The sequence below is a fragment of the Pelecanus crispus genome, chromosome 10, assembly GCF_030463565.1.
Source record: "Pelecanus crispus isolate bPelCri1 chromosome 10, bPelCri1.pri, whole genome shotgun sequence".
Lineage (NCBI taxonomy): Eukaryota > Metazoa > Chordata > Aves > Pelecaniformes > Pelecanidae > Pelecanus > Pelecanus crispus.
Window position 1 is genome coordinate 12,526,568 of NC_134652.1, and position 72,089 is coordinate 12,598,656.

The following is a 72,089-nucleotide window of genomic DNA, read 5'->3' on the forward strand; positions in this document are numbered from 1 at the left end:
TGGAAGTGTCCGACGTCCAAGGGCAAAGCACTGTGTATAAACCGCAGCTGCTGCAGCGTACTCACACCACCTTCCGTAGGTCACTTTTGGATCCAGTGAAGATGTCACTCAGGAAATGATGAGGCTGTGGTCCTTTGGGGCATCTCCCCACCCAGGCGATCGGGCAGAGTCCGGGCTGCGTTTATCCTCCCTGCTCTGCTGGGCCCTTGCTCGGCCCACAGACCCCTCTGCACGCGGCGCTCGCACTGCAGATCCTGGAGACGCCGTCAGATAACCAAGCCTGAGAAAGGCTGACCTGCCGCTACTGCCTTCCCTTCCGCCTCCCAAACACCTGGCAGGTGGTGCACAAGGGGCAGCAAGGCAAGTGTCCTCCATTTCATGACTCACCTGGGCTTCAGGCCGGAGGTTTTAGTGCGGCAAAGGCAAGCATTAGTCCTTGCACCTGGTCTTGCTGAGGGGGAGATACCATGCAATTGCTTGCGTGGCTGATGCACATCCAACTGCACATATTAAATTTATTTATTCCCCAGTTTTCTCAAGGCACTGGCTGCAATTTCTCTTTACTCAAGTTTGATATTTGGATTTTGGTGTCCAAGGGAGCAGGGTTTCATGCCCAAGCAGCCTGCAGGCAGACGGCACCTCAGCACACGGAGGGGCACGGTGACAGCCGCCAGCACGCAGGCGACAGCGCAGCGGGCAAGGCAGGTCCATCCCACTGCCTCAGGTTACAGCTGGATTTCTTGATAAAAAGCAAGCTACGTTCGCAGGCAGGCACAGCTTGGGGCTGAGTTTAATGAAGTTTTGACAGTTTGCAGAACGTCTGTTATACAGCTGTTAGGGCAGAGGGAAAAGGAAGGAGGTGATGTCCCACCAGCTGCTTTACTGCACCGCGTGGCCGCGGGCACGGGGACTGGGAGCGTCCCCAAGCCCTAGTGCCATCGCGCCAAGCGCCAGCCTGTGAGACACACGGGGGCAGGTCCCTGCGCTGCCATTGACACTCGGAGACCCTTAACATGAAGGCAACGTTCATTAATGGTCAATTAGCTGCTTTCAACACCCTGGAGACAGAAAAGCAGCCCTCTGCAGCAACCTCCCCTTCCCCATCCCCGAGGGAGCATGGAGGAGAGGGAAAGGGCTCAGCCATTGGGATGTTCACTGGGAAACTTGATTCCTGCCAGCTCCTCAAGCGCGACAGCCGCTCACCACGCTGCTGAGTTTTGGGGGCTGCTTTTCCCCCCGCGGCTCGGGGTTATTTGGCTTTTGATGCACCGAGCCGAGGGCTGAACAAGCGACTTGCTCTTCTGCGGCTCTCCTGGCACAGGCAAGTGTGCTCAGCCCTCTGAGAAAAATCGGGCCGTTAAGTCAAGCACCTCATTTTAGGCAACGTTTGAACATTCCGTACCTTTGGGAGGAGAGGGATGAGCGCCGTGCCTGTTGAGGAGGGCAGAGATCAGCCAGCAGCTGATGTGCCGAAGGTCAAAACCAGCACCAGCCGGCAGCGCCTGCCAGCGAGCAGAAGTCTCCCGCTCAGAGCTTTGCCCGGGACAACTCCACCGCCCAGAAGCATTCCAGTTATTCCTTACAGAGCTTAACTACTCGACATCCCGATAACCTGGAACACGTTTTGCTTTTGCAAGTAATATTTGCAAATTAAAAATTTGCAAAAGCTTCAGCAGCGTCCAAAGACACGCGGTTGTACCAAGCTATCACTGCAAATGTGAAACAAAAGGTGCCTGGAAATTCTGACACTAAGTAGGCAAGACAGAAAGGTGCAGGATCTTTTTGGCACTGGTAGATACTGGATATCTCCTCCTGGAGAGATGGGGAGCCCCGGGAAGGGCTTTCGGCAGCCCCTGACTCCTCTGGCCGGGGGAGGTGAGGGGCCTGGTGGCTCTGGCACAGATGGGACGAAACCTCTCAAATCAGTCGCTCTCCACACCCCTCCGGCATCCCGCCGGGGACTGACGTGAAACACTCTCTCCAGCTGCGGGGAGACAAGGACACAGAGCCGGGAGGGGACGTCCCTTTCCCCACGCGGCGATGGCAGCCGCGCACCGGTTACAGCAAACACTTCCAGGCAAGGCAGCAACTTAACGATGAAAAAGCGGGAGTCAGTCGGAAGAGACACTTGCGGGCAAGCACCGCGCTGCCGGCCCCGCGCAACTGCGGTGGGAAGCTTTTGTGTACACGCCAGCAGCCAGTTCGGCCCCTAATTGATTTTTCCTCCCTTTGGCATTGTTGATACGCAGCTGTTCTCACACAACTATAAAGAAAAAGGCGTTTTTCCACTTAACTTCTTCAGTCGGAGAAGACAGGAGGGAAAAGAAAGGAAAAAAAAAAAGATATCGAACAGCAGAGAGCAGCTCCGCAGCATGGGGGGCTCTTCACTTAATCTAACTCACCTTAAAACAAACCCACCTCTGGGTCACACGTCTTCGCGGGCTGTGACGGTCACCCCATGCACTTACCCTGTTGCGCGGTCAGACCTTGTATGAAATGCGGCCTGGGACTCTGCCAGGATAACACCATGTGCTTTCCCTGTTCGGCCCGCAGCACTAGGTCTGTGCCATGGCACAGCTCGATTTAAAGCTTAAAGCTGAGGATCTGCACGATGCAGATGCACTAACATCACACCTAAGCACACGATCCCAGAGGGGAGAACACCTGCACCTGTCTCATGAGCTCAAGCCTTTGATTTTCTTCTAGTTTGATCCAGGGCAAGCATTGACCAGGGATAGGAAGGAGAAACTAGAGAAGTCAGGCAAGACAGACTGAAAAGGAAGTTCTGCTAAACATGCTGCAAAGGCTTCTAGCCGTCATTTTTCCTTTATGTGCTTCATTTACAGGCAGATCCCAAGTAAGAAACACATGGACACCACTTTCCACTTTTTTTAAAGTCAAACATGTCTTTTTCTCTCCTGGAGACAATTCAGAGCATCTGTCCCTTTGACCACCATATATGAGAGATATAGAATATAGCTATATTACTATATCTATATATTTAAAAATATATAGTAATGTACCTCCAGCCTCTCCCCCCTTTCTCTGATTTTCCATGCACAAGATAACAGCACAAACAGCTAAGTCTTTCCCTTCTCAAGTTTGACCAACACAGAAAAACAACTGTAGCAAGTCAGAATGAAGGTCCAACTTGCCCAATATCCTGTTTCCGCAAAGATGAAGGGAAGACACCTGGAGAAAAGCATAAAACCAGGGTGAGCACGTAGCAATGCTTCCCGAGACCTTGTCCTCAGCCTCCAATAACGTGCAGTTCAGAGACTGAGACCAAGATGCCAAGTGAGCCTTTGGCAGAATTTATCTGCCGAAGAGCAAGCAGACACAAACGTGCTGGCCATGGCAAAGCATGCCATTCCCTTTTAAAGGGTTATGAAATTTTAGTACAAACCCTCCAAATCGGCACAGTTGCACTTCCAAAGCAGCAGGTTTTTCCAACACTTTTAAATACCTTTCTTCACTGTAGACCTTCTTAGAGAGACAGCTTCCACGACTTCTGGTTCTCCATTCACACACCTGCAGCTCCCCCGAGGGAGCTGAAGACATCTGAAGCTCTGCGGCTTCCCAGCCCTGTCCTCCTGCACACCTGACCAGGGACTCCTGTCACTTCTGCCCCAACCATCCAGAAAAGCTGAGAGCTCTCTGGCCTGTGGGTAAGGTTGCTGGAGAGAAAATATTGAACATAAGGATATTCTGTTCAGTGGAGGGAGTTTATGAGTGCAAAAGAGGGGGGGGAAAAAAAAAATATTCTTAGCTAGTTGGGAAAGTGTGAGAGGATCGAGGGGAGCAGAGGAGTCTTGTCTCCCAGACAAAGCCCGCTCCATTACTGGATTTTGAAATGAATCTGTAAAGAAAATGAGTCCGACAACCAGATGTCCGCTTTCATCTTGCTATGCTGGAACTGGAATAAAGCCCACAAAATCTCCACCAAAATACTTTCTTTGAAAGCTCTTTGTTAATGGCTTTCTGACTGCAGGGAACAAAGGCAGCAAACATGAAAGTCTGATGCCATCTAAAGGCCACTTGAATTTTCACTTTTTAAAGGCTGTGTTTGACTTTGGGACTCTCAACCAGATTTTCAGTGTGAACTCCTGTTTGCCCTCCACTTCGCATCATCAGGCTTTGTTTTGTTTGCTTACAAGTTGATCAAACTTGACTGAAACTTTCCATGCTGTGTGCAGGTCCAAGTGAAAACTGCTTGGGTATGTTTGCATGTGCTGCTGGCACGCATGAAATGTAAAGCTAATGTAAAGCTAACGTAATAAAACACTTCCAAAGAACAAGGCTGTAGAAAAATACAAGTTTCTCCACATTACATGCTGTCGATCTTTTCTCTTAGAAACCTAAATTGCTGCTGGCTTTGCAACTGAGATTAGAAATTGTGGCAAAGGGCTGAGCAACCTTTATATTAGGGATGGGCTTTCTACTATTCCTCTAAGAGTCTGCGCAAGTTTGGCCAATCTGAAAGTCTCTAGAAACAGAGGTTTATACGGGCTCTGTGACAGCTGAAATGTCAGAAGCACCCCTCTCCACCGAACGCCCTCCCAGCCTTCCCCCCGGGCTGCTCGTGCCATTTGAGCCACACACGGCAATGCCCACAGCCGGGCTGACCGCGCTCCAGCTGCCTGCACGCACATCGCCAGGCAGTTTCTAATTAGTGCTTTCCAATGAGCCCTCCACCTCATTTAACACACTGGATCTCTGAAAGAACAAACACACCAACCCACGCAGCAACCCCGTAGGCGAGGGGATGCATTTCCCTGCCAGTTTGCAGGAAGGGAGAGGAGGAACATCGGTGCTCACACCAGAAGTTTCCATCAGACCCGTGTGCCCAGCCTGGGACACAGTGGCCCTTTCTCCCTGTCCTTGCCTACTTAGCAGCACAGCTGAAACAGAAAACTCAACAGTTTTGCAAAATGGACATCCAGAAAACAGAAAATCCTCAACTACTGAGCACCAGAGAAAACAGCAATTTATGCTACGTGCTCAAAGAGCATACAATAACTCAACTGGCAAGGCAGGAAAATATTGGTCAAAATGGCCTATTACAGCCTTCACCACGACATTAACCTGTCTCCTCACGGGATACTCTAAAGTACAGATTGTTCTGCAATTTTTGCAAATGAAGCAAAATTTGTTTTGCTACATAACACTCATCTTCAGAACAGGTGAGAGTCTGTAAAAGAAGTTGGCGGGTGATCACCCGGATCACAATACAGATTTCAGTATTGCCATACACAGATAGAAGTGGGGTAGAAAGATGCACAGCTTTAAAAATCCTTTGTTTTCCTTCATAAGGTTCTTAGGTGGTAGCTTGCATGCAATTCCTCATAGCATACACTGCTTCTTCTCTGTATTGCTCTTTCTTGGGTTAAGCATCCTAATGGTAATAATTATTTCCCATCGTGTCAGTGACCCATGTTGAAGCTTGTCTTTCCAAGGGCTCCTACTTCCCAAGATTTCAGCCTTAATGTATATTATGCCTGTTACAAACATCTACTTTATTTCCACACTTTGGCTTGCAGAATCTCAGATCCTTCTTGTAACACTGTGAAAGAGTAAGATCTAAGGCAAAGTGAAGGGTCTGCCGTAGTTCGTAGGCTCTTGGGAATAAAGAGAGTTCAAAGAAGAAAACTACAGATGCACTTAGAGCGCAAGCTTTTCCATGTTGATATAGTGTCTACTTTCATGTTAGTGCAGCGCTAAGCAGACTGTAGATGCCCCTGGAAACAAACAACAGTAAGAAAATTACTTGAATCTTGTTAAGATTTATTTAAAATGCTGAACCAAAATTATCCCTCCACACAGGGACTGAGTTCACGAAACTGTCACTGGACTTGGAGGGCTGGATTTTGACTTTCTTGTAAACAGAAACAAAAGGCTGATTTGTGGAAGGACAATGAAAACAAACAGTCGTTGAAGTCCTTAAAGACATCTCACAGAGCTGATATAGCTATAAAAACATAACACTGCAACTTCTGCAGGCTCAGAGGCTCTGAGGTATACCACATGCTGGCAGGGCATGACACAGACGTCTTCAAATAACTTTGCATTAAAAGCCTTCCCTACAAAAAAAAACACCCTTTGTTTTCTTTAATAAAATAAAAAAAAAAAAAAAAAAAAAAAAAAAGGTAATTTCCACAAGCTATTTCCCTGCTCTGTACTTCCACAGCACTTAAACCACGCAGGTCCCGTGTCTCAAGCCGTCATACGTAAGCCCATGCTGCAGAGCAGAAGGCACAGACCAAGGAGACGGGGAAGCATGCCCCGGAGAGGGAAGCCTGCAGCACAAACTCAACCGAGGCGCAAAACAACTGCCTGACAACGCTGAGTATTTTACCATGGGCCTGTCCTCTTTCATCTCCAAGATCTGTGACAGCGAAAACAACTGTTCTCTAATAAGATCAGACTATTTTCTTGCACAGCTTTCAGAAGAAGCACAAGCAAGAAGCCATCTTCAAAATAAATTCTTGAGAAGTTACATGCATAATCAAAACATCTTTTCTACAAGCGAGAGATGCGAGAGCACTGTATAAACAAAAGGCTGCTATACAAAATCCGTCTATTTAAAATACTGTTTATTTGTGATTTAACATTAATTAGCATTACATCTATGAGCAATTTCAGATAACATTTATATATTTTCCACAGGACACAGGAGTTGGCTGGCTCATTCTTTATGCCAAAGCAAGTAAATAGAGGCATTAGCAAAAGGTGCAAATAGTTCACGGTTGCATTTTAAAAAATATTTATGCACATTGCATTCATTTAGATATATTTTTAAAAAAGTTATGAAAAGCGTAGTTCACAGGTTACTGTTTCTACATATGTTGTAATACAACACAAATAATGTAGAACATAAAAAACAAAGTAAGCAACTGAAAGTTTCCACTATGATTAAAAACACTGATTCCAGTATTTAGTGATAGCTAGAAAATTGTTTCCAGGATCCATTCCAACATTGCATTATCACACTTACACGGTCAAAGCTAACCAGCCCCCAAACATGCTATAATCAACATTTTTGCATGCCAAACCACTCTCCAGCCATATTTAACAATTATATATTGTATAATATTTCAACCGGCAATTTGGGAATCACATGGATCTTTAAAATGTACTTCCTATTGCGATGACTGATTTACAGACAATTTGACACAGCGAAGAAAACCCTATGTTAATTTCTATGTTTAGTTTGTATTTACAATACAGTAAAAGTACTAAAATGACAATATCAGTAAAAATGAGTAAGTGGCAGTACCACCCTTACCCATGGCACTAGGCTCCGATTTGCTCTGGGTTCATCCAAAGGACAACACAGATTCTTGAGACCCTTTTGCAATTCAAATGAAAGTGAAGAAAAAACCCAAAGTGTTGCACTCTGTATGAATCCATACAAATTATTTAAAACGCCTCATATGGAAATGTCACTTTGCTGATTTAATAAAAATATCCCACAATCCATATCATATATTTAAAAAAAATAATCACCAGACTTTTACTTTCTTTGTCTCCTCCTATTTTCTTACTATTTCACTTTCCCTTTTAACAGTTTTGTTTCCTTCATTTGGTTATGTTAAGAGATTATTTTTCTTCATTCATTAGCAATACCATGAGAGGAAAAAAAAAAAAAACCAAGTAATTTTTAAACATGAATCCAGTTCAATTTTATATGCTTTTATCTTTTGATTTCTAAGTCCCTGGATTCCTGAATTATATTTAAGTATACTCTAAACCAAGCATTCTTAAATACACTCTACTATTAAATGCTTGGTTCACATGCTTATAACAACTTCATACTGAATGGTATACAAACATTTGAACATATAAAATCTTCTTTTTGTTTTGCCCGTTAAACTAAATTATCAATGTTAAGTGTATAAAATCCCCTTTCTTGAAAAATAAGGGTTTCCCCCCCCCAACTGATAGAATAAAAAAAGAAGTCTTCAAAAATTATATTTCAGTAAAATGAAATATTTGGCAAAAAAGTTATTGAAGAATGGAATTCTTTAGACATTTTGTATAATTCCAAATAAACTTTCTCTTACACAGTTTTTCCCCTAATATTATGTGCCAGTGTATAATATTTCTATATGATCTAATCTTAAAAAAGATTTAAGGTGTGCTGTTAATATGCACCCACTCAAACAGGGGTACAGAAACATAAAATATATGGTCAAAATCACAATACAAAAATGTATGATCTGGTTACCAAATGAGACAGCAGTTTTAAAAAGTCGTATGATCACTCAACAGTAACTTCAATAAAGCCTTTAACGGTACTGAAAAGTTTAAGGTCTGCAAAATACTCCAAGCAGAACTTGCTGCTGCATACTGTGATGGTATTCAATCTTGCTATGATGGTAATTGAGCACCTGCCAGTGTAGTTCTACATGAAACTAATGAATGTTTCCAACCCTCATAGCAGTTTTGGACACAGTTAAGTGAGAGACAAATTAATTTTCAATTAACATGAAAGGGGTTTTTTGTTTGTTTGTTTGGTTGGTTGTGTTTGTTTTAAAGCAAAATCTCTTCCAGTTCCTTTTTGTTTAGCTTAGAAGTCCAGTTACTGCACACCCCTAACACTACGCTGTTAATGGTCAACTTAAACGTTTAAAATGTGCAATGTCTCCTCACAACAGAACTGCACTTACGCTTCTACTTTCTCCTTCTTTTTACTCTTTTTCAGAAAAGATGGGGTGCGGAATTTCTTCTTCTTCTTTGATGGGGATTTGGAAGGTGACCCTTCAGGGGACAGGGTCTCTTCTATCTTTTCAGAGCTTTTAATTGTAATCTCTACACTCTCCACAGTACTAGTGGTTAACTGACTGACCCTCTTGGTGAGATCTTCTTCCACGTCATGCGCATCTTCCTTGCCGTTCACCACCACAACTGGCAACTCCACAGATATTAGGTTAGCATTCTGGGTATAGAGATCTTCATGATTTTCTGAAAGAACAATTTTGCAATTATTTACGTACACTATCATGCAAAAAACCAGTATTGAAACAAAGTCTGTGAGACTGGACTGTGATCCAAAGAATTGAAACCCAAATTGCTTAGATTTTTCCCCTTTCTCTACACTCTTACTTCTTGTAAGCAGACAATACTGTGAAAATGTCATTAAAGGAAAACAGGCTAAAAAAGCTAACCTTATTCTCTGCCAGGTATATATACAGCTCAAGCTGCATACAGTATATACAAATATAGTCTACACAGCATATACATATACAGTCTCAAGCACACTCAGAATTATGCTTTACTTTATGAAAACGCAGCCATTCCATACCAAAGTGCTTGGAGAACTATCCTTTCAAAATGCCTTCTTAGACTCTGCTGAAAAAGTCTTAGGCAAAAACCCCTAATCTTAACACTTTCAGTAAAATAAAAATATAATATCTATTTCCTCCACCTTATTAATATCTAAGTTTCAGTATGCCTTGCATTGTTTTCTGTTTGGGAGAACTATGTATTAGAAAAAATTGGGGAAAAAAATCAGTTTTCTCAACAGAGTCCCACCCAGACTTGGTAAAAGAGGGCTCTTTTTGGCTCAATCGACTTCATGCAAGTACAAGAATGCAGCAGAAGAGTGGATGACTCAGGTTATCAGAGCCATTGGCATTGTACAGAAATTGCATGGAATACCTTCTAATTTTTCTGGGACATTTTGCGGGGATTGAGTTTGTGACTGAATTTGTGACACAGATGAACCGTCATCTGAGAATAATTCCTGTTCAGCATCTGCAGGACAAGATTTGAATTAGTAGCCATGCAAAAGAAAATCAAGCAAGAATGTCAGTGCTAACGCTACAAGATTTACAGCTCTGCTAGCATTGCGTTGCTCATGCTGACAACATCAAGAAGTTACAATATACAATTTAAACTCTATAGAATTATGACTTTACACGCTTTATCTGCTAACAACCATTATATATTAGTTCTTTAATAGAAAGCATTAAAAAGGGTCGCAGGGTTGCATTCCAAGTAGCATGCCCCATGGTTTTATCTAGCCATAAGTCACAGTGTGCTGTTGTAGTAAGCTATTATGCTATGCCCTGAATGTGATATATAGCAAAATTGTTTTATTACACAATATTAATGAAGAAGAATGCATAGTAAGACTTATTGTTAAAAAAAAAAAAATTAACCCTGAATTAGTAATTCCCTATGGAATAGCAGTATTGGAAGAAGATGCGAGATGTAAAAAGTGAAAGTAGACGAGTCTTGCACATCGGGAGAATAGGAGAAATACTAAAGAAGCCAAGACCAAACATCTCAGTAAACTTTTGCTCAGCTGGGCACAGACCTGTGCAACTTGATCTAACTTTGATATCAACTTTGAGGAGGAGGTTAGACTAAGATGACCTTCACGGGCTCTTCCAACCTAAGTTATTCTATGATTCCGACAAAAAAGTCATTATGTTAAAGTGTGTTTTTGTCAACCCCATTTCTGCACAAACCTTTCCATTGCTTTAATTGTAGCACTAAGCAAAGTAAAAAAAAATAAGTTAACAAAAAATTCTACTGTCTCAAGGAATGATTAGTTCTAAATTGCCAAAAGTATATGCTAATAATTAACATGTATACATTTTTTACAGTAGATATTTTCAAACTAAAAATGAACTAATTATTAAAATGTAAACCCCAACATTTAAAAATGCACCACTGACCTTCCAACCCTTGCTGCTTGCGCTCAATTGTTTTCTTGTACTCTTCCAGTTCCTTTTCTGTGAGATGGCTGAATGGGTTGGGTGGTGCTGGTGGTGCGTGCTCATCATCTTCAAATTGCATTGGCTGGAAAAGAGAAAACCACAAAATTTAACAGTTAAAAAAAGAAGCAAGCAAGCAAGATGTACATGGTTAACGTCTCTTTTTTGCCCAAAGTTTGGTGACACCAGATTGGCAGGGAATACAGAAGAAAAACACAGATGCATCCAGATGAAAATCACCCCATTTAATAGGCATTCACATAGTAACGAACACTGACTACTGAGCTGTAAAACACCACCCTTTTACAGCAGCACAATCATTATTTGAGGCGGGTGGTTTGTATTAAGGGGGACAGCTTCAGAGTAGAGACCTGCCTCAACAGCTTACACTTCAGGGACTATTTCAGAGAAGTCAAAAGTCCTTTAACAACAGGGATTCAAAAATAAAGTTTCCCATATTTTCTGCAAACACCCCAAGTTCTAGGAATTTTTTTGTAGGAAAGTAACAGTGCTCATGCTCCAGTTTAGGAAGGAATCTAATGGGAAGAGCTCTTACAATGAATCTTACAATGACAAAATTAAAATTATTCTCATGTTGAAAGAAAACTCACTTCGAAAATGTTCTTTTTGCCTGAAACAAATAAGCAAACTTGGTATTATCTCAAAAGAATATTGGAAACCAAAATGAGGAAATAGATGTACTAACCCATGGATGGTTGGAAACTCTTGACTATAGAATTCCAATTCCAATTCATCACAGTCTGTTATATAACCTTATTAGGGATATCTGTGCTGTTTGGAAGTTAAGTATATTCTATTCAAGAAAAGATTAGTGTGGACAGGTAAGAAACCAGAAACCGTCCTTCCCAATAAGAAGTCTGTTTCTAATGAAAGCTGCCTTCTACACAGTCCCACCCCACCTTTTAAACTCAGTTATTTCTGGACCTCAATAATTTCCTTTAGCAGCAGTTCCACAGACCGACGAAAAAATTATTTTTGGCACCATGCATTGCAAAGTTCATCACTCTTTAGCTTAAATGGTCTTAGACAGGGGTCCTGCTTCATTAATTTTCATGGCAGGCAAACTTAGCATTCATATCTCCATTTGAAACTAACATTTTAAACCTCTGAAATGAAACATGAATAAAATGTATCACACATCCAAAGTCTGGCATTAAAATAAGCAGCTCTAACAAAGCATTTAGAAAGAAAATGTCCCAAACTGATGTTTGAAAGACAGGCAGCCAAATAACCCAAATATTTGTAAATCAATTAATATGTCCTACTCACTGGACTCGGCTTTTTATCCACAACAATCCCAGCGAGCAGCTGAGACTGTGGTCCTGCTGTCTTTAGGTCATACCGGTTTTGCTCCCTTATCTATACAGAGAAAATAAACTGGGTTAGAAACAGATACTTCTCTAACAAATCCTGTGCCCACCAGCTTTGCAAAGCCAGTAACACAGGCAGCAGTGAACGGCGGAGGATCAAGCTGCGTGCTGCTGCACCTAAAAATTAAGGTCTCTCCTTCCACCTCTGAATGCACTGCATATGTTGTTTAGCCCTTCAAATACTCCCGAATATCCACCCTAGTCCCAGCTCCTGCACTTCATGCAAGCCAGTATTTAGAATAAGCTCCAAGGAATAGTGTGTCTCTGAACTTGTCCTCTCCATCCCATAAATGACCTAAGCTATTGGAGAGATCTCTGTGGTCATAAAGGTTGGTAAAGTTTCTCCTTCTGTGAATAGCTCACTATTTTCCCCAAACCCACAGGCCTAGCTTCAGATTGTCAGTGCTTAAGAGATTGACAGATCAGATATAAATACAAATACAGATCATATAAAAAAAATTCTACAGCAGAAAAATAGGAATAAACTATCTAGTGAAAGAGTGACATGCATGAATTTAAAAATCATTGTCTGGGACTTTTACTATTAATATGTAGATGATCAGAGGGTGCCTTTCCAGTTCTAAGGAAGGGAGTTGCTCCTTCTGACTCCAGTTCAGTTCCCACGGATACTGATATGGTGCTTTCCAAGAAAGTTTTTAAAAAAAAGACAAAAAACCCAACACGTAATCAAATGGGAAGTGTCCTGAATATCTGTTAATATAGTTATGCCTAGGGTGGAGTATTTGGTCAGTCAGCATCTTGTGTGCTGGAAAGGAAAAGCAGTGAGATATTTTTGTTTACAGAGAGGTCCAACAATAATCACCCATTTTCTTTTTTTCCTGCCATTAGGAAGTGGACTGGACCATAGAAACTGCAGCTTAATAAGTGTTAGGAGAATTAATACAGAACAGGGTGAACAGTCGGAGATTGAATCATGCTGTAGATGACGCACAGCAATTTGGTCCATGTTGACACCTAATTATCCACTAAATATATGCTAAATAGCTGGGATTACTATTTCCAATCTATCATTTCCAGAGTTAATACTCATCCTTCATCAAACTATTGCATTCAAAATTTTATATATATATAGATAGCATATGTATCTACAGACTTCATGTATATCATACATTTAAATACATGCTTTTTAGAGCCAAAAATCAATGTAGGAAACTTCTTAAAATCAGAACATTTGAAAATGTTATTTTACTGCTTTGTTGAATCATTACTTGAACATATAATTTTATTTGGAAATGTTAGAATTTTCATTTCATTACACTTTTACCTTATTTCTCTTTTCCAACACTTCACTTGGGTTTGTGTTTAGAGGAACAAATTGGTTTGGATCTTCGATTTTGATTGGTGTTCCTCCACTAGTCTTGGAGGAGTCATCAGCTTTCATCCACTTAAAGAAAAAAAAAAAAAACCAAACACATCCCACAAACACACACGCTAAAAAACCCAGCATGATGGGAGGAACAATCCTCAGTGTTGTCTTACTGTTAAAGAATAGATATAAAGCAACAACTTTCGGACTTTATTCTCAATTCCACGTGACACCCACAAAATAATCCCAACTCCTTACAAGTCTACGTGTTTGCCCAAGAGGATTTAAATTGCCTTGAACACGTATCATCAACACTACGTTTTGTAAACACTGAAACACATTCCTGAAAAACGCAGTACTAACTGTGTACCAATGAAGTCGTATTTAGAAAGGATCACGCTTCCTAGTAACTGGCACATAGATCCACTAGCTCCAGAGCCCTTGCTCATGCAATCAGCTTCCACCTCTGCTAACCACACATTTTGACTGCAGTTTTTTTCCTTTGCAAGCAGGGTTTTAAATCAGTTGCTGAGGGTGTTTCTCCCAAACTTAAATTTAGAAACTCGCGAGCCTGCCAGCAGGAGGAGCTGATGCTGTTACAGTTGTACTATGCAACGGGGAGTGACAGCAAGTAACATGCTTTGCAGTCCCCCAAGAGCCACCTTTCTCTAGGCTGGAAACACAGTGGAAGCATCTTGGTGAGCCAAAGGATGCGGGGGGGAAAAAAAAAAAAAAATCTTGATCATCATTAAAAGTAGTAGTATGAACAGACTTTTTGAAGTCTGTTTTTGGTAGGCTCACAAACAGGAACGGGACAGTTAGAGATGAATTAGAGCTTGTCTCTCCCTCGTGTAGAGAAGAGAACAACCAACCCATGGGTGATTTAAAACCTTACTATGTTTGGTGGATAATTAATAGCACAAAAAGATATGGTAGAAAAATTGTTTTCTATTTCAGGAATCGGAAGAGCTAGTAACAAAAGCTAAATCATTGTTAAATTTTCTCATGAACTGTTACTCTTCTGAACAGTTAAACCCCCCTTCCCCAGACAGAGGGGGCCCTTAGTACTAAAGTGTCATTAAGTCTCCCCAAAGCCTATTTTTATTTGCTTGACAAACTTATTTGCTAATCCTGTTAAAGATTTCCTCATATAAACTGTGCATAATTTACTTTCTTTCAGGCAGTGCAAAAACTAAGCAACTGCCTAAAATATCTGCCTACCGTGATCTTAGTCCTGGGACTGGTTTCCCCGTTCCAGGACTCCTCAGGCACATTAACTTTCAAGTATGTGTTTGGAGAGTTCAGCCATCTTGTCTTTTCTCTCTGTTGCCTCTGTGCCAGGAATTTCAGGGGAGAAAGCGGGACTGTATCGTCTTCAAAGGAAAAGGCAGTCACAGTGGCTGGGATCTCAACGTCACTCTTATGTCTGGGTTTTTCTCTGACTAATGGTTGCCTATAGGCATAGCCAGTTCTGTATCCCTATGGAAGAGGAAAAAATAGAAAAAAAATTTTTTTTTTTTTAAAAAATACATTAAAAAAAAAATCAGAAAAAAGTATCCAAGGAAGTCATGGAAGTTTTGTCTTGCCCTATATGCATTAAAACAGGTCCACTGAGCTCTTCAGAGAGCAGGCTAGTGGTGTCATCCATCATTCATTCATACTATTAACAGTCAAGAGACCCATTTAAAACACAGTACAGTAGCAGACAGGACCCCACTCACACTTCACCTTCCTCCCACCGTCGTGAACACATGACCACCAAATGACCCCCTGCTCAGGTTGTAACCTAGGCAGCTTTCATGAGGGCATTCACTTGTCTTGCACAACAGCACATCCTAGTTCATGACACTCTCCCATTCCTCACTCTATTTGTATTAAAGGCTGTTCCAGAATTCATACTGTAGTAAAGTGGACATTTCAAACAAGTAAGTTATCACCATCTGTCCTAATATTAGAGTTAATAACAAAATATAGAGGGCATCTGCTATGTCTATTTACTAGGTGGCGCTTAAAATATATTTTTAATATTAAGCTACTGTAAGGAGCAAATATGTTTGCGAGATGGGTTGGACAAAATTTAAGTTCAAAACATTATAAATTCTTATCAAGACAGGATACTACTGTCAGATACAGTGACATAACAAAAACTAAACCAAGAAGAAGAGATTTCATATACAATACAAGTTACTCCATCTTCAAAGTCAAAAACAAACCAGAAAAAAAACGTTTGCTTTACAGAAGCTAATCCTATATTCAAAAGCTTACAAAGACTATGAACACTGCCATCAACATGCTCTCACCAGGTTGTCCAGCATGCGCATGAGCGCTTCAAATTCTTGCTCCCCAACTTTCCATTTTTGTTGTGAAGCCATATTAACTCCACCTCCTCCAGTTGCTGCCACAGCGTGTGTGGAAGGCTTGAACTTCTGCAGATCCAGTAGTAGGAGATTGTCTATTCCACCTGCTCCAGCTAATGCATGAACCTAGATACATGAATGAGTGTATTTCATTTGTGGAAAAGCTTTTGGATTATCTGCTTTTCTGAATTCACAGGAGAAACATACTTAAACACATGCTGCAGTTATCTCTCAGGCTAGTTTTCTACTGTGCAAAAATGTACTAAAATATATAGCAAGAGACTCTTATGGAAAGGATGATAATATCTGCTCATAACTGCACTTTAAAAGGAGTAGACTCAAACATTAGTTCTCAGAGTACATTAAAAAGGTCCTTCTGCATCACAAGACTAAAAATTTTTCATTATTATATACGTTTCAAAACAAATGAGTGATTGAACTCAAAAAGAATGGCAGTGCAGGGGAGGAAAGGAAAGGAGTGGGAGACTGCCATTTGCACCTCCAAATGCCTACTTGGGAGGACAAGATCACTGGAGAACAAGTAAGAGCTAAGTGAGCAAGTTTCTGGGGATGGGCTTAAGAGTCCTGGAAGGTGAGGACACTTTCAGTGGTCTCTCCACAGGTTACAGATAATACCTAGATACCTAACTAGGTCAAGTTAGACAAAATGGAAACAACCGGTTTTGGGACTCAAGTTATTTTTAAATATGCTACCCTCTACCATTGCTCCAAAAACATTTTGTTTATTTGATTTTACAAGTTTTTGTGATCATAGGGAGAAGCTTCTTCCCTTGTCACAACTTTCAGCTTTGATAAACGAGCTGGATGTCAAGAGCTCTTAAGTCACACTCCCACATGCAGAGAGTACCACCGAATCCATTATCCAACAGATTCCCTTCACAACATGGAACAAAACCTGTACCCTTCAGAGTGTAACACCGATACTCATTCTAGAGTATAGAAAAGTGATACAGTATTTGTGCTGTTTCTTCTGTGTTTTTCTGATTATTCCAATTTCTCTGACTTTGACCTGGCATACAATTACTGGATTCTGCAACCCCAAATTTTTTGTAACATCAGAAATCTTCCCATTTGGGATGTAATATATAACTCAGCAGCATAAGTGTTTGAAGTTAAATACAGAGAAATTCCCTCTCACCTGCGTTTCACAGGCCAGTTGCACATTGAAAATATAGTGGAATGCTTCTTCCAGCGTCTCTCCTAGTGCTACTACACCATGGTTTCTCAAGACTAATACCTAGTAAATGAAGACACTAATGTTAAATGGTAGAAACTGGCGCAGTACATGAAAATGGTTTATGAAGAGCATGAATGAGGTTGAATACCTTGCAACTGGGTCCAAGAACCTTCTGAAGCTGAATTCTTTCTTCCTGTTCATCAAGTGATCCCTGGTAGTCGTAATAAGCAACATCTCCCAGAATCAGAGCCTCTTGTGATATGGGAAGGATGCCACACTTCATAGATGAAACCTGTTTCAAAAAAAATGAAGTACTGATAATGAGGAAAAAATGAAACTCTTAAAACCCACATCTCAACCACCCAAGCCTTAGCAGGATGTACTTTGTACCTTTGCTAGAAGAGAGACAACTCTCTATAGTGAAAGCTTAGAAATAATACCCACCCCCCAGTCTAATTTGCAACAGGGTGACAAAGCCGCTGCTACCCAACCTAGGGATAGATTCATTATAGGAAAAGACAAATTATCCCAACTAAGTTAATTTTTGTGAAATTTATCCATTTTTAATTCTCAACATAAGCCCACTTAATGTTTTATCCTTCTTTCCCATATTTATAACTTCAAAAAGCTGTAGTCAAGGAATGCATATATATGCATTTATATATAAAATAATATGAATTTATCTACTTATCTCAAACCAATTCTTGCAAGACTCCTTACGTTTTCATCATTGTTATACAGACCATTTTTAATGTACATGTTAACTATGACTTTTTAATAGTGAGGTAAATCCAAACTGAACATAAGTACTAATTAAGCCACTTAAAAAGAGAGTTGCATAATGCAAATGCTGATGTATACAGCACATTATATGGTCTAGGATGCTATAAATGAAGCCTATGTAAACTATATCTTTACAGCCTCCTTAACCTGAGTACAATCGTATCAGAGCATCAGTTTATTCCTATCCATTTCACTGAGGTGGCCCAGCCTTCTTTCTCTGCTTATTTGATAACCTCACACCTTTCTTTACCTTTCTTTACCTTTCTTAGTGGAGAATCGATGTTAAAAATAAAACTGCCATGAGCAGTGATTCAGATTCAGAAATATGCTCTAAGTTCACAAGGTAAGCCTATTTTCTTTTACTCTTTATGCTAGAAGGAAGACTTACAGCTGCTGTTGCAGGGGTATGTATGTGTATTACACATCTGACATCAGGGCGTGTGGAGTAGATGGCCACATGTGGACTGAATCCTGCATTGTCAATACTTAGAGTTGTACTTCCCTGGTCAACTACATCTCCTAGGATGTTTACCTTAACCTTGAAGAGTCAAACAAAGGAACAATATTCAAAACATTTGCAACAACTGCCATTATCTACAAACTACCCTCCCCTTCTTACTTGGTACCAAATTTCCCCCCACATATTTAGGGCTCAGAGCACCAAAAAAACCCAACAAAACCCATTAGGAGAGCAGCCATGAATCTATGTGTCAATACACCACCCTGCTGTCCAAGCCCTTCATAGTTGTTGGAAGTCCAGCCATGGAAGAAGTGAAGATAAGACCCTAACACAACATATATTCCTCTTTGGTCTAGCTGACCTTGCCTTGTTTCTGACTTTCAAATACAAATTTTGTTAACATACCCTACATTTTAAATATGAAGAAAATTCAGCCTCTGAGAAATTTCAATAAGAAAATTAAATGCATAGGGAATTTTCAGTTTCATGGGAACATTAAAATAATAATTCCAGGATCAACAAAAACCAAAAGCAGGGTCATATCAGGTCTTGTTCGCATGTTTGTATTTTGGTTCTGTGTTTGCTGGTGTGATGCTGTCAAACTCAATCTGCTACCCCTTCCAACAGGAGGTTTTCTTTACAGATACATGCCAATACAAAGAACATACGGCAGGTTCTGTACCAAAAGATGCATGATTTAGCAGCTACCATTGTCTAAATGCCAATCTGTAACTTCACCTAGCTCCTCTGTTGGGCCTGGAGAAGATTATTCAACTTTATTTCCCCACTTATAAAGATAAGAGCGGATTCTACTAACACTACTCCTACAGAGTCATTTCATATGTATTACCATATTGTCAGGTTATAAAAGGTTGCTGTTACACTGAGGCTATTTGATGAGCTTCATCAGACAGGAGAACAAAACTTTGCTGCTCCACATTGAAGCTGAAGACAAAGCAACAGAAAGCAAAGCTAAACCCAAAAAGAAATGCTGAGGACAAAGGATGCTAGTATCCAAATAGTTAATTGGCTTTTCATCTGGTGGGTAAACATTAAAAAAACAAGTAACAGCATGATTATAGTTCATAAGTCCATTTTAGCAGCCACAAAATTCTTTTAGAAAACAGGTTGAGCCTTGCTGGTTATTACAGCAGGTGAATGACATACCAAATTAGAAGCTGAAGCTTCAGAAAAGGACAGACCCCTTGGAATGATTAGAATATGGTCATGTTCTTTGCTTACTCTTACCTGCAAAGGAGGAAGAAAATGGATTACTGATCTATTTTTGAATTTATATTATTCAGGGGGAAAATTACTTTAAAAAGGTAAGATTCCAAAGAAAAATTTTTATTCTCTAAAATACTTACTGTGATATAAGCATTTGGCAAATGCGCCCACCCAAACAAGTCAGCCAATCTATATAAACTGGCTAACTTGCAACGAGTAAGTTTTTCTCCCTTAACAAATGAGGAGGTATCTATCCCAGGTAGATCATTGATGGGTGTAATCATTCCATGGCCTGAAAAACAGATAAAAAAGATGACGGCCAGTCAATTAAATAACTTCTAGCTATGCCAGATCTTCCAGAAGCAGTGTATTCAAATTGTTAGCAGAGCAGTACCAGCAATTATTAGCCTGAAATTGCACTGCTGGGATTTCTAAGGTCTTTACTGAAACCTCTGTTACCGTAAGACAGTAGGAACCATAACCATAATTTAAGTCTTCATCTCATTTTCAAACATGAGAGGCGAAATACAGGTTTCCTTTGAAGTACCACTTGGATTTTGAGTTCTCTCCTGATTCCAGTTCCTATACAGGACTTGAACTGCGCTTTAAGACATTTGCCACTAATGGAGTATTTTACATGTTACCTTGAAAATTACAGGAGAACACATTCCTGCTGGATTTCTGCCACCAATGTAACTAATCTGAAGCGATGTCTCAGTCTGAGCACTTTAATTTAGCCCTAATGAAGAAATTAGGATTAGGGCAAGAGTTCTCAAACCGCTAGACAGAAGAGATCACCTCTTAACAGAGAAAGCACAAAGATCAATTTATCTCTAACTTGTGACTACACTTCTCCTCTTCATGAATGCACGATATCCCTTTGAGAGCTACAGCCTTTGCTTACAGGGAAAGTTAAGACCAGAAGAGGTAAAAGTCATTTTGGTTTTCAACAAAAAGAATACGCACTTTGAGATTAGTCGCCCTGCCCGAGTCCCTGGGCAAATTCAGCAGTTGGACCTGCAGTCTCACTAACCAGCCAGAGACGTGGAAGTAAGATTGTTTGGGCTCTCCGTTGTTCCCCTCCGCTTGTTTTGTTAAATAAACTCTGAAGAGCCATTTTGGACCAATTCTCAAAATATACTGAATGCTGACAGCTGCCACTGTACTCCAGGTTTGTACGCTCCCATGTGATGTCCACCCACAGAACTTACATCAACTTTAATGTTTCACTGCTTCACAACTTGGAAAGAAGAACTTGGGTGTTAACTAAAAGATCCTAGCAACATCCTTATGACTAGAGTGCATACCTCAAGCTGTTTTTAACTGTGGGAGCCGTTTGTGTTACAATTCACTTTGCCAGGCTATTTGTGCCCCCCCCCCCCCCCCCCCCATAATAATTTATATGCAAGAGTAGAAAATCTAAATTGTTATGTATTTTGGATCTCAATTTATGCTCATGTTAAACTGCTAATAGTAACAGGGTGCAGCATTTTGTTCTCTATCTCAGTTAAACTTTTATTAGCAAATTCTAGAATAACTGAGTGTGAGGACTCCAAACATTTTGGATATCATTATACAAATCAAAGAATTTGAGAGAAAGAAGCCTAAAAAGGAAAGTTAAGGCCACCATCTGTACTACTTCACAGCTAAAGCAATCTCTGACAGAACTTTTATTCAAAGAAAGCGGAGATCCCAGCATCGCTAAGCCCTGGTGATAATAAAAAAGGGAAGAGAAAAAGTGCAATTATATGTATAATTCACTTACTGAGTGAAGATGAGGAAAAACCTGCAAAAGAGCTTGCTGTAATGTATTCAGCAATCTGCTGTAATGCAAGCAGTCCAGTGGGGTTATTGCCCTTCTTCATCTGTTCTTGAATAAGGCATTCCAGATCTTCTCTAAAAGCCTGTAGAAACATTTGAGGATCATCAGGAAAACCTGGCTTTGATAGAAATAAGATTATTATAGGTGGGGCTGGAAGCTTTGCCTGTTATTAATGTTACATGACACTTCCCCTTAGACCTTGTTTTTAGCTGCTTATAACTTTGCCAAACTTTAACCATTTGACCTCAACTTTGTATACTAAGTATTGGCAATTTAGGGGGCGGGAGGAAGGAGTTTGGTCAGAGAGGGTTAACTATTTCCCAGAACAAGACAAGATAAAATGTATTTTTGTAAATGCTAACAAAACCCCATTTTTATCAATAATTGAAGAGTTCTCCGTATTTTGGAAGAGGTACTTGAAGTTCAGTCGGGATGTGTTGCTTTTAGTGCTGGATATTTTTTAATTCTGTAATCCCTCTGAAAATCCATCCAAATTTGATAAAGTTATGAATAACTGGAAAACTGGAGCTCATCCATGCTCACGTAGTACCACAGACATGCAAAAACTAGAAGGAATGCTGGGATGTCATCTCCTCTCTATTTCTTTCCTTCTCCCAAAGCAAAAACCCCTTACCTCTCCTCCTATATAAAATGTCCACAACCCCAAGAGATAAACTCATGAAAAAGGTTTTCACAGTATCAAATTTAATATACTATGCACTGTGGACAAAGCCTGTTCCTTCTAGATGATAGACAGATTAACTACCATTGACAACAAATGCCTGCCCTAGGACTACTTCAGTCCTGACATTTCTAGACTAAGTAAATTCTGTTCCTTCAAACTTTCCTTAGAGGTTATATTTTCTAACCCTCTTCTTATTTCTTGGCAGCATCTTCCAGCTTTTGTCTCAATGAGCAGTATGCAAAGCCATATACAACATGAGATGAGGTGTATTGCGAATGCTCTTGCTGGTTCATTCCAGAAAGACATTTGGTGTCTTTACCACGCAGCTGACTCCTATTATAACTCCAGGCTATTCCCAGTATGTAATCGCTCCTTTCAGTTCGCCTTCCTTAGTGGAGTATTTGCTCTCAATTAAAAAAGAAAATAGTTCTGTATGGCAAATGTAATTTCTTCACTGAATTTTAATTCAGTCCTCCAAAACACCCACTTTGTTGGGTAAAATCCACCAATCTCACGACACAGTCTGTTCATCAAGTTTTGACTCTAAAAGAGAGAGTGCTACCGGACCCCTAAAAAACATCCTCAAGACTCTGCTTGACATGGCCTCTCAGTTGGACAGCTGAGCATCCGTAACTACACTTTAATTTCCAAGTTTTTGACACCTGTGCTCTTTCTTACAGTAATTCTGTCAGGATTGTGTGTACCTGAAACTTACCAGATTTCCACAAGTAAAACCTCTAAAAATTCACATGGACTGACTACACAGCGATCTGTTACATGGATCTCTGTGCAGACCAGACTATGCATGCAGCATCCCCCAAACAGCTGAACAACCTCTTGCTAGCCTGAAGATACATGGGCAAAGTCAGATTTTTCTCTTTAGGGGCTGCTGTAGGCAAGATCTATGCAGCAAAGGAAGGGAGCAGATGGAGAAAAGGAAAGAAGAAACAGGGGATTGAGTGAGGAAAGGAACATAACTGGGACTGGGAGAAAAGAAGTGGAGGTACGGGAGGTGGATCAGCACCAGAAGCCTGTAAGGGAAACTGTTGGGAGGTAATTATGGGGAGGTAATTGCCAGACAGGCAAACAAGGATTTGTGGAAAACAGCAAGTGGTTGGAGAAACCATCCTGACTTTCATCCTTCATTTATCAGCAGATGACTGTGAAACCCACTCCCCTCAATCTGATTCAGCCCTGAGGGTGGCCATCATCATCATCATGACCCCCGGTGTTCCAACGGCAGTGTGGGTGCCACCCTTACTGACAAAATAACGAGCACTGTCCCCAGCCTGGAACCCGAGTGTGGCCACAAGCCTGGACTGCGCAAAGTCAGACATGCAGAGGATGTTTCTTTGCCCCTCTTGCACACAGATAATAACCTTTAGGCATACCACAGTCATCTTGTCCTCATGCCTCATTTGGCACACAGCGGCTAGTTCTCACTAGAAAAGAAATTCAGTATTTTTAACTCTTCTCATGACTCAGCACGTGGCCCTGTGCCTTTTTTGCATGCTGCTCACACTCTGTTGAGATGCCAATTATTATTTATCTGACAAGATTTTCTCTGGGCAGATAATTACTGTAAATCCAAGTGCTTCACATGCATTAACTTACTAATCCCCAAAACATGCCTCTAAGGTGCAGCAGGGCCCTGTCATCATTTCCACAGAACGACAGTGACAAGGTCGAGGTCAGATGCTCCCACCAATTTGGGACATTCATTTTCAGATGCCCGCAGCCCCATTTGCAGAGCACTGGGCAGTAAGTAGCTTCTTACATACTCAAAGCACAACTCTCAGTGAAAATTCAAGTGCAGTGCTGAATATTTTAACACACGCTGCTGTACCTCAGGGTAACAAGGGGGATACACAGAAAATCACAATCTGAAAAAACAGGAAACAGATGATTCAGCATCACCCATGACAGCCCGGTTTAAATCCTTGAGGCTTGTTGGTACCTGAATCTGAGCATCACTCACTACCACCAAAGTGGTTTTGAATGAAATTCAGATGCATGTGATTTATACAACCCCCTGTAGAAGACAGAAGGATTTTTCACATAACTAGAAGAAAGCATTTTGGTGGTCAAACAGCCCACAGTGCGTAGAAAAAGGAGCCAAGGTCCAACCTTTATGTTCTTACCAACCTGCTTAAAAGCACTTAAAGCATAGAAGAACAGAGGTACTTCCTGGACGCTTTGCACATCATATCCCTCACATTACAGGCAGCTTTTTTCCCCCCCTAAAAATCCCCAGAACACATGAAACAGACTTTCAAGCACCGGCCATGCCAGCACCAGCTCACTTTTCTACTAATGGTTCACCATGTGGCTACAGTTCTATGGCACTTTCTCCTGTTACTGTGATCTATTGAGATTGCAGAGACAATGACTGGCCAATATATTTAATCAACAAGCTATACTAACACTTATTTTCAAATTCTGTCATTCCAAGATATTCAATTACTTCTCAAATATTCCTGAAAGAGGCCCCATGCAAGAAAGTTCTGCCATTTCACACTCTGCAAGGCTGAAATGCTCTTTCACTCTTGTTTACAATCTGTATATAAAGAAACTGCACATTTGTAGTCTCCTGGGGGCCATGTGGAAGACAGAATTCACAAAATTTATGGAAGTATTTGCTTGGGAGGAGATGGAAGAAAACCAGTTATCTGTATTGTATTAAATCACTCTCACTTCAGTTCAACAAGGACTATAAAAAGGATCTGCAAAAACATTCACAGTAAACTCTTACTAGTCATATTTAGACTTTTTTTATTTTTGAAAAACCTATAGGACTGATGTTACTTCTATAGCAGAAAAAGGTGGTGTAATGTATTTCAGGCAATTTTTGACAGAAAGATTTTTTTGTTTTATTTATTATTGTATTTTTAATTCTTCTGCTTTCTGATCATGCTATTTTCATTCTTCTGAGCTTAGTTTTGCTCTGTGATGCTAACAGTAGCAAATTACACACTTGCTGAGGCTACTACAAATGAGGATTTACTGTTGTATCAACAATTTTGTTAAACCAAACAAGCAGCTTTCCTTAAAAGTAATTTCATAAATAACAGAAGATAGGTAAGAGCCAGGGCAAGTAGCAAATATGGAAGTTTGGAATGAGCTGTAAAACAGAGGTGAGGATATGGATGAAGTGCATAAAATAAAGTATGCAATTTATCCACACACCAACGCGCAACAACGTTTTCTAGCAGACTGCAGCCTTCAGTGTATCACGCATGTGACTCAAACACATTCCTCCATGCATATTTATGAATATTTGAATACCTTTCATTCACTGCTACAGACCTTTAAAACTCGGATCTGTATGTCCTTAGATAACTATCCCACATGTGCTAACACAACCTTCCTCCGTTTCTGATAACTCCTGATGGGCCCATACGAAGGGCATCACCTTCTTCTGGACAACAGTTTACCTTAAATATTAGCCATTAAATGAATTATATTTATTGGAGCTTTCACTGTACAGCACTTATTTTGGTAAAACCACTACCACGCAGGGCTCTGATTTTGGGATTTGCTTCTGAAAACCTAACTGTAGCCTGGAGTCCAAGCAGTTTGGTTTTGCTTTCTGTAACATATATATGGCATTAAACTGCAACTGTCCACAAGTGACCAAGTAAAAGTCATGCTCAAGAGAGAGGTTTTCAAAAAAATGACGAACACATTGCTCTGGCACAAAGCAGATATTTTTCAAGCAGAAAGGTCACTAGTAATTTCAGATGTAGTATTTGACAAGAAAATACTGACAAAGGAAAAACTGTACTGTCAGATGAATGAAAAAATGATGTTATTCAGCTGTATGCTCAGCACTGCCCAATAAAGAGAAAGTTTCAGCTTTGGTATTTAAAAAGCTCTTTAGGTATATGCGGGCTTTTTTTGTCTTAAAACACTAAAACTTTAGACATAAGATGATACAGTAAGAGCAGTGATTTTTTTTTTTTTTTTTTACAGTAGGGTACCGAGTCCCACAGTGAGACGCACAGCACCTCGCGGCTGCCCATGCTGTCCATCAACATAGCTGCACCACTTCTGGACTCAGCCAACCTGCCTGTGTCTGCACCAGTGCTACAGCAAGGCTGCAGCCCAGATAACCCACCCTGCCGTAGCTGAGAATCGTTTCCTGTTTGCACAAGCATCCTTCTGTCTTCAGTGAGCTCAATTGCCCAGCCAAGCACCAATGTCCCGCCTTGTCTGTGCTGAAACAGCACTTCAAGCATCCTGCTGAAAGTCTGCATCGAAAACAGCCTGTGGTATGAAAACTGGGCCCATGACAGCCATTGGAAAGAAGGCAGAGCAACATTTCAGACAAGATGCACAACTAGGAGGATGCCGAGTACAGCTTTTGTTCACCTGGCAGCAGCCAGCCACCTAGGCAAATAGCCTGACCTCGGCACGCAGCAGGCTGCAAACTCCCCTTCCACTACTGCCAGCTGAGGTTCTCTTCAAAGCTCCAGTGGGCTGAACTACATTAAGTTACACCAGAGGAAAACATAGTTTTGCACTTACACCATGACCCAAAGCATCCCCTGCATAGCCAAACCTGCCATTGCTGACCCAACTGCTGAGCTGGCAGTGCCCGGCTGCTCTGCTTCCATCTCACCCACCTTCCGAGTGCCACTCTGCTACCTTGCACAGAGACATGAATTTCCCCACAAATCACCAGTAAAAATATACAGGGCAGCTCAGCCTGTTGCTAAAACTGTTTCTAGACTTTCTAACTGTTTCTAAAACTCCAGCCAGCTCTTCTACACCAGCTTAGACAGCCTTACACGGTACTGAAGCCTGCAGAACAGATACAGCTCTTCTTGATGGAGTCATTAGTTGCATGATTAGGTCAACATCTTTCTAGCATCATAAAATTACTTCTCCAGAAGTATTTGCAATCATCATCCAAATACACATAATAAACTCAAGCAGCTTAGATGCAAAAGTCTTTCAACTTAGACCTGCAAGGGCTCTCTGAAACTCAAGAGTGAAGTTACAAGCCTCAGTTCTAACTTACTTACTTCCATTTCCTTTCAGAAGGACAGTCTAAGTGTGAGCTGACAGTTTAAATTGGGGCTTTTAAGAGTGAAAACAACATTTGCATGTACCAGTTGAAAAATACCAGTTGCCAGTCAACATAAGCAGAAAAACTAGAATAACCAACTTGCTAGAATAACCTATTTTACATGTATACATATAGCACAGAACAATAATACTAAAACTTTCTAGCAACATTAATCTCTTCATCTTGATAGGCAGCTCTCTGAGGATGTTAAGAAGTATGCAGGCTCAAAAGTATTTTGACTATCATTCTATGCTGGTTTTTGTTTGTTGACCATTGATGTCTCCATGTAGTCCTTATCCACTCGAAAGAAGTAGAAATAAAATAATAAGAATTTTTTTTCCCTATAAATAGAGAAAACAATGGTATACAGGTCATCTGCAAATACTCCACACCATCACAAACCTTCAAGAGGAGAAAGCATGTACTCACATCAGGATTAATTACAGTAAGGTCCAGTCCAACATGCTAGTCTACAGGAAAGTAGCTAGAAAAGATACGTGAGGTCCCTGCATTTTATAGCAGCACTGCTGTTAACCTAAAAGTTGCAGAATAATACAAGAAACCCCTTCACCCATTTTCACTTTTGCCCATTTTTCATCAGAGTTTATGTATCTTAAGTCTGTTTTTAAAAAAGTTCTAATTCAACTTATTTACATATAAATGCACCCACAAAGAGTCTTTAAGCCAAATCACCACCGCTGAAGAAAAGTTTCAAAACTTAACTGGTATTTTGTTCTTGAGAGCGAAGAGATGGTAATTTTAACTCCTGTGCTGTAAATGCAGCTGCCCACAGAGAGGAAGACCTTCACCCAAACGGCTGATACAGCTTGGTAACAGGCTGTTTCAAGACTGGAGTTTAGATACAAACAACCGGTGCCCTGAGTGGAAAAGGGTGGAGTTGGCCACAAAAAAACCCGCCAGCAAGTTAAGGCTGGCGGGGAAAAGGTAAGAGTCACAAAAAATATTTGTTAATACTATGAAAACAAAAAATATGGAGCTTCTCTGTTAAGACAGAAAGTAATAGGCTCAGTATTAAATAAGCGGAATTAGGCAAAGTTATAATAATCTCTTCACTTGCAGCAAAGCTTGTGGGTACTTGGGCTGGATTCAGTAACTCGACTGACAGCACGCTGGTCCCATACAGACCTCAGCCTGTGCCGGTTTTTCCAGCTCCTCTAACCTGGTACACACTAGCTTCCCTCTGTGAGCCAAAGCAGCGTGTTTACTCCCGCGATAAGCAGCCTAGAGATACCCTATGATTAAAGCAAAACCTGAAGCACTGAACTCCTTTACAAAGCCCATCTTCAGCCCACCCAGCTCCCAAAGTCCCTGTGCCAACAATCCCCACACTCACACAATTGCTGCCGTGAATGGGGGGGGTTGGGTCCCTCCCTCATGTTTTCTCGTGGAGTACAGCCATGCTATGCATCTTGCTATATGGAATATAACTTCTGAAATTTAAAATGCTAGAAGAAATCAAATTTCAGTTTGTCAGGGGTCTTACACATTTCTGAGCATAATTAACTGTCTTTTCAGTAAGCGCAGGAATAGGGCGGGTGGGAGAACACGTGGCAATGCATCAGGACAGACAACGGGCAGAGCTCTCGCAAGGAGTGTGGATGCATCCAGGAAGGAAAGTCATCAGCCACAACTTCCCAGGATTTTCCAGGAACTGTTAAGAGTGTGTACTAAACCAAAGGATTTTTTAAAAAACTGGGGGGGGGGGGCGGAGAAAGAAAAAAAAAGAGGTGGCAAAAAAAAAAAAAAAGAGACTTAAAAATGAATACAGCTAAGGAAGTCCTTTTAATTGTTATTCATCACTTGTACTGCAATGAAAACCCCTCTTCCTGCTCTCACCAGACCAATTTGATACCTTTATTGGACAGAATTTACAAGACTAGTGAATGAAAGAAAAATGGTGGATTTTGTTACAATGCATTTTATTTTCTATCTCCTTATCACTTACCTAGGGAATTAATTCAGATCAGAGTGTTATTTACAATTAGTAACTTCAAATACATATAGGACCATAGGAAAGTCATCAGGCAAAGGAGGATGGATATGACTGTTTAATAATTAGAATAATCTAAAGAATATGGTGCCAAAGGTACAACAGGATCTGCAGACACCACCCAAGATGACAAATACTCAAACCCAACCTGTTAACAACCAGCAGGGAGATTAGAAATACGGATAAAAAAAAAAAATTGATTCAGAAACTGTTGGCATATATATCTAATGAAAGCCCCAGTTCAGACTAAATGGAAAGCAGCAATATGGAAATAAGAGGAGTGAAAGGTAACTCATTTCTCACGTAAGGAAGCAGGGAAAGACTCACAGTTGCACTTGCAGTGCAGGACATGGGTATGAATTGACCCTGTACCGTCACAGCTGTAGAAATGGAAGTTAGGCAGTGGGATTTCTTGGTTTCTTATGGAGATCTAGTGGATGGCCTTGATTTAAGACATTACCCTGAGCACAAATTCACTCTCACTTAAAATGCTGAACTTGCCCGGCCCCTGGGTCTGCCCTGGGCTCAGCGGGGTATTGTCGTGGCTCAGAGGGGATCTTTAAGGGACATTTTTTGGCCTGTCTTAAATCACATGCCAAGTTGAGCTCATCTCCCCCAATGAACGAGATGCTGCCCAGGCCATATGACGAAAGCATGCCATTTGTTATAGGAATAAATAAGCTATTGCGGTTAAGAGGAGGGTCACGGCTCCCCAGCAGGAAGTCAGGAAGATGTCAGAGAAGAGCGAAGCCAGAGGAGGGAGCTGCAATGCGAGAGGCCTGTCCATTGAGGAGGTTCCCAGGGGATGTATAAGGTTGTAAGCCCTTCCGCGCCAAAGGGTGATGCTCCTGAAGGACTTGAAAGGCTTTTGAACTTGTGGGGAAAGAGCAGTGGAAGCTGAAACATGTGAGGAACTGAAAAGACTTTGATATTTTAAGAAAATAAACTGTTCCAAATAGGAGTGGTATTGCAAAAATACTGGATGTTCACTTGATACAAAATAAAGTAAGCTAGACAACTGCAAAAACTGGTGAAAAAAAATAAATCAAACCATCCTTCATCTCTGTCCTGATGGTTTGAAAATAACATAGCCAGGGAGGGGTGGGGAATCAAGTGTGCGTGGGTTTGCTTGTTTTTGAGGAAAAAAGTCCGCCTGCATGCTAAGGCAGACCTCTGAATTGAGGAGTTGCTAAGCAGGACTGTTACTTCCTCACTTCTTTGGGCAAGACCAGCCGGCATGGGAGGCAGGGCTGCATGTGCATGTACGAGGCAGGAAGGAAGAGAGGCACGGGAGACAAGTACATTTTTAACCTCAGCACAAAAAAAAACCCAACCCAAAACCAAAAAGAGTTTGCAATCCAGATGGCTAGACCTGAACCAGTGCCCTCATGTAATAGCAGCGCCGAGCCAGAATCGCCCCAAATGCCCTGCAGAGCTGTGATGAATTGGTAGGCACTCTCTTTATCCAACACGAAATTAAAGCAAAGCATGACGAGATCCTGCCAACAAACTGCTCAGCTTAAAAACAAACAAGGTCCAAATAACTGTGTGTTTCATATGTAAAAATGGCAAGTGCACATTCAATGGGTCTCAACAAGCCTCCCAAAACTTCCACTGGTAAATTCAAAAAAATAAACTGGGCATTTAAATTCCAATAACCAGGCATTGTTATGTTTACATATTTCAGCTGTTCAACTCATCACTTCATACACAAATTTGGCTACTTCAACTTTTTCTTACATCAGTAAAATAATGAAATATGTCTCATTAACAGTATGTCTTATGTATAAATTAAATAAGTGACTGTATCCTCTTCCATTTCCACTCTGACCTGTAGCTTTTCTTCAAATACAGTGATATAAAGTGGACGTAAGGTACCCTTCAATGCAGTTTAAGCTCTGGTCCTAATTTCCCAACAAGTTACACACACAGTCTTGTTAGCTAAAGCTTGTAGTTAGCTTTCCTGCTGTTTAGACAATTGTTTCACATGGTCTCACTTCACTGGAAGGAGTGTGGCACTGCTGCCCACTTGCAGACCCCACACCTTCCCTGGCCGCTCTGGGAGGGCTGCAGGGAGTTTCTCCCTCCTGTACGTTCACGCAGCTCCTCAATGCTGAACTCACTGTTCAGTCCTCACAGAGGATAACTGTGCAACCATTGCTTTTTTGAAGCTTCTGGTTGCCATGGTGAGGGCACCAGAGAAATGCCAGAAGGAAATGAAGGCCAGGAGGACTTGCATACCATAACTGACATAAGGGTTTTGATGATACAGCAAATAAGTGTTTACTCTTTGAAAGAGGTAGTTATTCTGTGTAACAAGCAATATATGATTGCTCAGCATATAAAAAGACAACACTGTTTTTAATTCAGAGTTAAGTTGGAAAATCTAAAAAAAAAAAAACCAAACCCGCACGTTTTCAAATTTTGGATATATTATAGGTCAAGTATCTCAGACCCAATGTAAAGCAATGAAATTAGTCCACTGCATAAATGTAGTGCCTTTCCTTTAAAAATAATGACACAGTACCTGAACCTTCTGAATGTGCAGATATTACTGAAATAAATGGCTTTATCTTAAAGATTGGCTAGCAGTACCTCTGGATGCTGTCAGGCTGCTCAGACCCAGCTGATCTTAATTTCTTTCCACCTTTCCAACAGACACAGAAGAAGAAACATGCAGGTCCTATCAGATTCTCCAGGCCATCAGATGCTCACAGGTTACATGCAGTATTAAGCAAATATGCCTGAGAATTCACTTATAATGTCAGGACATTCTTCGTGGGTAGCGGTCATAAAAATCCTATAATTTAAGACGTTATGAACAGACTCTAAGACATTAGCAAAGATCAGAGGTAATGGGAATAGCTTTTCAGTACCTTTTAAATTATTTAATTTAGGAAAGGGAAATTGCACATCAGAGAGGAGCAGTCAGATTGCACATCAATATGTGCATCAAATGGCACATCAGAGAGATGCAGCAGTTTGATGTCTGAAGATGTCTGGTCAGGACTGCAGCCCTTACAATAACATGCACTGCACAAAATATACCGTGGTTCCTGAAATATATTCTCTAATTTATTTTCTTGCTGAAGGATCTAGATTTTCCTACTTGAAAGAAAGAAAAAAAGCTTGTTACTAAACCAGATTAAATCAGCACCTAAGCTTCCTAGTATATGACAGTGATTAACCCTTTTGTTTTACACCATAATTCTTTGCTCAGAGAAAGTGCATGTTCAAACAAGCTCACCTCAAGTCCATACATGCTTGTGTATTTCTAAGAAAGGTATTATCCTTGCTACATATACTTCATATTTACTAATACTTGTCAGAAGATAAGCCAATGACTATTTCTCTGATCTGAATGCATGTACCAAGACTGGGTGAAGATTTACCAGTGAGCAAGCTCTTTAAAATGTGCCTGATAACCTCTCTTCCTCTTCTTGCAAAACACCTTCAAACTATTTCCTCCTTGTCAACTGGAATAAACCAGAGCAGCAGCAAAACTCTATGCCAACTTCTAATGCAATGTAATTCTGCAGCTATAGAACAAAGACATTACGCACAATACTCGTTAATTCAATCCTGAACCTGTGTTATGCAGACCAGTAACAGGAAAAATGCTTTCTGGCCCTTTTGCAACAAATATTATATTCAGGAGGAGATAAGGTAATTATTTTCAGTCCTGACTCTCAAGAACACTATGGCACATCACCACTGGAACCTGGAAGAAAGAATGCAGTTTCTATTCCCAAATCAGTTATGAAATTTGCTTGATGGATATTCAGTCACAGATATTCTATTAAAAATGCTTTTATTTCCTCACGTAAGAAATCATAGCAGGGTTCCTCTAAATTTTCTATTTCAAGAAAAGAGACAATAAAAGGAGATACTTAAGCGAGGGGAACTGGTAGCTCAGACACCTCCTCTTTGTGCCTGATCACGCACTCAGCTCCCACATTCCCGTTTCTCCCTGGCAGATGCCAAGAGCCAAGCAGGCAGCAGTCCCCTGGCTTATTAGGACAACTGTTCCCTTACACAACAAAAACTTGCATCTTATTGGCAGCCCCAAAACAGTCACTTTTCAAAAAGTGCTAGGCTCAGCTTCTCTTGCAGCACTACAGTAGTAGCAGCCCAGCAGCTCTTTGTCCTCCAGCCTTCTGTTAAAACAGTTACCTAGACTCAGGGGTTGCCCCTCTCCATCCCCTTTCCTAAAATCTGCACGCTGACACTGCATCTGTTAAAAAAAACCACAGAGGCTGTGGCAAAGGGACATTCATTACATTTGGCAGACTTGGCAAAAGGTCCCCCAAAATAGTTACGCTCATGAGATTCAATACTGCCATCAAAAGGACCAAAGAACAACACACATGCAAACCCAAACAAGATCTCTGTAACTTATTTTTATCTGTTAGGATAAAGATCTAGCCTTTGCTGTGAGTACTGGCTATTCATAAAGTGAATATTTTAACAGGAAAGAGCAGACTCTGATAACATTTTACAATTGAGTATTTAACATAAAATTATCACAATTAAAGTATTATGCAATACCTCCTTAGAGTATTTTCTTTATAAAAGGGGTTGGCTGCAAAACCAAGCTTGCACAAATTGACTTGAAAGTAATAAATTCCTTAGTCAACAGGTTCACATTATACTCAGAGCAACACACAGATCCAAGAGGCACTCCACAACAACACTTTAGCAAACAATCCTGTTATTCATGGATAAGTATAACAGGGTGATTACTAACAGCTGTTTGCGATCTTATTACATATGGAAAAGTTTCAAAAAAAAAAAAATTACAGAAGAAGCACCCCAACTTACAGAGTAACTGAAGAGAGAAGGATCTGTAAAGCTGCTTAACCCCTTCCCAGTCCAGTTATCCTCATTACTCACATTACACCCCAACACCCCAAAGGCTCACCCTCACACAGTCCTTACTCCCTATGGCTTCAAAATACTCAAGGCAACAGTATTACTTTCCAACGTTTTCACCAGCTTAAACCCAAAGAATGCATGTATTAAAATATAAATTAAAACTAATGAGAGTGGTTCGACAGATTTAATAGTTTTATATGTAGCCTCCACAAGTACTGAACTCACACAACCAGTATATCAGTGCTAATATGGCCAAGTATGGGTATGATCATCTCCAAGGACACGAAAAGAACACATAGTCTAGCTTTTAAACAAACTTAACCCAATTAAAAATGTTAACTAAAGCATTCCTGATGCAAATGATAGGTTAATATTCAAATCCAGAAAGCAGAACACCATGTAATACCCTAATTTGTTCCTATTTGACCAGTGACTCTTTCAGTCTCTTCCCTGCCCCTAAGTTTTAATTAAGTACCCTGCAGCCAGCCAGATCTTTTTGTAATACTGCAATGAAGCATAAGAATATAAAAGCCTCAGGAGAAAAAAAACCCACCACAAAAAAGGCTGCTTGTTCAGAGACAAAAAACTATGCAAACAAAATGCTGGATAATCTCTTTAGTGACTCTTCTCAGAAGAGGGTCCAGAGTTATTCTAGCTAGCTGTGACATAGATTTCTTTTTTTAAAGTCTCAAGAAGTTAATCAGGAATCTCAGAAAGTAACACTCTTTCGTTCTCATCCCCCCTTAATCATACTCACAGGGCTCTGCAGTATCTGAGTGACCCTCTTCCTTTGCTCCATCATATTGAAGTCCTGTCTCAGGTCAGGAGACATGTTTCTCTCGCGGATATACTCTGGGTCATTCTCATTGATGCGATCAAAGTACCGCTCTTTGTGAGGCATCGTGGCCGGGGGAGGAGTAGTGATCACCACCTGACTGGCATCAGTACTCATGCTTCAACACCACAGATGGTAGGCTTCACCTGAAACAAATAAAAAAAGAGGGAAGAATGATTAACAATTAAAAGGAAGGCATTGAACAGAACTTCTGTGTCTGGACACAAATAATGTTCTTTTTCATCTCTGCAGAATGACATCTAAAGTGAAAGGAGAACAAGGGAATAATTATCATAAACAGAAAAATAAGGAAAAAATCTAGAAAAGTGTTTAAAAAGTTCTCTAATACTGCATAACCATCTCTTTTCAAGTTAAAATAAAATAAAATAAAAACCCAACAGCACACAATTAAGAATTATGACATACGAAATACCTATAATGCATTTTATGACAAGCTTTCCTGTATCATTTTACATTGCACTCATCACCCCCCCATGGTTTTTATATAGTTCTCCTTCCTGACATGTTCAACCAAACACACCCAGAAGACGGGGCCTCTGTTTAACATCTGCTCAGAGCTCATCTCCCAACTCAACCGAAGACATTCCTCAATTACAGCATTTCCAAAGCTTCTCATAACCCCGGCTTAAAGACGAGGTGCTGGGCCGCTCAAAGACTGTCAGGGGATCTCTGCAGAGCGCCGCACGGTGCCTGCGCTTTCAGGAGGAATTCTGAGACACTGAGGGAACTGCAGAAAAGGTCATATGTTGGGTTGCACAGGATTGTGGCTGCATCCATGGCAAATAGCTGAGTTTTAGCTTTTCTCCTCTTGTGTGCAATTGTGCACAAAGATTCTCAATGAAGCTCATTACTTTGGAAAAAAAAAAATGATGCTCATTACATTAGGGAAAAAAAACCAAACCACTTTCATGTCTTGGTGGAAAGCTATGCTTCAAACTTCATTTAAAAAACCTGATAAGCATTTGTAAACACAAACAGAACTGGATCAAAAGCAAGAAAGCAGACACGTGAATTTTCATACAAAGAATCAGGCTCAGAAGCACACTCAGGAACACTGTTCCTCAAACGGGTACTGAAGAGGGACATTTTCTCAGGTTTGAAGAACAAAGAGGAGCAAGATTTGTAGGATGAGACAGTGTATTATGAAAATATATCTTAACATGTAAATATCTACATTCAACAATATATTTAATATAAAAATATTTGCATGCAAATATATTTGGTATGTAAATAATTCACCTCATGAGAGGGAAAAAAGCCAAACATGAAGGAATGAGAGCTGTCGAGTAGTATTACGCAGAATGGTTTGACATTATGGTATCAGTGGCTTAACGTGTCCTTGCTCTGTGGCACAGTTCATCTGTCCATCACTTGGGTCAGTGCAACTACTGTTTGGGATATTCTGTGAACAGTGAACTGGCGTGGAGCATATGAACTCTACCAACTACAACATCGCATATTTACCAGATGAAACATTTGGGGAGATCCCCGTTAAAACCAGCTTCAGCAACCCAAGCCGCCCTCCTGCCTGCGCCAAGCCCTTTCGGTCCTTGTGCTGCACCCTCTGCTGCACAGCCACGCCATGAACCAGGCTGGCAGGAGGATGCAAACTGGTTTTCAGCCAGTTTCCCACACTGACACCCAAACGGCTTTGCTGGCACACTGTAGGGACAGCACAAGGATGAAATCCTGGGGCACTGCAGCCCTGCTACCAAATATGAAACCCCAGGCAGAAAACAAGATAGCTACCACCTACAGAGCAGGGAAAGCATTAGCAGACAAGGTAGAAGAAAACCACGTCTATGACTTTCTCGTATATTAAAGATTATGACAAAATTTGGGATTGAGATGAAATACAACTAACGCCCTTCTAAAAAACAATCACTACAGGTTGTAATTGGTTTTGTTCTTTATGCCCTCCTCTGTTTTGTTTTTTTTTTGAGGAAGAAAAAAAGTTCCGGGACGCAACATTATCAAGCTGCATGCACAGAGCTTCTAGGAGATACCCAGTGTACTGGATGAACATACCATGTTCTGGGACGTATAATTCGCATTCTTGGAGGCAAGCTCCACGAACTCTCATGGCTTCATTGCAGAAGTTGTGGAAGCGTACCGGTGAGTTTTGCATTTGCTGCTCGGGTGCAGTCCAAGTTCATTCAGCACTTGCTGACTGACCGCTGGGAAGCCTGCTACATGTGATCAATTTGGGGATGCTGGGGAGAAGACAAGGGGCTTGCTTCAAGGAAGTGGGTGTTTGGCAAAAGTCTAGAAGAAGTAGAAAAGGAGCTCAGGACTCTTCTAAAAAATCAACTATGTCTTTTCCAGCTGGGAGCACTGAAGCAGTGTTGGGGATATGATCACAGCTCAGCTTCCCTCTGCTCAGGTTAGAAGAGATACCTTTAGAAATGTATACCACATATTATGTCTCCTCTCCCCCTCTCCAAAAAACGGCAGGATTTAAGAAGCAAAAGAAAAAAGCATCAGAAGACACAAGACCGTGAGCTCACTCTCCAAATGCCACAAGCTCTGAAGAGCTTGAGACCAGAGCTCTCAACCTACGCTGTTATCCATCTGTGTCGGGGTAAATACCTCCATCTGAGTCAGAACAGACACCTTCCAGCACCTGCTGGTAACTGAAAGCACTCTAGAAATGCAGACGGCAAGAACCTTGCTTGAATCGGTGACCAGCTGCGACTCCTGCTCTTCAGTTACTTCTTCCCAGGAGTTGCCTTATCCAACTGTTTTTCTGAAAATGCTCCTGAATGCCGCTAACCACGAGCAGCAAACTTGCTCAACTGCAGATCCACTCGGTTGGTTGGACCAACTACACGCATGTCTGAACTTCAAAAAACTTTTACTGTTATTATTATAGGTTTACAGGACATAATTAGTTCAAGTCCGTTACTTTAAAATTCATTCTTACAGTGACAGAAAAGCCCATTCATCTGTAAAAAGAAATAAATGTGGCTGGCAATGCCTAAAATCCACAAAAGAGATTTTTCTAACTGCTTTGGACTTCATTTTTTCCTCTTTCCTTTCAGGCTGGTTTGTTACCTCTAGCCATTAAGATTACAACATTAAAGCCCTTGTACTACAAAAAAACCTCCGTTACTGAACATAATATGGGTATTGGGTCCAGTTGTTCTTATTAGGTCTGGTTCAATGCCTGCTCTGTTGGGCCCAGGCTGACTCTCATATAACCCCTACTGTTCGGCTGGAAAATTTTCAAACAAATCAGCCATTCTTTTTTTATTTATTTGCGTCTTGCACTGATTTTTTTTTAAAAAGGGACACTTGTTAAAAATGTGCTCAGCTTTTGGGGATCTAAAAATCTGTACCCCCTTCTCAGCACAGGACTGGCAATGACATAGAAGTAAGTACTTACAGAAAATCTAGATCTCAAAAGCTATGAATTATGATAGAGGATTCTCTCCCACTTCCCATTTTTGGGTGAGATTCTTTTGCCTAAAAGAAAAATCAGTTTTGCTGCAAGGCTACTTTTGGCTTCCACCCCTTTCAATGATGTTCACCAATTGCAGAAAGTGAGCAATCATCTTCCTGAGCGGTACTAGCTAATGTTCCTTATGCATGCTATACTGCATAAGTGCTTCCAGAGACTGAGGCGCAGGTGGAAATGAGAGACCGTATGCCCCTATAGCAACAAGACACTGTATCTAGACTGGTCAGAAAGGACAAACATACACAGAGAATCAACCTAAACGAGGATCTGATTTTGTCCTGGTGAGAGCCATCGCTCCTCAGCCGAGACACACATTTTAGCCCACATTTTGGCCTAACATGCATATGCTGTTGTGCCAAAGAGAGATTCAAAGTACACAGAAGAGCAGTCTTCCCACCTATGGTTCAACTACTCCAATGGGGGGCAAAAGAAACTAAGAAGAGCAAGTCAGCATGTGTAAGTGGTTTTTTTATACAGAATCCCCATCTCTGCTGAAAATACTTTTAGGGACCTGTGAAACAAAGAAGCTCAAACACTTCTGCTACAGGGTAGCTTGTTAACCTTCTCTGCTTCCCCCTGTCTAGTTATGCCCGCCTGGTTCATGCTGAACTGAACTCTGATACTGCTACAAAAGAAAACAGGTCATGTCCTCCCATGCCTTGATGCCTTACATAGCTCATGCGTTTGGCCTCCATAGCTGTTCCACATTTTATACTCAAAACTGAGCTACAGGAAAAAGTAGAGCATTCCATCTTTGTCAGGAGGATATGTATCTCTCCATTTAGAAGTAAGTTTTATTTAACAAAAGTTTCCAATTTATCCAGGAACTTGGAACTGTTGATTTTAGGCTGCAACATTAAGTCCTGTGCATCCCCATCTGACACTCTGTAAAGTCAAAGTAACATGCTGTGCTGCTTTTGTTGGAATAACTGTTTTCAATGTCAAATCACAAAAGCAGCTCAAAAATAATAATGAGGTCAGAGAAACAAGGAGTACTGAAGGGAAAAAAAGAAAGAGCAAGAGACCAAATGCAATGAAAATTTATCTTGCCAAAGAACACCCCAGAAAGCACTGACTTGATATGTTTATATCTTTCATAATGCACAGAATGTATATAAAAATAAATACCACCATAAGAGAAAGACAGAGAAACAGAAAAGGGATCAAATTATTAGATCACCTAGCAACGAATCATTAACGTACCTTTTATGCTGATCTTTTCTAGCTGGTTTCAGACATCCTCACTTTCTCTATGCAGTGCAATCTATCTGTTTGAGAGTTTCCACCACTGCAAACCAGCAGCGTGCGCACCGCATCGTTAACCGGTGCGACTGATTTCAGGTCCGAGCACTTGAGCTGGACTATACTGCATCTGAGCGCTTCTTTTCTAAGGAGCATGTTGTGTTATTCTGCTCTTGCTATTTCTCACCTGCTTGTTTTTAAGGAACAGACTGCTCCTTCTTCCCCCCATCCAGTATCTTGCCTGCCAGGAGACTTGCTGGAAGCAACCTGGGTGTCTCTTGATCTCGGTTCCAGCCTCCCTATGAAATAGGCAGGTTCCAAACTGAATCAAAGCCTTGGCTTTAGCCAACACTGTCAGCTACATAAGTAAGCTGGCAGAAGGAAACACGCTTAGGGAATATGAGGGAACGATTATGAGGGGCAGGAAAATATGTAGGAGAACATGGACTGAGATGAGGGTCACCATTGCTGTCTTCTGGCATTAGAAAGTCAACTGTCCATCCTCCCTCCTATAAATTTTAGTAATGATATATAATTAAGTAATCGCCTCTGTTCTAGGGCAAAAAAAATATTTGGATAAACACCTCAAAATTAAATTAGTTTTTTTATTCTCCTGATCAGGACATCAAATACCATAAATATCTGACAATGTGTTGACAGAACGTTACACTGGGCTTGGGTTTCATTTATCAGTCTCACCTTACACACTGGTAAGAGGAGTAAGATGTTCAGATGTTAGCATTTTCTGAATGCAATCTGTGGAACTGAAAATACTTCTACACTAGATAGGTAGCACTTGTTCAAAATTATATTAACTGATTTTACTAATATACAGTGACTCTGTACACCAGCACTCAAGTCAAAATGTCAAACTACACCCTTAAATTGACACAAGGTACTATTTGTATTAAAAATAATAAAGCAGTCGCACCTTCTCCCAGCCTTCCCAGCCATTCAATCCTTCCCCCTGTATCATCTCTTCAGATTCATGCCAGCAGATGTTTGTAAGGTCAGATGGTAGAATGGGTAAGAGAAACTACTCTTTGGCTAAGTTTAAGTTTTTGTTTTAACTTTTGGGGTTTTAAAATTGATTTATTTTCAGCTGTACCAGTTCCCCCAGCCAGTTAACTTCATATCTACACAAATGTTTGTTCTGAAACAAAGATGGTGATGATACGGGGGTGTCTAATACCACTGTTCAAAAAACGGGTAGATGTGGCACTTTGGGACATGGTTTAGTGGGCATGGTGGTGTTGGGTTGATGATTGGACTGATGATCTTAGAGATCCTTTCCAACCTTAATGATTTCTAGTTTTTACTTTCATTAAAAAATAATCCAGCCACCAAGCCAGGAAACATGAATTATTCCTCTCCCCTTAACTGGCTTAGTGGTGGACTTGGTAGTGTAGGTTAATGGTTGGACTGGATGATCTTAAAGGTTTTTTCCAACCTAAACGATTCTATGATTCTTCCAGTAGCGATGCAGGTATAAACAATTTGTCATACTACAGCCCAACCTGGTTACAAATCAAATATTCTAATCCAGCACTGCATATTTAATTTAAGTCCTTCTGCTTTTAAACAGAGTAAACTAATGAAATAATCATCATCTCCTTTCAGACACCACATTAAAGAGACTATTTGACAGCAGTATTTATTTTTCCTAAGAAAAAAGAACCTAGGTGTATTTGAACCTTGCTTTTGTGTTTCTGTGTTAAATCTAAAGCATTATTTTTGCCCAATTATATAGTGCAATACAAAAGCCAACATAAATATTTCAAGCTGTGCAACTCACACTTTACTCAGTGTAAACTGGAACTGAGCAGCTACTCTTTACTGTCAAAAAGTGAGATAACGTAGTGGGTTGCTGACAGCTGCCCAAAATATGAGGGCTATACCTTTACCTTTAACTGAAGATGTGACATTTTTTCTCTGTTAAGGAAGACCCCTTATAATGCACCCAGCCTGTAGCAGGTGCAGCCTGCACATCCACATTTGCAGGCCAGCCTGCCAACATTTTGCAGCACAAGCAGTGGGGGAAAAAAAAAAAAACAAACCCAAGCCTAGAATGATGGTTTGATGTATCCAGTATGCTCTACCACATAGCCATAAATGCTATGTGCGTGTGTTAAGTCTCATAAATGAACTTGTATGCTTAACCCTGTAGACCCAAACTACTTTAATCACTCTCATTCTGGTATTCCTTCACTGCTGCGTGACAGTTTCTAATGATGGAGAGAACTCTTGATGAATGAGTTATCCAGTTACTACTATCCAGTGACAGGATGATAGAAGACAAAACCAGTCTCACAAGGACAACCTCTAGGTCATATCCAAGGTCCATCTTAACCACTATCAAACCTCCTGTGCTGAGGGAAGGCTGTATGTAACTGGGCTGTCTCCATTGCTGTAATGCATGACCCTTAAGCAGTCAGCAGCGTACGGGCTTCCTTGCTTCACTCCATAAAATAATGTTTTCTTGTTTTACTAGCAAATTGTTAAGGTTGTACAGACAATAAATAAGAACATTTTGCAATTATACTGTTCTTCACGCAAAACATTCAAGTCAGAACAAACCCAGTTACACAAGCAAACTGGTTACAGAGAAGTAACAGAGGAGGAATTCAGAGTTTGTTGGTGAAATGATGCACACAGAAACGCACCAGGAAGGGGGTGGCTGCACCACGAGAAACACAAGAAAGCACTGAAACGTCAGAGCCGTAAAGGGGGATTCATGTCACATGTTGATTATTCACTATAAATCCTCTTTTACTGCTGGACAGTTTGCCACACCAGTTATCTGTAACAGTATGATAGCAGCAAATACTAATTATTAATTTGTAACTTCAAAAGAGACGCAATAGATTGTGTCACTAGAACATTGCTTTAAGAGAGGGAGGTCAGTCACCCACAGATATCACATTGGTTTGTTTTTTCCCTTTCCCTAAACTTGTTCCTTTAAAAGAAAATTTTCTTTGCAGTAGTTATATTTCTTCCTTTTATTTATTTGTTATTTTTAACAAGTACCTGATTGACTGCAATTTACCAGAAACAGTTTTAAAGCCAAGTTATATTTTGCTCATATGTATGTTTTATTTACATATGTAAGTATATACATATATGTTGAAACAACATTAAGCTGCACTTTTGAGTGCCAACAGTTGTCACCTCTGCTCAGGTACACAGGGTGAGTGGTCCTATGAAATGGTATGGAGTCTGTGGATGGGGACAATTTCCAAGGCAATTTAAAGAAATCACCTCCTTAAATCGAGTAAAAACACCAGAACAGCTAATAAGTTAAATTATTTGGTAAACTGTAAATAGCTTCTGTACTTACTAGACTTGAAAAGCGTGTCAGTCCTACCTCACACCCACTTTTCCTCTGTTTTTCTTTCATCTTCTATGTTACACTGAAGTTCACGAAAAAGCACAGTAAAAGTGAGCTCTATGATGAGAATGTAAGTTACTCTTTGTTTAAGGTGTTTTTCTATAGCAGCATTAAATTAAAATTTCACACACAGGATACGAGATCACTCAAAAATATCTGAATATCAAGCTTAAGTAACCTGCTTCTATCTGAAGGCAAGACTGCTGTCTGGGAAGAGCGTCGTCCCTGTAGCAGAAAGCTAAGGAGATGTACAGGAGCTGCCAGGGGAAAGAAAGCCTCTCCCTATGGCATATGCAAAAAGCTGCTCTCAAACAAAGCACAGACGCACTGAAGAATGATGACAGAAATGAAGTTACTTCCCCCCCTTTAACATTTTTCTGCTCTTTCTCACTTTGCTCCAGAGTAAAAATTCACCTGCCGCTCACAGAAAACCCTCTCCCACCTCCACTGCTCCAGAGGATTTGGCAAGGAGCACAGCAGCATGAATTGCTGCAGATTTTCAAGCTGCAAGCTTTCTGAAGCTGTTTAGGACTTCTACAGAGAAGAAGGATCTGAATGCAGAAGACCTCTGGCAGAGGAGCCGGCCAGCACAGCGATGGCAGCAATGCCACCGCTTTGGGCGCAGCATTTGCTCATGACCACCCTCAGCCAGCTCACGGGCAACAGGAGCGCTCGACCTGCAAGAATTCAATCAAGTCTCCTCTAGAAGTCTTTTCTTTTGGTAAACCCAAATTAAGATAAAAGCACTAGCTCTTTCCCAGTGCCGTCTTGAAGCTTAGACATTATAGAGAATAAACTATGCATCCAAATTTAGTAACTTTTAAAAGTCTATTAAGAACGTACCTATTAAAATAATCTCTAAACAGCAGTTCTAGATGATGAAAGCACATGAACGCGTGCGTAACTCCAGCATACCAGCAGGCTGTGGGACCACAGGAAGGTCCAGGCACCCCGGAGCAGCTCCCAGCAGCACAGCCCGCTTCGCAGAGCTGGCTCGTGGGTCAGCGCAGCCCTGATGGGCTCTCCCGGACTGGCAGTGCATTTCAGCTCTTGCTGACCCCGTTTTGTTATCCCTCTTTTACAGATGACAGCGTTTACCCACCCATGTCAAACTCGTTTGGATGCTTGGAACAAAAGTAATAAATATCGTTAACAAATATTTATATATTTCAAAGAGTCCATCAGTGATCTCAGCACTTACTGGGTATTAATGTCCTGTCTTTATCCATTCCCAACACTGATACCCTGCAGGGTTAGTATCAATATGGGATACAAGTAAACTATACCTGCAGAGCAAAAATCAGATTATTTGTGTTTGACCTAACTTAAGTCAGGGAACCCCTCAAAATCATGTCAAGGAGCTTTAAACCCCAAATGTGTATTTCAGTTTTATTTTAAAACCAGAAATGAAGACATAAGACATAAATATCCATTTTCAATAGGAATAACTGCTTCTCTTTTTCAGTTTTAAGGATTCTGATGAAACACAAATGCTGCAACACCAAAGCAGCTTCAACTTTTGGTTCTCATGACCCGGCTCTTATTCATGCTGCAAAGACATAGTAGAACACAAGGCAGGGTGGGGAAGGACAGTATTTCAAATTCATCTAGTTTAAGAGATATCTGGGATGTTGGTAATGATAAAGTAAGGTAGTATTTTCCAAAATATTGCAACTTTAAGACAATAAAAAGCTTTTTTTAAAAAAAAAAAACAAAACCCAAAAAACTTGTCTCTGCTTATCTACATAATAATTTGTGGATAAATTACCTAAAAATATTTCATGAGTCAGTAGACAACAGAGAGCTCAATTAAAAGATTATGTTCTGTTAGTACTTATCCATAGTAAGCTGTGAAGTATGCAAACACAAAACCGCCCCACATACACAAGCAGTGGCTGAAAAATCTCCCTAAATCCTTTGAAAAAGATGAAACCTGGGTTCCTCTACAACATAAACTAAGAACTTATATGTGAGAAAAAACACATATCTGGAAAAGCTGATTGCAGTCAAAACCTTTTACATTTTGCAAAACTCTTTCTCTCCTTCTCTTGCAACGCGAAGCCTCCAACTTCCTCTGGTGACTTTTTTTCTTGGGCTTCCTCTGAACTGCACAGATGCCGGGGGGGAAACAATTTCAGTCTCTATGCAGACCTGCACAGAGTTACAGAGTAGAAGAACCAGGCTTGTTATGTAAGTAAGTTTTTAAAAATCCCATTGATTTACACCAACCTGAAAAATACCATTTGGAGTAACGAGGGCTACTCCCGCCAATCTGCAAGAGCCCTCCTCAGTCACTGGTACAATGTGTGACATTAGATAGCAGGGAAAACTCTTGATCCCAGGGCACATCAAAAGCCTTCTTGATTTACGGCAGTTTGATTATCCTGAGAAATGTCATGGCCAAAGCAGCTGCCTCCTGGGTTTTGCTGGAAGGTCAGAGGCTGCGATGGTGGGCAACCCAGATGATCGACACAAGGCAACTGCTGGATTTTACAAATGTTTACATGAACAACCGATCTCATGTATGGCAGCACACAGCCAAACCTTTTTATAGCCCAAACCCCTGGAGTTCCTCCTCTTCACATCAAACCCTGACCTTTACCACCACTGACTGCTCAGCGCAGACCCCATTTAAGACCACTGCCATGCACTGACCATACAGAATTGCAGCTCAACGCCTTCCATAACTTGTAAGCAAGGAATGGGAAACCCAGCCGACAGCTAATCTCTGTGGGGACATTTGTAACTGGAGACTTGAAGAAAAGATGAAATTGTGCCAGGCCTGCGATCATAAAGCCTTCAGGACAAATTGTATCTTTATTTATTTATGCACCACACCCTGCATGAATCCCCCCAGTTCATCTTGGGATCTCTGAATCACTCTACTATAAATTTTAAGTAAGGAGCAATAACGCAAGTCACATTAATATACCAATATCAGCTTGACCATGTCAAAATAAATTGGCTAGCTTCTCAAAAAAGGAATTTTAACATTTTACTGACCTGTACATTAAACAGAAAATAAAAGCATTTCAAAAGAGCTGATTTGTGATATAGTCAAAAACTAAGAGTGTTTTAGATAAAACAGCACAATTGCATATACTGATTTCACATATGAAGAACAGGCATACTGGGAACATTATCATTGTCTTAAGGCTTTTAATCGTAATTTTAAAATAGTAATTTTAGGGATCAATGAAAGTGTGAGACTAATGATGCCAGCCAAGCCCAGGCCTGACCGTGCAGCAGGCACATTGCCACTGATTGGCCTTAAGAAGCATGGGAAAAAACCCTAGGCATCTCGAGGAAAAAAGCTACACATTTACTCTAGTAAATACTCCAAAAAAAGAAAACTACAAATTGAGGTGTAGAGGGAAGGCTCTGTTGGTAGGACTTTAACAGTCTGTATCAGCCATGGGACAGCACAGGGGACAAAAACCTGTATATCACTATTCCCAAATTATGCTAACAGTGTCTTTTCTCACCTCGTTCAGTCTCCAAAGGACCTTGCTTTTTTCCCTCCATTACCAGAATTAGTTTTGCTTTAACATATGGGACAACTTTTTTCCCCTCCTTGGTCCATTTGCAAACATAAATGTTAATGTATGTTAAAACATAACATGAAAAAAAGTTAACATGCAGAATGTGATTGAGGTTATGGTCGCATGCCTGCTGTGTACAGAATTACCATCTTTAGAGGACTTAAGCACACCTTATGCTACAGTTTTTCATGTTTTCCTGGCTGGCTCCAGGCGATCCTGCCCCTCCCAACTCAAGTGTTTCAGTTTCTCACCTCTCAAAACACCATCCCCTAGCTGTGCCAGCACACCCCTCCATGGAGCTAGGTTCTAAACTGGATACACAAAGAGATCAAGGTTAAAAATAATTTGGGGGAGGAGGGCAGGGGAAAGTATGGAGCAGAGAAGGGCCACATGGAAGTTCAGGGGGCAGCCAGGCCCTCATTCTTTGAAGTTTAAAAGCCAGCTACTTAATTAGCTGCGTTCAAAGCATGTTGCTTTAATTATCCTTCCCAGGGAAATGCATAGGATTTATGGTGGTGCACCAACACTTTTTCTGTGTTTACCCACATTGCTAATATTGTCTTCAGCTTGCTTCAAAATAATTAAAAAACCCCAACCAACGACCTAACTAGTAAATACAAAAAGTTTCATCTGCAGTCAAAGTTTAACCTGTATAAATATGTACACTAATCTCAATTGACTTGGCCTGCATTTGACCTGCTTCTCATCTCTGCCACCTTTTGCTCATGGTACTAGCAAGGCAAATTGAATTTTAAGAGCCAAAGGTCTTCTGCACTTTCAGGAATGGAAAATTACTCCACTGAATTTCAAGCAAGCCAGTCAAGCAAATCTGAGGGTCATTTTGGACTTAACCACAGCGCTGAACAGAGGCAGCTGTACCCAGAGCAGTAGCCAGCACGTCCCTGAACAAGCCCTCAAGATTTACTAACAAAAGCTTTGGTAGGACACACAGTGAGGGGTATGGTGAGTCAGTATTAAGCACAGCAGAAAAAGTAGGTTTTTTAAGTGTCAAAAGCAAAGTATGTAAATATTTCATAATCCGGTTACTATTATTTTTCAGTACAAGCAGGCAATTATCTACTTTTATCCCATAATTGTCCTTCTCCAAGATCACTCGTAGGCACTGAAAGTCTGGATAAAATAAAAGACACTCCACAACAAGCTACCAGGGACAGCATTTCCTAGCAGCCAAGGCGGCACAAACACATACCATCCACCACAGACAGCTTCAGGAGACACTTTCTACTAAAGCGTTGTCCTGCAAGTGGAGAAATGCTTCTTCACCGTTTCCCTTAGAGGAGAAACAAACCAGGCACTTGGTCGCAGTCGCAGAACCCGCGACTCAGAAGTCCAGTTGCGAAGACCCTGGTGATAATTTTGAAGGCACGTGCAGCCTTGGTCAGTCACACATGCAGCATGACTCTCCCTCAAGTCCTTCCCCAAACAATTCTTCCATTTTTGACTTCTGCTGGGTTTTTTGTTTGTAATTACAAGAATATTCTGAAGCCAACAAATATATTAGATGGATCTGTCTCTTAGATAAAACTATTTCAATATAATGTATTATGACAAAAATTGATAAAATAATGTAAAAGTTGTTTTATTTGAATTTCCAAGGCTCATTTGTAAACCTGGCTTGAAAATGGTATTTGCCTGTTTGCAATTAAACCTGCTTATGTTTATATTGAAAGCAAGCATCAGACGTGTTACCCATGGGCTGGAGTTCAGAATCTGAGTGCAGACAGATGTGGGGCCAAATTTTTCTCTCAATTACATCATTATGAATCAAAATCAACTTATTTAAAAACCAATTAACAATTGCTGTAAAAATTACATTGTGTTCTGAGCTTTGGTGATGCTTATTTTTGAACTTTGAACAACTCATGGAAATCATCCTAGGTAAACATGGTATTTCAGTTTATACCAAAAGAAAATTACTGATAATACAAAAAATGTCTGAGGCTATAGATTACATCTGCCAGAGGAGTGAAAGTAAATCACATCTTTTCTATGGCTTTCAGTTATTTTGTTCACTTATATGTTGGGTGGTTTTTGGTTTTTGTTTTTAAGAACCATCTGCAAAAACCTAACACTATTCAAGGAATTAATCATCTTTGTATTAATGTAATAACATGCCAAAAAATACTACAAAGCTTGATTAATCAAGTGCTGAATAATATGTGATTAGACTCCTGCCAAAGGCTCATTCACCACAGCTTCCACAGACGTGGAGGATGACACCGACCCAGGGCAGCCAGAGCTCTGCATTAGCCACAGTGGGGATGATGAATGGCATCTTTTTTGGAACTCATTTTCTAATCCAAAGAGGAAAAAAGGAATCTGCAGGACAAATCTGGTCTCAGGAGTCTGGTCTCAAAGGTTTCTGGAGGAGTAGCAGTGGATGCTGCTTTTGGAGTTGGGCAGTATTTAGATATTTTTTTTTTTTAAGATGTATTGTTCTAACTTGCTAATTTATTGCATTATTTTGGACAGGGAGATAGCCAGATTTCTATTTTTTTAATCTTAATTATTGAGTGATGCTTCCAGTATGCATTGGAACAAGCACTTAAGATGCCATTTGTAGGTTGCTGTGGGTTTTTTGCTTTGTTCTTTTTAATTCTCTGGCAAATTGCTATGGGATTTTGATTTCTGCCTGCCTCATCAGTATTATGTTCTCTCTCTGTGATAAACTATCAAAACTGATCAGAGTTTGTACCGCAAAGCAGTCAGGAAGAAGTGATGAAAAGCATGCAAACTTTTGTGCTATATGAACAGACTTTTTCCTGAGACTTCTGCCTTCAAATTCAGAAAGCTGGAATTCATTATGAGAAATGCTCCTACCTGGTGCGCAACCCCTGTCCCTCTCAGTGCAGTTATACAATTAAGCTATATGAAACTCGAAGATAAGTTTTCATTATGTCTTGCCTGTGTTCATTTTCATGTTGTAGTCAAAGTGTTGTTTGTAGTCAGGTGATATTGAACAGAAGACTAGTGGTTTCTAAAAGAATAAAATGATGGAGCTATTCCAACTGGGTTATTTTTTTGAAGTTATTTTTAAAGTGTCACATTAATGAGGCGCTGGATACAAAGCTTTTAATAATTATACATCCAATATCTAAATAACAAAACATGAGAGAGAGAAAGATAAATAAGTAAACAAACAAATCTTTCCCTTCCTGGCCCCTCCTGGCATGGTACAGCAGGTTATGGGCGTGCCTAGCTGCCCAGAAGTAAGTCAACAGCTATCCTGCGCTAACAGCGCATTTCACCTTTTCATTCTGTATTAGAAACTATTGCCCACAACAGTAAGTACTCCAAGTCAGCTGTTTCACCCTTGTATGGGACAGACACAAGAAGTAATTACGAAGTGCTGCTTTGTGTGTTGTGACAGCACAACTGTGAATGCCTTCAAAACTACGTTGTTTGGAAATGCAATTAATGCCTCTAAGTTACCTGTCTGTATTAGATGAGAACATCTTATACACCCAAGAAGTTTTTGTACTTTTTGCAGCAAAGTATAAAACACTTTAAAATTGACAATTTAAATTATCTCTTAGTTCTGCAAACTTGTTCACAAGTGCCATTAATTATGTATACTTATACCGGACTTTTTTTTTTTAGTCATTGCCCTATGATTAGACAGAATGAGCAACTCGTACCTCTGTTCAACCTCAGCATCAAAATCCTACATCTTTCTCTTCTAACCAGATATCAACTTTTGTAATATATAAGAGAATTATTTTTTACCTTTGTACCAAGTTTGGCTTAAAGTAACCAACAGGTTCAAAAGTTAAGTGGCAGGAATGAATACATGTACAGAGTGATCAGGTAAGATCTCATTTTCATAGAGCAGCAGGTGAGCAAGCAGCAGGGACCTGGACCTCTTGCTGACATGCAGCATGAGCCCAGACACGAGTGCAGAACTGAGCTCAGTCATTTAAAAAAGCCTCCCACGATAACTAAGCTGAACCTATGAACAAGCACAACTTTGCAAACGTGGACAGTCAAAGGGGAACTCAGATAATCATATAGAAGAGCCAATACTTCTCTTGCTTTTAATAATAAGTAGCATTTGTGCCCATGGTGATAGTACTTCCTGAAATGTGAACAAACAAAGCAATAGGTACGTTTGGAAATTTAAATTTGTAGGATAAATTTAAAACCAGCATGAACTCTCAAAGCACACTAAAGTCTAGCCAGGGGTATCTATAAATAAAACTGGTACCTATAAATAGCACAGGTTCATACTTTCTGAGAGGAGACGAGCATTCAAAATTCCCCAAGTGCCTGCGAACGATGACCTGAAAGGGTTAGCTCTACCTGAGCAATAAAAGCACTCAACAGAATTGGGAACTGTACTAGTACTAGCCTGATTTTTTTTTTTTTTGTGCCCTGTTCTTCTATTTGCAATTGCATCATTACCACTAACAGAAAGAAATCAATTCAAATCATGATATTCAAGTGATTCTATATTAAAAAAAAAAAATCAAAACCACATTTTCATTGTTATTCTTGCAGCTCATCTGACCTCCTCAGTACAACCATGACAAATGCTTGGTCAAAGAAAAAAAAAAAAAAGGCCAAAACAAAACAAAAATCTGAACAAATTGTTACATAGGGTTAGCGTATCAGTTAAGAAATATAGCTGCTCTGAAACATATAAAGAGAATACAAAAGGGCCTCTACAATAGTATAACCTTTGCCTCTGTCTGCTAGCATCACAGTTTACACGGTTTCCATGGAAACCCTCTGCAAACATATGAATGTGCTTGTTGCATTAGATGTCGAACAGAAAATCCTTTGTGGCAACTCTGGAGGGCCATGGCCAGTGCCAACCTCCCAGCGGAATAATGCCCTTCACTATGCCTTGCCCAGCAGGCTCATGACACACTCGCTCACATGGCACAGCTGCTGCCATTGCTTGTTTTTCCTCAACTGATTTAAAAGGAAAAAAAGGGGGGGAGGAAGAAAAGAAAAAAAGACCTGCATATCATAACTATTAAGTATTTCTTCCCGCATGGAGATCCCATTTTGCCCCCATCAAACCGATGGCAAAGTCTCTGGTACTTGACCCTCAGATGCAACCCAAGAACTGCAGAGCGAGGGCACTGACTGGGAAGCTTCCAGTCAGGGTGCTGGGGAATACATTTACATAATGAATAGACAGTTACCCAGAAAGGCAATGCCACAATTCTTCATTATTACACATTTTGAGAAAAACACATTAAAAAAAAAATATGTAAAATTCTCAGCATGTGACAGGTACACCAGTCCAGAAGACAAAACTAGTTTCATCACCTTGTTGTTTCTCATCATGGAAAGATCAAATGATCTACAAATAACTCATGTACTGGATGGGCTCCTCCTCCAGCCACGGAGGCAGGAAAATTCTACCCAAGACAGTCTGAAACGTCATTAGGAGGGCTGGTTTCTTTTTTTCTTAAGGGTATGTGTGCAAATGAAAGCTGAGAAACTAAGAAACTTGTTTCTGTTTTACAAAAGAGAAGCTACTGACAAACATCTGAATATTGTGTCCCATCTGACTGTCCTCAAAATGCATGTCCACTCTGCAGCTCTGCATGTTTTACCAGTATCGAAATAAGAGTGCTTCTAACAAAAGCGCACCTTTAAGACTAATGGCACACATAGCTGGAGCATACCTTGTTTGTAGATTAAAGCATTCCCCTATATCCTTATTCCTCTGAAACAATGAATTCCTAGTACAGCAAGTTTGACTCTAATTTCTGATATATCAATGGAATAATTTATCTAATTGCTTACAGATGTGCACAGTCTCAGGAAGGACAGCAGCTCCAAAGGCTGCATTCAAAATCAGGTCTGCCGACCCTGCACAGGAGGTGAAAGCCTGCCTGTCCCATTCCACGTAGAAGTGGGGAGGCCAGCACTTTTTTGCTTGTGACTGGACACTTCACCTGCAATTCAGCCATTTCCAGCCACTCTTACAGTCACAGTGACAAAAACCAATGATGTAATAGTTTTGTCTTTAAAGCTGAAGAACAAAGGAAGACAGATTTTGTACCAGGAAGAAAAATCAAACCAACCAACCACTTTTACTTTGCCAACACCCTGTTTCTATGCTTATTTCTTTCCCTTTCACAGGGGGCAGCCCCGAGGGGAAGGCCTCCACAATCCCTCATGGCCACCCTCACCTCATGCCCACCACCAGCCCAGGCCCCCACACCAGCCACCAAATCAGCTCTGAGGGCAGCCAACCTCTCCTTTTAGCCTCGCCTGCACAACGAAGTAATGAGGGGGTCAATCGCAGCCTGCCTTGCTCCAACGCTCTAACAGCCTATTGTTCTCTTGCGGTTGCCTCGGCGAGATAAAACACTGAAAGACGGCGTTTCCTGAGGGGAAGCGAGTTCCCACCACGCTGGCAGGACGTTGGCCAAGGGCTCGGCTTCACAGGGGGCCAGCCTGCCCCGCAACTCAGCAGGGAGATGGCGGGTTTGTTTGTGTCCGCAGGAACATCTGCTCAGCAAAGCAGTGGTGTGGCTCTTACCCATTGCTGCCTGCGGGTCCCTCCACGCAGATCTGTGCAAAATCATCTTGACTCCTTCCGCACGTGGCTGTCACTATAAAGATACTACACTGACAGTCCCACGGCTAAAATGTGGTTCCTACCTGATCAATGTTTATGATCTGCTCCCTGCCTTAAATTGTAGGACTGAAAATATGATGGTTGCTACTGAGCTGCAGCGAGTTTCCAGGGAGAGGGGAGGCACGGCGTGGGCTCGGGGCAGAGCAGCCCGACTGGCAGAGCAGCTGGAGCACCCCCAGCGTCACAGCATCACATCCACCAGGCTACAGGTAATAATGTTCAAGTACTAGGATGGGAGAAAGGACACAACAGACAGAAATTAATCCAGCAATACAGGAAATTATAAGATTGAGAAGTCACTCATTTTATATTTTCACCACATCCTCTTGTCCAATAAAGAAGCGCACTGAACATCATTAATGTCCTGCTAATGAGCCATCCGACTGCCCAGAACACAGTTATAATGAACGTAAGCTCTGTTTCCACCAAATCTACCAGAAAGATTTGTAAGGGTCTGCCTTCCCACTGACACAAACACATGACTCCCATTAGCCTTAATAAAGGACAAGTGGGAGAGAAATTTCCCAAGGAACTGTGGCATGCTGAAGATACAGTATAGACTGCTAAGAGAAGGTAGCCATCATGGAACTACAGTGACAGGCCAAATTCTTTCATAATTTTCCCATTAATTAGTTCAACTTTTATTCTAGTTAGAACTTACTCTCTTTAGGCCACTGAAAATATTCCGAACTTTTCTTATGGCAAAATTACAGAAAAGGAAATCAGATAGTGGGCTGCTTAGCTCCTATTTTTAGGCTGAAAAACGTAACTTAAAATACGCACTTTCTTTTTTATCTTACTGCATTGTCCCTGCATACTATTCTTGACTCCACGGTATATAAATTCTTACTTCTGTAACAATGCAAATTTGTTGACAGGATGATAGGTTAAAGTTTATCTTTCATGCTGCTTCCCTCGCACCAGTCAGAAAAATCTAGTTCTGTCAATTTATGTCCCTTTCAGTGCTCAGCGAGGCGAGGAAATGGAGTGGAATGCCAGAATGTGGAAACAATGTAAAAAACTAATGCCAGAACTGAGTATCTGACTCCTAGGCTAAGCTCTGCATGCCCTCACAAAATTTTGAGATTAATATTGCGTATCTCAAAATTGCATTTAAGAAAAACCTTAATTCCAGATGTTGAAACCATGATTAACCTACTGAAAGTTAGAAGCTTTTTCTTCATCTTTTCTTCCCAGTTCAAGTTTATGCATTTTAAAATGCTTGGGTGCTTTGCCTTTTTTGACACCAGAAAATGTTTATCATAAGAAACCTATCTGATGTAATCTAAGACAGTCAATGCTATTATAGTACACATTAATCAAGGCTGCTTCATGTATTCTTATGTAGCTTTAAATGAGAACAGACGACTATTATCTCCTGCTGCAATGACTGATACAGGAGAATATCTAGCCTGCTAGTACTTATACACGTGATAAAAGTCCATTAGCACATATACTTACAGAAGTTTAGCCACTTTGATACAATAAACTGAGATAGGGAACTACAGTGCAACTATTGCTATAACAGTGTGCTCAGTGCTGTGCTGCATTTTAGAGCCACATGTTAAAATGTATCTTGCAAATTAAATCAGAATTACCTACCTATTTCTGCTCAGCTGTAAAAAACTACCCACAAAACAAAGCCATACATATTTGCTTTATTTCACAGAGTTAAAATTAAAACCTCAAAGGCCAGTACAGCAAATCACAGTACTGTACCACGGCACAATCAACCCCATGCCCAGTGTGGTTGCACTCACTTTAGCTGCCAGCATATACTCGAAACCCAGAGCCCAGTCCTGTTGAGGCTGGCGTTCTCCTTGACTTAAGTGGAAGCAAAGTCAGATCACATATTCCTCAAAAAACCCACAATATGCAGAACAACTGAGGCAAACAGGGAGTAAGTGATTTATGGATTACACAGACACTAACGAAACTGGAAAACCCCATTCAAACGCAGAAACCGTAACTCACCAGTCATGTCACGACATCGAAGATATAAATCACACAAGTCTGAAATAGAGGACAATCAAAATACAAGACAACTTTCTGCAGCATCCATCCCCAACCATTCTGTCAAATACACAACGGCAATAGCACAAAGCATCTTTATGACAGGAATAAAAGGCTCTTTAATGCTCCTTTTATTTTTTATTGAATGAACCCACTCTTACACAAAGTTCATGCAACGATGTCTCGAGCTTTAGTACTGCCAAATTGTGTATTTGATTAGTCAACTAAGGCTTGTAAGTCACACACAGAACAATTTGAAATATTTACTAATTACATGTAATTACTTCATGTAGCAAGTCAGGTGTTGATTAAGACACTGAACTTATTAGTATGTTGAGATATGTAGTTGTCAGGAAGATTAAAATCTTTTCAATGTTTCACCATAACTGACTGAACACTTCTCTACTCCAAGTCACTGGCAAAACCCAAGGGAGTTAAGAACCAAAGCCACAGACCCCTCCCAGCTACAGTATTAAGCATTTTGTGTGGCCAACTCTTCTCACAGAATTAGTAATTTTTACTAACAGCATTCCTCCCTCCAAGGAAGGACATTGCACCACATCTCCCAATTGTTTTAGAAGTACATACATACAAAGGCCATAGTTGAAAGAGATATCATCAGATGTGGCGAGTCCAGAGAAATCTTGTCCTAAATATTTTTTGAGTTTATTCATGAGAAAAGGGTGGAGAAAGAAACCGCAGCTACAAGAGTCAAACATGAACTCATTTACAGGTTTGCAAAGCAAATCATGCCACCAACCTGTCACGTAACCCATAGGAAAATGCAGCTGCAGACTCTCTGGATCAAGATACTCACTGTTGGATGAAATTAAATTGCCCAGCTACTATATCAGTTCTTAAAAACTGGTCGTTTTTTTCACCACTTTTAATCTCTCAGTCAGACAGGCACTAGATTGAAGTGAATTAGCAAGTAACATGAAACCAGAGCAGAAAACAACCCGTTTCTAAATTTTTAGCAACTTCTTGCACTACGGGGTAGTTACGGGCAGTCCTTAAAATGGACACAGTTGGTTACTGGCCATAAAAACAACTGCAGCTCTGTAATTTCTTAAATATTTACCAATAAGATACACCAGGGTACAAAACCCAGATCTGTATTCCTGATATTCAGGCCCTTCTGCCAAAACACAAATTGACAAAAAGACCTTCTGGTAAAAACACCCCAGAAAGCTTTTACACTTTGGTTTTAAAGTACAGATCTGCCTTTTTTTTTCCCTGCCCAAACACCACCCACTCTTCCAAACAAGTAAGTAATCCAATGTTGCACAGGAATTTTAATTGTTTCCATAACTTCTGTTACCTGCCAAAAAAGTACTTAGCGTGACATATACAGGACAGGGTGCCTACGATACACGTATATTTAAAATAAAATATGAGCATACATATATATACACACATATATACGTATGTATAACATATGACTTATGTAATAACTTTTGCATAGCTATAAAAACTAGAAGACTTTGAAATTTCAGAGGCAGCCTTTGTTCTTTCAAGTAACAGCCACAGTCTGAGCATACTTGACTCTCTGGCTCAGATTTACAATCGAGTTACTACAGCTGAATTTCCTGCGTGCCACGTGAGCCAGGCTTGGTTTGGTGTTTCCTTGCACGCTATTAGCCACGACAGATGCAAATTTGCAGTGGAAATCCCTTGCATGAAAGGCTAAAAAACTAGGATGCACTCCCTTGTACTTGCTGCAAATAGTCACACAGATCTCTGCAGCAGCGTGTGCAAGAATTTGGCTGATGCGGGTGCTGTGACTGAAAGCCTGGCTCCTTTCAAGAGTTGTGTAACTTTTTATTTTATTTGTAATTTTTTTTTTTTTTTAAAAGAAAGATCTTGGGCTGTCAACCCTTCCTCACTCTGCACAGTATTTCTTACCACAAATAATGGCCCTGGTTTCAGTGGGACCTTTGAAATACTCATCTTGTGGTAGAAGTAATTGCATAACACAAGCTGGTGGGGACATTTTCAGCATATTTGTACAACTTCATTTATTCAGTTTTTAGGACCAGGTCTTAAAACAACAAAAACTTTCTCCAGCATTTGTCTAAATAAACAAATAAACATTCTACATATCAGCCTATTTATAAACATACAATATGCAATTACTGTGTATCAGTGAAATCCCTAGGATAGTTGTAGTTACTTTGGCAAAAGAGCTTATAGATGTTCCCCTGAGTAAATTGCCTGGCAGCGTAAGCCTGCTAGTAGGGGAGGCGTAACAATTTCATAAAACAAAAGTGCATTTAGAACAGTTTAATAAACAAGGGGAAAAATATCTGTGGGACTTAAAGGGTGGAAGCTAACAAAATATTATCTTCAACAATAGATACTACACATTTTTCCACTGATTTTACAACTAAACCCAGCATGCTGCAGCTTCTGACACCATAGTGTTCAGAATCTACTTTTGACAGCATTTTTTGATTTGTGATGGGTGGTTTGTTTTTGCATTGTTATGGGCTGGGTGAAGCCTTGAGGCAGACATGCAGCCCTGTTGATAACATGTGTATTTTCCAACCCCGTGATAAATTTCCCATAACTGCTGGCCTGGAACATGACTTTCAGCAACTTGACTGTTTCACGTTTGGCTAAAGCAGCATCACTCCATTTGATATAACAGCTCCAAGACTATAGATGGAAGACAACCATTTTCAGAATGGATTACTTTAAACGCTCAACCTCAGACTCCTATTTTCAGAAAATACTGACTGTTGCTTTCAGAAAGCCAAATCTCCCCCAACACATTTTTTCAAGCTGGACATCCAGTCAGAAATTACTTTTGGAAGGTACAGCTGGAATTTGAATACCGACGTCAACAGTGCTGGTTGTTACCACTCAGGAGAGGTTTTATTTTGCATGCGTATCCTAATAAGCGTACATATTTCAGTACTTTTGCATCACTACCGCTGAGGTCTGCACTGTTTTCAAAGCCTAAAAAACTTGTCTTTCGCAGCTGCAAAGGAAATGACAAGAGAAGAAAAACACAGCCAGTGTATATCAGCAATTAATTCCATCCACAACTGCCCAGCTGTTCGCTGACGGAGGAACCGGCCTGTTTCCTCTCCAAGCTTTTGCCACTGAAAGTTGATACCGTGCTTTCAGAGACACGGGCTGTTGGTAACGCGTTAGGAATGCGCGCGAGATCGCAGAGAGCTGAAGAAGAAGAAATGAAATCCAGACCAGCGCGCTGCGTATCTGTGTTATGAGGATAAAGTTATCTGGGGGAGAGGGCGGTGGGAGGGAGGGACGGGGATGGGGAGCTGGGGCAAAGCCAGGCGCAGCGCGCCGGACGGACACGGCTGTCGCTGGCAGAGACGAGGTGGGACGGCCTCAGAAACCTGCATGTCTGCACCAGCTCTGCCAAGGGGGTTTTACTGGCTGGTGCCAAACAGGCAGATTGGGGCACTTCACCAAAGCCATTACTTTTACTTGGGATCAGCGCTTTTACAATGAAGTTGCTGGAGACTTGGCTCCATCTATACTAGAGTAAGACTTTTTGGTAATTAATACTTACCGGTAAGTAATATTCCCAACACTTGCAGCCGTGAGGATCCAGAACTTAAGGTACAATTCAGCCCTTCAGAGCCTGAGTCTTTCCTATCAATATAATGCCCTCATGCTACCCTTGGGATTTCAGGAAAGGCATGGAGTATATAAAAGGAGGATGCTATGGGTAATATCCACAAACCCCACCCTGCCCAGTGCCTGGAAATTTCATCCCACTCTGGAATAAACTCACCAGGCTACATGCACAGCTCATCTTTTTCCTCTAACTTATTTAAAAAAACCAAAAAACAACATGTATGTTTTCCTCCCTTAACCCAAGCCAGCCCCCACTTAAAAATTCCAAATTATCCATATGGATTCCTTTTTGCTGGCTAAAGCCACAGACAGCAAGACTCTTCTAATATCTATTCCTGACATTTTTTCTTCAGCTCCAACACCACCCAGTTAAAAAGAGCTCCTTTGATCTTTAGTAACAGCAGGACACCTTTTGATTTTCTGGACCCCCCAACCAGGGGCAACCTCTCAAACTGCACAAGTAGTCAGAAGAATAATATTACTAAGAAAATATTTGCACCTGACAATTTTCAAGACCAGTACCTAAGGTAAGAAATAACTATCGAAGGGCTATTCCCTTTACAAAAAGGCACGCTGAAGCACCGTCTTGCGCATTTTGCTGAATAAATTGGGTTTGCTAAACCTACAGGCTTGCGTACCAGTGTGCAGAAAGAAAAACATTCTGCAGAAATAAGACTGTGATATTATGTTCATACAGTAAAGAAACAAATATGAGAACAATATTCTTTTACCAGACAAGACTGATGAAATATTTAAACATCACCTTTTTAAATATGGATCTCTCAAGTTTAGACCTACGCTTCAGGAAGATTGGTATCATCTCCGAAACACCTACGCAAGCACACAGTGTTATCATTGCGAAAATACAAAAGTAGAGGACTTTCAGTAATTTACAGTTTCCCAAGGAAAGTAAATCCAAATCCTATGGTTGACTGGAAAGTATGAATTTGTACGAATGGCTTAAAATACCTTCTCTTTTTACTCCCTTGGAACCAATGACTCAGTAATGGGTAAACAGAAGCAGCACAATTTTTTTAAATCATAAGTATAGCACACTTTAGACTGCAAGTAATCTCACTATATTGTCACAGGAATAGTTCCACTGCTGCTTGAAAGCAAGAACAGCACTCATCATTCTTCCCATAATTTCACTTTTAGCTGCACAACACTGGGCAAATCCACTGGGAGACGATTTCTTAACATTACTTGCTGTCTGCCACAGCAAAACCTGATTTTCTCCTATATTAGAAACAAACACAGAAAATTTCTGTACGTGATCAATCCAGTTTTACATTGGGGAAGAAGGTGGAAGCAAGGGCACACAGCAGCAGTTGCACTGAGCAACCTCATGACCTCCAAGGCACATAGCCCAGCTCTCCAAGACTTAGTTCTTTTTGCATGAGGTGCTGCAATACAAATAATAATAATATATCTTACTTATACATTACTTATTATATTATTTATCCTAAATATTGGGCAAAACAAGTCAAACCATGTATTTAAACAGCACAACAATGTCAAGTTTTTAATCCCTCTGGGATTTTTAGATTAAAGGCTTTTAGACCTACCTCAAAATCTAAGATATTTCAGCAAACCAAGGGATGGTGACAGTGCTGCCTCTCAAGACGTTACATAGCTTAGAAATGACTCTCACTCCACCCACAGTTATTACAATGGGTATTAAATCAATAGCTATTGATTTCAAAATTGTTTCTCAGGCTCACTTTTCAGTAAGACTTGAAAGAAGGCTGTGAAAATATCGATCAATGTTAAAAGTGACAACAGAGTAAATTTCACTGCATCAGTAAAACTCAGCTGAGCACTACAAATAGAAATCATTCAAGTGAATCTTGCAGGTGCATCTATGCCAACTGGCTAACCAAACATAACTGTTCGTGGACTAGTCTCATCTCTTTCTACTTTTTCTTCTCCAACGCAGAATTCGTTCTTTTGTGCAACAAACCTATCCAGAGCTATGCATCGCTTAGAGGCATGGAAGATTTGTCCTAGAAATAAATACCACAATTCTTCTGCTCTTAAGGATTTAGCATTTAAATTCAGGCATGATGCTTCAAGCTGGAGATAAATTTAAGCAACTGAGGCTAAAATTCAGATGCAGAGAGGGCTCCAAGCCTGTGTACCGCTTACATCCCAAAATAGACTTACAAGTGAGTAGTAGTGAGGTTTTAAGTGATACATAGCTCTCAGATTTGCTACACAGCAAGGAATTTCACACTAAAAGAATGCAAAAGGGGTTTAGAGAATCCCTGGTTTTCACATTCAGCCATAGCACATGGAAGTTGCATTTACGCATGCTGAGGAAGGGCCCACATGAATGAACAGGCAATACGTATCACATACATTGGAATAACTACTGAAATATGGAAGATGCTTGATAATGCCTAGAAATACTGACATTACATAATGGTTAGGGATAAACAGCACCCATCTGAACTTGCAAGAGGAGTTCAGTGTGTGAATTACCATATTTCATACTTCATCGTTAAAATAATTTGTGAGTCACTTCAGATGATTTAAGTTTTTCTCTCTCCGGAATTCGAATCAGGAACAAAGTTGCCCAGTATCTAAAAGTTCCCAGTCTGAAAGGAAAATTCCTAAGTCCTAATGTAATAGTTCTCATTTATCATTCATATTATGTATGAACTACTGAAACCTAACATGTTCCTGTTCAGCATTTATGAATTCATTAGGTCCTAGAGTATGATTCTTTTTGCCTAACTTCAGATATTTACGTAACATTTGAATTCACTATCTAATTAAAGTCTCTCTCCAGGATGAAGAGAGTAATTTTCTAGACTTCACTGGCTGCACTGTAGACTTACAGTGATTGCAACAGAGGCACGTAATTCACAAGTAGACATCCATATTGCAGACATCTCGAGTTATGCAAGACGCACGCTGCTCTGAAACACTAGCAAGCTACATGCAAGACCAAGGAAACACATAAGAAGAGATCACTTAGCTATTTCAAATACCAAGGGGAAAAAAATTTGGCAAATGGTGGATTTTAAAACAAGAGCCTACTCATTAAATTCTTGCAATTCACACAGCACGATGGGTAGTATATTTTGGCATGTGTTTTTTCTATGCATCTCACTAACTTCAGAGGCAAAGGAGTCTTTGACTTTGCTCCAGTCATCAAGTCATACTACATGCTAATCCTCTGCATTGTGATACAGTATAAAATGAGTACCTAGCAGTACCAAGCAAATACCAAGATCTGGCAACAGTTAGTGTGAGTGTAGACTAAAATATGCTGTGAGAAAATGTCACCAAGCACAAACAAGCTTTCAGAATACCAAGTGCAGGACCTGCTAACATAACAAACATTAAGTGAAAATACATGTCTGATTCCTTAAAAAATATAAATTAAAAAAAATTTCAACATGCAGGGAATAGAGCAGGAGGAAAAGCGAGGGGAGAAGGAATGGAGGAAACATAGCAGACTTAAACTTTATTTGGTTTGTGATCAAAATATATTTACTTGATGAGGAAAAAGTACATCCACGGAGACTACTATAAAGCTAACAAGTTTAAGAGAAAATGGTGTTTAGCAAGTTCCATAAAAGATTTTTAAAGCAACAATAATGCTTTCCCTCCTGCTCCCTGTAAATGCTTGAAGCTAATGTATATCTCAAAGACTGTCTTCTGTATTTTATTATTGCTGTCAAGAAAGAAAAATGAGCCAAAAAGTTAGCAAATACAATTACAGAACTCACACTTCTGGACATCAATGTGGTACTAAAGTCTTTACATTTCAATGTTAGCATGACATGTAAATAAGCAAAGTACTCCTTTATGCTAGAAATCCTTTAGCAGTCCATGCTGAAAGTTGAGTTAAAGCAACAACAAACCCCTTGCATCCATCAGCCCACTACAAGCACCTTGCTATACTCACTGCAATATAGAGTTTATTGCGGTGAAATGTTTTTAATGTATTGCACTGAAATGTGTTTGGTAAAAACTCATTTAAGCTCACCTTATATGACAGCTAGATGATCTGGGGTTGAATTGATATGCTTCATGGCAAACATGCAACATTAAGTTACAGTGAAGATGAAAGGTTTTTTGAATACTTTTCTAAATCACGCAAGCTTATCAGTACCCACCTACAAACATATGCTCTCTTCCATATGACACAACATGTGCAAAATAACAACAGTGCGAACTTGGTGTTTTATGCTTGAAAGAGAATAGCATAAATTTATCTACACTTTATCTCCCCAAAGCCTAAAGGACAGGTTTGGTGAAAGAAAGTGTTTCCATAGAGAAGATGAAAGGAGAGAAAAAAAAAAAAAAGTAACTTGCCCTCTTTGGTAATCTTTCCTTATTTTATGATTCCTTGATACAAAAGTGGTATACAGCTGACAGATGCAGGAGAATGCCTTTTGGCTGGTCTAGTAAATCTGTTTCACTTTAAAGCTATTTCACTATCGTTAAGGTATTAAAATTTTTACACAAATCATTATTAAGGGTTTTTTTCTACAGTTACTTATCTTTTCAAACATCCACAGGTCATCAGCAACTTTATACACAATTGGTGAAATGCAAGTTCTTCCTGCTTAGGATGATAAGTAGCTGAAAGGAAACCCTCACAGCACACAGCCTTATTGCTTTGTGCAACTGTTTACTCCTTCAAGGGAGATATCATCAAAACAAGTATTTCAAACAGCTCTTTCTTTTAATCAGGTGTTTTTCTCTCTTGCAGAAAAAGTGAAGTTTATAAAATGCCCTTTTCCTCTTTCAGTTCACAAATTCATACACTTACAATGAACTAGTAGGAAAAAACTGATGTTTAATTCCAATGCAAACTTTTTACACTGAAGAAACTTAAAACTTATTTGGTCTACATGCAAAGTTAGACACCTTAAAGAGGCTGTACCCATGGAATAACTTGCATGAAGCCACTATTAGTCCAAAGAATCTTTCTTCCTGAACCCTTGTACCTGATGCCAGGGTGACACTATACCTTATTCGATTTGTATCCTCCTACCAAAAGGTGTGCGCCATCAGCAATGTAAAAAGAGGTCATACGCATCCAGTCTGACACGTGCCAATCACGTACGAAGACAGGAGAAAATTCAGACTTGACCAATTTCATAGGAGTCTACTTACCATGCCACATTCATCACAAACTAAGCTCCACCTACATCTTGTGGTCAGAACTTGACCAAAACCGAACAAACTTTCACATCTAAATTAACATGCATTGGCAGTCACAGATTTTGACTACATACAGGTCATTTAGTGCGCTTGACGCAATACAGTTAATTTCAGTCCACTATTTCTTATGGTCCAATTATTTATTGACATCCATCTAATTTAACAAAAAGTTACACTGCGGTATAGTACACCATTTCTGGTTACTAAGTAGGTATATTTTTCAAAAAGTTACATGATTACAGAACAAATCATTGGTTTTTTGCATTTGATATCACTGGCGGTTTCAATTCTGCAAGCTGAAGGGGAGGAAAAAGAAGAGACCCAATTAACTGCATGGCCCACCATAAGGCTAAAAGACTGTCTATTTGAAATGTACATGTGGCTTTTCTCAGATCATGAGATAAATGATGTGTGCCCACGTTTACCAGTTCTGTGGTCTTTATTCCCAATGAAACATAGCAACTTGCCTGTACAGACCTGCTGGTCTGTGGTACCCTGACTATTTCTGGAATACTTTTAACATATTGAAGTTGCATTTGCCTATTTTCCTGCCTCTGATCCTGCAGCAGTTTTAAGTAACAGATCACAGTCGCCAGATCAGCGTTGTCACATGCAGTTACCTTAAGATCTCTTGGGCAAACGTCATCTACTCCTGGCAAATTGCTACTTTTTTTTTTTTTTTTTTTGAGGTTCTAAAAAAATCTTTTCTACCAACATTTCAATTTAAGACCAGTTCTCAAAATATCACCTACACAGAGACGTTCCTGCATTAAAATCTCTCAGGAAAATCAACTTGGATACAGATGATTTAACTTTCATTCTGCACCTTATCTTCACTGAGTACTTCTTTTACAATTCAGTCATCTATCAGCTCTCCAGTCTGCCTGGCAGCACGTCCATTTCTGATGTACTTGAAATGATTCAATTTAAATGATTTATTTAGGCTCTCATATATTTAGCAAATTGTTTCTCAGAATATTTTTTGGCCAGACTTATTATACTTTAAAATTTAATTTGCGAGAGGGTTTTTTTTTTTTCCCTTTCTATTTTCTTTGGAGAAAACTTCAACTTTTGAAAGATGTCTCCTTGTTTCCAAGAGATTCCTTAACTCTGCTATAGAACCCTCCTTACCTCTTAAAAATAAAAAGTAGCAACAAAAAAAAAAAAAAGTTGGAAGTCTTTGACAGATGGTATATATTTTATCCAACTTCTAATTCACAGTCTTTAAAGATCCGCTTTACTACCTGTAAGCTTCAACTTCCTTGTAACAAGCATTCTCGCTTTTATGACTAGCAAAGGCAGAAGGCTGGCATGGGTTCAGTTTCCTGGCTCAGATGTTACCAGTGAACTTTCAGTTCAACCATACAAACATATCTATAGTCCAAACTTCTATTTACTGGGAGTGTGGTAAGAACCAGCTTTGCTATCTCAGGCCCCATATGCCAACATACTGAAAGCGACACTGGGGCTTTCTGAAGTCACTGCCTTCTACAGGCTTGCGACTGGTATCAACAGGCTTCCTCCTTTGAAAACGCTCATGAAGTTACCTCCTTCTGTACCTTCCCGGTAGCAGGTTACTCCTCCAAACATCAAGGCGATTTGTTCAATGTATTATAACCAGGATTGTAACTCTTGTGACAACATGTTTCACAATACCAGGCATTTAATAATTTTTTTTTTTAACTGAACACATATTTAAAGACTGCAAACAGAATGCAAACAAAGGGTTCTGTTTTGTTGTTGTTAAATTGTAATATCCGGGGGCTTGACTGCTTTAACTTATTAGAAGAATTAACTCAATCTTAAGTTACAGCCTTATGTCAAGTATAAATGGTCTAATGCCACCCCTACAATTAAAGATAGTTAGCTGAGAATAAATAGATTTGATTCAGTGATGATCAGCCACTGATTTGTGTAGCTGCACTAATGTTAATCCAGAAACATAGATAACTTGAACTTAAAATTAAGATAACTAATTATAGGTTACTCCAATTACTTGTATAGACAAACTTCAAACTGAAACATTTTATGTGAAAACCCTACATATTTCTTTCTACGTTGAGGTGTATAGCAGCAACTGTTCACCACGGAAAACAGTTCCCAAATGCAGACAGAGCATAAAGAAATCAGACTTGCACTTATGCTATATTAGGGACATTTTTTTTTACCCCCATCCCCCTTCAACCAAGACTCTCCTCAGCCTAAAGATGTCACAACACAAATCACGTTTCCTAGCACTCCGTGCTGATAACCAGCAGAGATTGTAGTGTTGGAAAGGCTCAGTTAACAGCATAAGCCCTTTAGAAGGAACAGAATTAAGAGAGTGTCAGCTGCAAATAACTCGACTGACATTGTTTTAACCTGACATGCCAAGGTACACAACTAAGCCAAATCTTCAAACTAGTTCCACATTTAACAGATTATTTTCTATAAAGAGACCCTGGTCATTAGCAGACAGAGAAAACCCTCATGTTATTACAACTGAACTGTTAAGAAGTAAATCCAGCTTCAGCAGAGGGGAAACAAAAAGCTGTATGTTTATTAAACTGACTTTCTAAATATCAACATTTGCTAAGGACGTCGTCATTACTGAATACAGTTCAATAAGTGAAGGGGGGGAAAAAAATCGTAAAACCACAGGCTGTTGTTGAAATTATTAAATCAGTATTGAGTGGAAGAGTTTTAAGGCTTATAACTACTTTGGAAAAAGTTCAATTTTTAAACACTTATTCTTCATTCACTCCACTCAGTTATGAATAAAGCCAAACCAGACTAGGTTGGACAAAAACCCAACAATCTCCACTGTAAAGTTACAGTGATGAGCTGATACACATCTAGCTACATTTTTTTATGCTCAGAAAGATTCAGTATTTTTAAGCTGTCAAGCACAGACTTACTCCTAAGCTGAAGGAGCAATTTAAAAAATTAAATACAATGTGGTAGAGATAGGGTGACACATTTAAACCCATTTTGTTAACAGTTATAATGCTAGCAAAATAGAGCGATTTTGCCTTTTGGAAACAATATTTAATTATAAGCTAGATCTGCTCTCTTGTAGTTACAAGCTTATTGATTTAAAATATGCTAGTCTGCAATTTTGAATCAGCATTTTCAGCTTTAATTCCACCATCACATTAGAAAGAGCTGAAAATCTGATCACCACGTCACAAGCTACTGAATAATTATATCAACTCTTTCTTCCAGAGCTGTTCTTCATTAATTCATACTTAACAGGATTTGCTAACACAATCTGAAAATACTAACTTGTAACAGCCTGCTCGTGTCAACTGTAAAAGGACAAGGTTTTTTTGTTTGGTGAACTCCAGAGCTCCAGCGCTTCTCTCCCATGCTCACAGCACCCACTCCCTACAATTCCTCCTGGAGATGCCTGCCAAGCTCCTCCGGCCCCTGCTGCAATCAGAGACTTTACATGAATGCTGTCCTCTTCCTCCTCCTGCCTCACATGGAACTGCTTTATCACATGGACCAAGGAATTTGACAGGGAATGAGATATAGAAGCTTATCTGCTGCCAGCAAACTGCTTCCACGATAGGGGCATCGGAAAGGGAAAGGGAAAACGGCGAAGAGCAATCAACACTCTTCAACATGTTCCAGGCACTCGGTGGGGGGGGAGGGGGGAAGGGGGCAGCACCAACAATTCAGGATTTTAGCATAATGAAAATAATGCCTTCAAAAGATACACTGACTGGGAAAGCCTGAATGTCTTTCTCCTAAATCCACAACAGAAGGAATACAGAAATTCTGCACAAACCCACAGATCAGCAGCATGCCTGAGGAAGCAGGATCTTTGCTTCAAGGCCCTATTCACATTTTAAAAGGCTGCATGAATTTTGGATAAACCTTCCTTACTTCTATGGATCATATAAATAGCAGCAATTCTGAAAGTATCCTAGGGTGATGTTTTCCTGTTTTACTTTAAAAGCTTCCTCAGCCTCCACTACTAAGCTCTCCTCCAGCTTTCCATTCCAGCAAGAGAAGCAGTGCAAGTGCTCAAGCTTAGTCAGATCATGCCAGAGTAACTTTGGTTTTGGCTTTTTTGAGACAAGACAATCATCAGCTCCGTGCTGAGGATAGAGACAATAAGGTTCTATTTCATAATGGCAATTTATATTGAAAATGATGGTGTTTTTAAAAAACTAATTAAAACCAAAACACAATCAACAACCACACAACACTTTCACACGTGTAATAAGGCAACAGGAGCTACACACAAAGCAAGTGCTTTTTCAGGAGAAAGACAACAATTGTAGAAACGGTGAACAGGATCTCCTTTTGTCTTTTTTTTTATATTCTCTTTGATTACTTTAGCTTGCGCAATATATGTCCCACATTGTATTTCATGTGTTTATGAGTATCTGGGCAGAGCTCCAGTGCTTTGATGCAACTGGTCACAGTGAACAGCTCAGTTCAGCACGAGCACTACTGCCAGCAGGGAAAGCTGGAGAGGTGGAGGAGATACAGAACCATTGTCACATCCAGTACAGGACAGCGTTGAGACCAGCCAAGCAAACAGGAACAGTGTTCCAGAAAGTTTCTTCAGCTCAACAGGAAAGAAAAAGTCCAACAAATGAAGGACTCCAGAAAAATACAGTCATCTTCATAATGAATGTAGTTATCTTTTTCCAATATCAATGAGAAAAAAGCAGGGTGCAGAAACAGTATAAACAAGTATTACTGTCTGCAGCTACAAATATTTAGTGAGAAGATTAAGTCAAAGACTCAGACTTTTCTGCACTGAAACTTCTCATGTTAGGAACAAAAAAAGCTTCAAACTGATTTTCTGTAGAGAACAAAGTATCAGATTACACAGTTCTATGAAATGTGCATGAGCCCAACCATTTGTTTAATTTTGTTTTTGTTAACAGACTGCAAGACCAACTTCTTCTTACGAATATTTACTGGAAGCAGGCATTTAAGACAGATATACACTTGTGTCACGTATTCTGCTTCATCATTCATGCAGACAGGATTATCTAGAGTCACTGACATTTGAAGAGCCCCACCTGGGCGACTTCAATGGTCCCAATTAAAAAACTGACCAAAATAAGAAAGTTCACCCTGCCCATGGGGCTCAGAGGGGACAATAAAGGCACATTTAACAGGAGGATCTCAGGCCTCTAGGATGCTTAAGTACGGTTCTATCAGGGCTGGTAAACTGACAGAAGACAGAGAATGTAAGATTTCCATGTTTGTATGAAATGTCAGGAGTAAACACTTATTAAACAGTTTCCCTTGCTCAAGCCTAGGAAGGGGTGTGCCTAAACAGATTTTGAGCCAATGGTCATCCCAATTCCTCCTTGCTGGACTGGAAGGGTGAGGGCTGGTAGGAAAACGGAGATACACACTTGGTGATGGTAAAATAGACAGACATGTTGACAGATGCATGGGGCGGGAGAGCATCAAGAGCATGCTTAAAATAGTCCCACAAACAACATCTAGCCTCTCTCTAAGCTTAGAAAGCCCAGGGGCTCAAAAGCACCAAAATACAGCAGCCTAGTTAGAAACATGACCTTCACCAGCGCTGCTACAGTCATCCTGCAAGATATGCTGCCATACCATGTGTACGTGCGCGCGTGCAGGGGGGAATGGGACACTAATGACTGTCGCTTTAAGTAGGGTAGATACAAAAATTTTGGTCAACTCTTCATCAGTAATATGCAAAAAAAACTTTGATAAGTGTCCGACTCTGCCCTACCTTGACCTTTGCCTCAGTACTGTGCATAAGGGGATTTTAAAAGCCTAATTTCTAGCAAAATGAGTAATGCTAACTGGGGCATAGAAATGTACTTGATATCAGAGAAAGGCATTACCCACTGCTCTCAAAAAGCATTAAAAAAAAATCAATTTTACAAACTTGCTGGATCTTAAGAGTAGTTTTATGAGATGGTTTCAGAAAATGGCCGCAACAGGTCCCTTGAATGTTTTAACAATTCAAGGTCTGAGCCCTTGTCATACAAGCCACAGGGGACAACAGAAGCTGAAGGGAGTGCAGTCTGCCCAACAGCTAAGAGCCAACACTGAATTTTATTTAACCAGGTTAAATGGTTGGAGGTAATGCTGCCAGCCTCTCTGTAATTCAGGGAGAGCTTGGGGTTTTTATTATTATTTTTTAAGAAAAATCAATTCAGGTGATAAATTTGAACAGAGATTCAGATTAATCTTCCATCTTACTGTATTTTTGTACCATTTGCTTTTAGACTGTTCCTTAGACAGAGCAGGAAATAACAAGGCAGTCATTTTACCATGTTCTCCCACGTTATAATGCGATGCACCAGATTGGAATTATTGAATAAGCTCATAAACCCCCAGGTTATGTTCTTCTTCATCTGCAGCGCTGCCTTTCAGCAGAGCTCTACTCTTATTAAAAGGATTAGAAACTGTCCTCAGGCATACCCTGTCTTTGAAGATGAAGCCCCAACTACATTTTATGGAAAAGACCTCTCAGTTCATACCTTCGCCAAACTGCGTAGCAGGTTTAAACAATTACGCAAGGCAGTGGATTTCGATTCAAGGCTCCTCTTACTCAGTCTCAAGTTTTAAAAATAATATTTTTCTTTCTGCTAGGGCACTCCTGAAATAAATATTCCAAACAGTGATGATCCAAAAGCATTAAAGAAAAAAGTTATAGCTTAAACAGTGTGACACAGACTATGAATAAAGAAACCCTTCCCATATGGAAAAGTTTTAAAAAGTTGACATTTCTTTTCAATATGTGTTAATCAGAAAGACAGTAGTGAATTCTGACTGCTTCAGACAGAAGTGAATCAAAACTCTTGGGATATATTACACAAAAGAGCACTTGCAAAGAAGGAAGAACAATCCTATAGTTTTTTAAAACTTAATGATTAACAGTGTTTCTCAGATGGCTGGGAAAGTCTGCAGTTTGGAGCCAGCCACATGTTACTTATCAATGCTTCAAATACAGTGTGAGTAAGAAAGGCCATGTCTGGTTCCTTTTGCAATAGCGAAAAATCTCTTTTGAAGTCTTTCTGAGGGACTGACGGGGGAGAAAGTGTCAGGAAAAGGATCTGACAGGTTTTGCACAGTGAGGGGCAAAAAGACGTCTGGAGTAAAATCTCTTGTCTAAATTGGGCAAAGAGATAGAAACCTCTCCTTCAGCACTGGAGACGCCAGATAAAAAGTCTAAGACTCCCTTATATATTTTTTCCAGCCACACATGACTTCCTTTTTATGCTTTTTGCCAGCTTCTCATCTTACCAGGAGCCTGCAGGAGAGGCCAGTCCAGCACCAAAGGGAACACAGCCACACTGGGGCTCCATGTACAGCAGTCTCCCAAGTTTCCAGGAAAACAACTTGCATTTAAACACCCAAAGCATCACTGAAGACCTGAATTTAAAGGTGGAAGTGATCACCTGAATGATCGATCTTAAAACAAAGTCAAAAGACTAAGAGATTACTCCGTTTCTTGACATGAAAGGCATTATTGATGAATGTGTCACTGCCAATATCGCTGTTTTGCTCTGGGACAGGATTTCTCTCCTGTATTTTCAATTCTGTGCAAATAACTAACCTAAGAAGTTCTGCATTGCCCGTAATGTAAGTGTAATTATCCACCAGCAGGTCAAGAACTAGACACACTTCATTTTTACCAGCACTATAGGTTGCTCTGCCCTTTCTTTTAAAATTTCCACCCTTTTGAAGACACCAATCAAAAAGAAAACATCCATTATTTTTTTCCTCAATCACGAAGATAAAACAAAATGTTTGACACAACCGGTCTCTAAAAGCTGTATTAAAAGGAGAAATTTGAGCGATTACTTCTATATGGACTGTGCTCTTATTTACAGCAAGCTGCTTTTGCATGTGTTGCATGAGCAAGCTGCACAGCTAAAAATATGTAAACTTAACATTAACTTCTCAACAGGGCAGAAAGCTCCAGAGTTCACTACGTCATCAATCACAAGTAACAATTTCATGCCCTCTCAGCGGAAGGAGGCAGCTCAGCGCTATTGAATTTGAAGTGCACAGAAGTATGCAGTACGGTTTTATTAATAAAAGCCACTGTCTTTACATTTTGCTGAAGTGATGTTTTGACTCCTTCCTTCTGCCTCATAGCGTTGCAATTACAAGCTACGTGTAGCATTTCACAGGTAATACTTCACAGCAAATAAAGGAGAAAAATTTTCTCCAACTAAAAAAAAATTCCCCCAAAAGAATCCTAGCCAGGTGTTAGCAACAGGATTATTTTAATATAGTC

The 72,089-nt window shown here is 40.3% G+C and overlaps 1 protein-coding gene across 2 annotated transcripts; it reads right to left on the reverse strand.

Moving 5' to 3' along the window:
* Positions 1-7,633: 7,633 nt before the first annotated feature.
* On the reverse strand, positions 7,634-34,883 carry ADD3 (adducin 3). Of its 2 annotated transcripts, XM_009487658.2 has the most exons (14): positions 34,689-34,883; positions 21,233-21,371; positions 19,608-19,759; positions 19,408-19,488; positions 18,169-18,318; positions 17,146-17,289; positions 16,959-17,057; positions 15,743-15,925; positions 14,664-14,921; positions 13,401-13,520; positions 12,015-12,104; positions 10,686-10,809; positions 9,661-9,756; positions 7,634-8,964 (listed from the first exon to the last, which is right to left on the reverse strand). In XM_009487658.2, the coding sequence occupies exons 1-14, from the start codon at positions 34,881-34,883 to the stop codon at positions 8,666-8,668; spliced, it is 2,130 nt and encodes a 709-aa protein (XP_009485933.1). In that variant the 3' UTR covers positions 7,634-8,665. The 2 variants fall into 2 exon arrangements, with proteins under 2 accessions (XP_009485933.1, XP_009485935.1); XM_009487660.2 differs by lacking the exon at positions 9,661-9,756.
* Between the last annotated feature and the right edge of the window lie 37,206 nt (positions 34,884-72,089).

Bases quoted from the DNA above. Each gene is read 5' to 3' on its own strand.
- ADD3 (XM_009487658.2), bottom strand. From the start codon at position 34,883: ATGAGTACTGATGCCAGTCAGGTGGTGATCACTACTCCTCCCCCGGCC. The intron at 21,372-34,688 runs GTGAGTATGATT...ATGTTTCTACAG, and splicing joins CTCAGATACTGCAGAGCCCT to GCTTTTAGAGAAGATCTGGA. The intron at 10,810-12,014 runs GTGAGTAGGACA...TCTCTTTTCCAG, and splicing joins TGGATAAAAAGCCGAGTCCA to CCAATGCAATTTGAAGATGA.